Genomic DNA, 72,089 nt, shown 5'->3' on the forward strand with positions numbered 1-72,089 from the left:
GTTCAAAATAGAGCTACCATACGATCCCCCAATTGCACTATTGGGTATTTACCCCAAAGATAAAAATATAAGGATCTGAAGGGGTATGTGCACCCCGATGTTTATAGCAGCAATGTCCACAATAGCCAAACTGTGGAAAGAGCCAAGATGTCCATCGACAGATGAATGGATAAAAAAGATGTGGTATATATATATATACAATGGAATATTATGCAGCCATCAAAAGGAATGAAATCTTGCCATTTGCAAGGACGTGGATGGAACTGGAGGGTATTCTGCTGAGCGAAATAAGTCAATTAGAGAAAGACATGTATCATATGATCTCACTGATATGAGGAATTCTTAACCTCAGGAAACAACCTGAGGGTTGCTGGAGTGGTGGGGCGTGGGAGGGATGGGGTGGCTGGGTGATAGACATTGGGGAGGGTACGTGCTATGGTGAGTGCTGTGAATTGTGTAAGACTGTTGAATCAGAGACCTGTACCTCTGAAACAAATAATATGTTATACATTAAAAAAAAAAAAAAAAGAAAGAAGATAGCAGGAAGGGAAAAATGAAGCGGGGGAAATCGGAGCGGGAAACGAACCATGGGAGACTATGGACTCTGGAATACAAACTGAGGGTCCTAGAGGGGAGGGGGGTCGGGGGATGGGTTAGCCCGGTGATGGGTATTAAAGAGGGCACGTACTGCATGGAGCACTGGGTGTTACACGCAAACAATGAATCATGGAACACTACATCAAAAACTAATGATGTATGGTGATTAACATAATAAAAAAATAAAAAATAAAATGTAAAGGGCCTTCAATTACTAAAACAAGGTTCCAAAAGAAGAATAAATTTGGAAAATTTTCACTGTATGATCAAGAGTTCATGTAAGGTTATAATTGAGAAATGTGATTTTTGTGTAAGGATAGATAATAGACTCATGGAACGATATGGAGAGTACAGAAATAGGTTGTATATTTATGGTCAAAATTTTTTTTACAAAGATGTCAATGAAATTTAATAGTAAAATAATTTTCCCCAATGTAACATGCTAGATAAACTGGATACTCATATATATTTTTTACACTATACACAAAAATTAACTGTAAAAATATTACAGACCTAAGGCAGAAGCTAAAAACTAGGCCTATAAAGAAAACAGCTGGAGAGTATCTTTGTGAAGTTGGGGTAGGAAAATATTTATAAACAGAAGGCAAAAAGGGAAAAAAATTGATAAACAAAACTTACCAAAATTCAAAAGATACTGTTACAGAAATGAAAAAGTAAACCACAGCCTGGGATATAATTTCCCCAGTACATACACCTGACAAATAACTTACATAGGAGGATAGTTTTCAAAACTACAAATCAACAGTAAAAAGATAATACTCAATAAAAACGGGCAAAAGTTTTGCACAGATACTTCATAAAAGAGAATATATAAATTCCCAATAGACATATGAAAATATGGGAAATACATAAGGGAAATGCAAATTAAAACCACAGAGAGATATCATTATGCATCCATTAGGATGGCTGCAAGTAAAAATACCAAATGTCAGAAAAAATGTAGGGCAATGGAATTACTCACATTGCCGATGGGATAGCAAAATAGCACATCAGCACTGGAAAGCTGCTTGGCAATTTCTCATTAAGTTAAATATCTCCTTCACCTTTGACCCAGCAATTCCCTCCTAGGTATTAATATGCACACACCCCTCCCCTGCCAAAGAAAATGTAAGTCCCCAAGAAGCCATGTACAGGAATGTTCACTGTAACCTTATTCATTAGAGTGAAAAATTGGAATCAAGCCAATTTGTCTATTAACAGAAGCATAGATAAATTGTGGTGTATTCACACGATGGAACATTATGCAGTAAGGAAAAGGAACAGATTGCAAATACATGCAATCACATAGATCAATCTAAACAATCATAAACAACACACGGTCCAGGAATAGGCAAAACTAATCTATGGGGATAAAATCAAAACCATAGTTGTTCCTTTCACAAGAGAAATTGGGAAAAAAAGCTAAGGAAAATTTCAAAGGCAATGTTTTACATCTTTCTTGGGACATTGATAACATGAGCATATACATTTGTCAAGATTCACTCATCCGTACACTCAAAGTCTATACTTAACTACTGTATGTAATTAGACTTCAATAAAATAAAGAAAAAAGTCCCCCAACCCTCAAATCTGTATGATACATGTCATTAGGGGCATGTATGATATGACATAATCTATAGTTATGTTTGCATGTGTGCATCTGAAGAGACCAGTTCATTTGACCATGTGGCAATCTGCTCTTCTGAAGTGGATGTGAACGGATTTTTCTTAATGCCTTATAAAAGATACTATTTCGACAAGACAGAAATTAAATGCCTTATAGGCCAATGACCTCAACACATGTAGTTGGATTCCTGAGTCAAAATATAAAAGTGCCTGTGGAGGATCCAAGCCCAGAAAAGTGGTATAAAGTGCCCAAAGCCATACATTTGTGAGCCAGATGCTGTAGTCTGATAGAAAGTAGGCATGGAGGTTGTAGTTCTTCCTATCGATCTCAAACACAATCCAGGCGTGCCTGGGTGCCTCAGTCAGTTAAGCGTCTGCCTTTGGCTCAGGTCATGATTCCAGGGTCCTGGGATTGAGTCCCGCATCGGGCTCCCTGCTCGGCGGGGGTTCTGCTTCTCCCTCTGCCCCATACCCCGCTTGTGCACTCTCTCTCTCTCTCAAATAAATAAATAAAATCTTTAAATAAATAAATAAATAAATAAATAAAAATAAACAACAATCCAAGTCTTAAATCATGGCATATCAGAGTTGTACAAAATCTAACAGGTCATGTGGGTCGTAAGCCTTCTAATTTTACAGGTAGAGAACTTGACACTCAGAGATGTTAAATATTTGCTCAAAATCACACAGCTAGTTAGTGGTAATCAAAATAACCAAACTCCCAACAGTATGGGAAGCCATTATGTATGGATGCCTCTCATACATAAAATGACCCATGATTTTCAAAGTAAAAGTGAGTAGACCATCAGTGCATACACTCTTCAGTAGAAACATTGCCTTTTGAGTTTCCCACCGTCCATTTAAGTCTTTCTTTGAGAGATATTTGAACCAGATTTCGATGGGAGAGGAAAGAGTGAGTAACTAATGGTGTTTGCCTGAGCCCATAAGCCTCTAGGGCTGGCTCATGACTGAGAAAGGCTTTCATTGCAAGGACCTACATCTCAATTTCTTACTGCAGCTTTTCTGTAGACGTTTTAAGATCAGACAGGGGAGTGCAATGCATCATTGAACCGAACCTGCCTCTGTTCGGCAAGGTGAACACAACTGTTCATTTGCATTTAATTTTAAACGGTAATTTTTTGGGCTTTTTAAAATGACATAAGGATCATTTATATTTTCAAGATCTAAGCAAAGTGTTGCTCTCCAAATGGTAACTTCATTGTTTTTACTCCTGTGAGATTTTAGAAAACCTAGAGATCATGCTTGCAGCCCAGCTTTCCTTTGGAGATAGGGTTTGCAGTCTAACGTGCTGTTTATATTTTAATACAAACTGATTTTCCTCATAGTAGTGAAAGCCCTTGGGGACTTGTGTTGGGGGGACAGTGGATATCAGGGGCCTGGAATTATCCAATTTGCCCCTCCTTTGTAAAGGACTTCTGTTACACTTGCACCCCGACATTTGGGGCTTACTAGCCCCAGAAAGACACTTGCACAATTAGAATTGCTGCTCCTAGAGTCTTCTCCTCATTCACCTGAGACTGTTTAAGGGCCCTGTGGTTAAGTTCTACCAACGTCAGTCAGTTTGAGAGGCCTGCGGAAGTCTTACAGTCCTCGGAATGCCCTAGTAAGTGAGGTCCAGGGAGCTGCAGAGGCTCCTGATTCTCTTTTCTCCAACTCTTTTGACCTGACTTTCCAGCCCCTCTGACTGAGAAGCATAAGCCCGGTAGCACTCAACAAGGCTGTTTGAAAATGCAAACTGAGAACTCTGGGGAGAAATAAAACTATGAATTTATATATGTGGAAAGCACCATTTGGGGAAAACTTCTAAGATGTATTAATTGGGCAAAAGCTAGTTAGCTTTTTGGGAAAATGAATCAAAGTTGAATGACTTCCATTGTACATTATAATAAATAAGCCTCTCTTTAGCATGCTAATATTAGTCTTTCTTTCTAATTCCGGCTTTTTAATAAAAATAAACACATTCATGTTCACCTTATTTTTTTCCTTTCACACCACGCCAAGATTTCTGATGTACTATAAAATTTGGTTTCCAATGTCTGTTTTAATTGTATATGAACTGCCGTAAATGCCCTGGTGCCAACATGTTAGGAGCCTTTAGTGAGCCTGTCTAACGCGAAGCTAGACTTCTCTATGTGTACTGGATGACACGGGGGACTCCTAAAAGCAGTCACTTGACTGACCCCATAACCTTGCTGGGACAATGTGAGAGCACCAGGAGGCATTTTCTGAGGCACCGTTGAGGCTATAAGCCCAAACAATGTGTACTGGCAGAAACCCTCAGTAAATATTTATTAAGATCAATGGCTACATACAATGTGCTGATGGTAGCTTTCTGTTTGGAATTAAAATTAAGATGAATTGTATAATTGATGTATTAGGACCTCCTCTCTGCTTTTAAAGCACAAGACAGGTTTTTTTGTTTTCTTTTTTCCATGTGACTTAATACATCTTGTTAGTTACCAGACATTGCATCATAACGCTTACATATGCATTTAACTTATGGCCAGTCTGTTGTGGTTTGGTGACAGTGATATGACCTACAGAAACGTCTTGGATAAGGGCCACGATCAGATTGTGGTGAGTCATTTGACCTCTATTTAGGTGGCCTGTTTTAAGGCGCTAACAGTTAGTTCATAATCACATTCAGCAACACTCAGTAAGGGCCGGCATTAGGAAAAGCAGTGCCTTTCAGAGAGGGTTCCTTGGAGCCTGGAGTGGAGAAGGAGTGTCCAGAGGACCCACAAGACTAGAAGATGTTTATAGAAGAGAAGATTCTTGCTGGCCAGGGATAAAAGAGTAATTTTCTTTCCCACATAAATGCTTTAAAAAATCAGTGGTTGCAAGATCTTATCTGGACCTGCATTACCTTAGATATTCTTGAGTATTATTTTGAGCATTTGGGGTATATTTTCCATAATGCCCTCTTCCTTTAAACAGGTGTCCTTCAAAGGAAAGAATAAGATTTGGGGTTTTAATTTATAGCCAGATATAAAGAAAATTTAACTGGAAGTATCTTTTAGGGTAAGAACATAAACTATTTTGAATAATTCACTGAAAGCAAAGAAAATAATTTTGCTCCCATTTCTGCAGCAAAAAGGAAGAAAGAATTGATATTGTCATATATTCTATAGTCTTTAACAGGTAAGCCAAAAACTCTAAGTCCTACCCCTCCAGAAGAGAATATGATCTAAAGTACTGCATCCTCTCTGCTGCAGTCAAAATGGTAGTGTCAAAAAAGACATGTTCCCCCTCTAAAATCTGGTTTAGAGCAGCAATTCTCAAATCCTAGGTCTGGAATCACTAGTGATCCATTGTTCATGCATCATGCGCCATTCAAGTTCTAAAATAACTCATCTAAGGTACTCAACTTTTAAATAAATAGTACAGACTGACCTAGACATCTCTTTAGAGGCTTATTATCAAAATGATTGCAATTTGACCTCTAATTCTGGATGTAGCCTCCCAGAGAACATCTGTGGACTTTTTTCTTGGTTGGTGGGTTGGTTGTTTTTGTTTGTTTGTTTTTTATGAAAGTAGTAGCCCCTCTGCCCGATCATATGTCTAAAGCTACTGCTACAGAGCAATATCTGCAATTTAAGGTTAAATTTAAGCTTTGAAACCTATTGTCTTTGTCTTTGCCTAAGCTAATGAATCCTTTCAGTTCAACCTGGCCAATTATTTTGTTTCCTCATATTGAGTTCAGGAATAATAACATAGTGGTTACTGGGTGTTTTTGTTTTTAAGTTTGATCTAACAATTACTGCCTTTTCTTTAAACAAACAGCAACCTCAACTAAATTTTCACATTCCCCCCCACTTATTTTTAGCATTTCATCATAAGGGATAAGAATTTCCACAAAGGATTTTTCCAGAAACTTCACAGGACATTTCTGATTCCATCTTTTAAGTCTTGGATCAAAATATTGAATGCCACTTGACCATGCAAGAGCCATAAGTAACTTGGCTCTGTAAATAACATCAGATTAGCAATGAAGCTCTGGCAGTATCTGAAAGATGGCCTGTTCTGTGCTCAGCAATAATTGCTTTTCTTTGACTACTCCTAGAATCCTGAAAAAGGTGTATCTTTTGAATATACTATATGCTTTTCAAAGATAACAAGTTATAAAGCACTCATTTTTAAAATATTTTCTTAGGGAAGTTCCTTAAGTGTTTTTTCGTATTGCACTGACAAACTGATATAAAGTGTATATGGGTATTTGGTATATTAACTAATCAATGAGTCTTATAATCCTGTATTAATCCTTTATGTGTTTATCTTTTTGTTTCCCCTAAGAAATGCCATCAGGAGTCAAGGACACTGAAGTTTGGAAGGAACAGTTGGGAAGGGTTAAGGGTGCCCAATCATATACAGAACCAAAATTATGTGGTCCTGGTCTCTGAAGAATGCAATTTCTTTGTCAAATTTGCTATAAGCGAATAAAGTATGATCAACTGGGTAATCACTTATTATTCAGCACTCACACAGCTGTGCCATTTCCTGTTGGCTAAAGGGTGAGAGCTAAGTCTACACAGCAGCAGTAAATCACATTAGCAGTCAGCATTAATGAGCAAAAACAAGACCAAATTCTGCAACCTGAATGGAGTACCCTTACCAAACAGACTACATAGCTTACTGCAATGCCCTTGACAGGGCAATCAGCCATAATTCTAAGAGGAAATACAGATAAAGATTGCCTTCCAAGAGAACAAATTCTTCCCAGATAACAAGTTCAATCCACTGAGTTTTATGAACCTTTCCTCCCTTCCTCTGTCTCCAAAAAAAAAAAAAACCAAAAAAAAACCCCTCCCATTTTGTTGATGTTACATAAGGCCAGCTGAGGGACTCTCGAGAGAAGAGACAACTTCAGAACAGAGTACGCATCTGCCCTTATTTTCATATTGAACCTCATGTATTTGAAGCTATTGCATACCCATCATCTTAATTAAATTCTCAAAGAGAATGCCCGTGACTCAGATTCCTATTTTCTGACATGACGTCTATGAAGGCATGCTGCCCATGTTCTTGTTTCTCTGTCATCCCGCTCCGCTGTTGATGTCCGTGAGAGACCTGTGCTTTCTCTTCACGGTGCACTTGCTCCTTCAAACGCTTCTGCTGGATGGAGTCTGAAGAGAGGCAGCAACCGTGAATAAATAATTAGGAGTATGCCCTACAATATTCCCCCATGAGCCCAGAGCTCTAGAAATCCACGGAACCTGAAAGGGGGGGTGACTGTAGTGTGTTTCTAAATGTCTGAAAGTATAGGGCACGTGATTTTCTAAGTAGCCTTATTTTGCAACGTGAAGGAGGCAGATGTTATCATCCTTTTGTAAGGATGAGACTAAAGGAAATGATTCAGTCAGTGTTTGCCCAAGGTCAGACAGTGCATTAGTATAACCTGGACCAAAACCCAAATTTCCCGACTTGTAGTCCAGTGCTTACAGAAAGAACACAGAGCTGTTGTTGTGTATCCTTTGATGCTACCCTTCGATGGCTATTCTCTCTCAGCCTTCTCTCCAGGCCTGGCACCAACCCTTTTTTGTGTCAGATGAAATGTAGTTTCTGTGGGAGGGGTGGCTTCCCCCTAATAAGCAAAGGGTTAACCACAAAGGAAAGAATTCGTCAGCTCAAACCTCTTAGGGCAACTGAATGCTGAATACACATGGTTTATTAGCCCATCCATTTTGAAATGTTTGCTATTTTTTTCTCTCTCTTGAACTTAGGGGTTAAGTAGAGAAAGGATAGAGTAATAGGAAGACAAACAGGAAGAATAAGAAAAAGAAGAACATTAGGTAATGTATGCTCCCTGGATGGGGTTTCACATCTTCCAAATGAATGGTTTTCTTAAGGGAAAAACTTTCATTGCAGTCTAACAGTTTAGTCTTTTCTAGGACTTTAGATATCATTTAGATTTGAAAAATCTCATTGAAGATGAGAAGTTACATCAGAGTTTTACAGTTAGTGAAGTGACAGGTGCAGACGTAAACTTGGAACCATTCATTCATTCATTCAGTCAGTCAGTCAAGTAATCATGTTATTACCCAGCTGTAAGCCCTTCTATGTCTGACGGCATATTACCCTTGGAATAAAATCCAGGGCGCCTGGAGGCTGAGTTGGTTAAGCATACAAGTTCGGCTCAGGTCATGGTCTCGGGGTCATGAGATCGAGTCCCACAATGGGCTCTGAGCTCAGCATGGAGTCTGCTTGAGATTCTCTCCCTCCCCCTCTGCCCCTCTCTCCACTCACGCTCTCTCTCTCAAATAAGTAAATAAAATATTAAAAAAAAATCCAAATTCTATGATCACATCTCCAAGGCCCAATTATTTAGTTCCTATCTGCTCCCTTCTGCTCTGCTACCCATTTTCTCCCCCCTTTGGGGGCCCCAATCCTTCTGGCCCTCCTCCTGTTCATGATACCCACCAAACTCTTTCCCTGCATGGGACCTTTTCACTCTCCGTTCCCTTGCCTTCCAGGGGACCTTCTTATTGCCAATTTGCTCTTATTGCTCTCATTTGCTCAGCATTATAGACTCAGGCTCCTTAGAGAGGCATTGCCAGGCCACTGGGTCTAATCCAGATAAACTATAGTTTATCAAGCTATCCCATTTTTTTCTCCATAGAGCTTAGCACATTCTTTTTTTTTTTAAAGATTTTATTTATTTGAGAGAGAGAGAATGAGAGAGAGAGAAAGCACATGAGAAGGGGGGAGGGTCAGAGGGAGAAGCAGACTCCCTGCTGAGCGGGGAGCCCGATGCAGGACTCCATCCAGGGACTCCAGGATCACGACCTGAGCCGAAGGCAGTCGCTTAACCAACTGAGCCACCCAGGCGCCCAGCACATTCATTCTTATTTATGTACTTACTTCCCTATTGTCTCTCTCTGGTCTGGAATATGTACCTCTGTGAGAGCAGCAAACAGGACTGGCTTGTTTACTGTTACCTGTACAGTTCCTAGAAATGTGCCTGGCATATAGTAGGTGCTTAATAACTATCTATTGAACTAAATACTAAATGAATTTTTAAAAAATATTGAATATCTATGAGACACTGAGCACTAGCGATCCAAAGAAGAAAAGGAAAGAATTCTTGCTCTAACGAGACTCAGAGACTAGTAACTTCAGGCAGTTGGTTTTCTACTCTATTATACAGCCATTAAATTTCACTCAGCAACTGGCAGATTCCTGGAGATTCAGGTCACCTGATTTCCAAAAATAGTCATCCACTATGATTTCAGATTATTCATTGGTAAAGTAATTTTGCCTCTCATTTTGCCTGGGATAGACCCTGTTTACAACTGCTGTTCTGACATAATCATTAGTAGTACCTTTTTTTGCTCTCAAAAGTGCCCAGTTTATATGACAAATTACATACCTCTTCACTGTCAGCCAAATACTAATAATTCATAATTATTGCTAGTTAGAGTGGCTTACCCACATAGGCTATGTCAATTAAGTATTGTGGAAGGTCACATCATATCTCTAGAAAAGGGCAACTTTCTAAGTTAAAAATCGGAGGGAAAAAAAGGGTGCATCTGTTCTCCCAGTTCCAATTAGTGAGTCCACTAATTGGACCAGTATTTCCCAAGATATGTTCAATAATTCTAAGAAGTATAAATAGAAGTTACATGCAAAATATAAAATAGAGCAGAGATTCTTTATTGTGCCAGAAACTATTCTGCAAAGTTCATTTGCACTTCCTCATCATTGCTATTATGATTCCTATTTTACAGATGATGAAGTTGAGGCTCAGAGAGGTTGAAGAACTCATCCATCCAAGGTCACACAGATACACTTCTTGGTGATCTCCTGTCCCCAACCATTGTGCCCATTGCTTCTCAAATGAAAGAACAAATAATTTGATAAAAGCTTCCTGTGCTTAAGCAGGGCATGCCAGGTCAAACTATGTTAGGTAGGCTACTTTTCCTTAGAACTTTTTTGTGTCTGTAACATGTCAAAGTGCTTGGTGCATCTTCAAATGGTGATATGGGCACAGTGTCTCCATCATTCATTGGGACACAGGACACTTTTTGTGAGGAGGACAAACGTTCTCCAGAGAACACTTTGGCCAATGTTGCTTTGGGAACTTGATTAGGGCCAGCTATCCCTTTCTCTGTGGGTCAGCCTTGCATGCATGTAAACACAGACCCACACACTGGGTCTGAGGCAGGGTTTTCCTTTGGGGGCGGGGCTCCAGTTTTCTCAGCTCTGAAAGGGAGATAAGACCATCCTTGGATCCACAAGGCTTCCTTCGTGGTCTTAGCATCCAATACTTAACATCTGTGCTTTTAACCCCTTTCGGTGCCTTTTCATTCCCCATACTGAATGTTCCGGGTTTTCTTTCTTTTTTTTAAATTTTGTTTATTTGAGAGAGACAGAGAGTGAGAGAGCACAAGCGGGGGGAGGGGGAGGGGCAGCGGGAGAGGGAGAAGCAGACTCCCTACGAACAGGGAGACCAACACCAGGCTCCGTCCCAGGACCCCGGGATTATGACCTGAGCCATAGACAGACGCTTAATTGACTGAGCCACGCAGGCGCCCTGAACGTTCTGGGTTTTCACCTCACCTTCTCATTTACAAGCCTAGAAGTCACCATAAGGGTACCTATAAGATTTTTGGCCAATGTCCTTACTACATTTTAATAGTTGAAACCTTTCCATTTGAAACATAGGAGATGAAAATGGGAAAAGAAGGACTTCTGATAAGGAAAAAAGAACAAACACATGGCCATTTTGCTCCTCTTTTAGATTTTGGGGGTGGGTGGGAAGGGGGATGGGTGTAAAAATGAGGGGGAGAGGGAGCAGAGTTGTGCCTGCATTTTCCAACTAAGCATATTTGTGTTTTCTGGGTACATCTCTGATTCTTGGGAAGGGGAGGCTACAGAGAGAAGAAACCAGGGCAGGATCAAATACCCTCCTACCCATCTCATTGCAACAAGGGGGAATGGCTGCCTTGTGTGTTTGGGTTCCTAGTGCAATAGGGCTGAGTTTACAATGGGTTTTGCACTCAGTTATAAGCATCTTCTGCTTTTCTTTTTTCTCTGCTCCCACCTCCTGTACCCACTCCTCAAAACCTTTCTGCCTCCTCCTGAGTGACTGAAACTGACAGGTTTCAGAAGCCAGTGTGTTGCTGTGACCCAGACAAGCCAGATCCCGCATCTGAAATAGCCTGGCTTAGCTATTGTTCCATGGCCTATATACTTGATACAAACCGTTTCTTTCTAAAAATAAATAAATAAATAAATAAATAAAATAAATAAATACAACCACTTAACCCTTCCCAACCCAAGATTTGCTTCCTATAACACAACCACTTAACTCTACCCAATCCAAGATTTACTTCCTGTTTTTTTTTAACTATGTTTCAACTTGGGTGAGAAATGTTTTTGCTTTTACAAATGTTCATGAGGATTATGTAAATCAGCCCCTATTAAAAGGTTTTTAGAGGAATCCTAATAAAAATCAATATGCACAGACATTCCGTTTCCCACCTCCTCCTGGACTTGTACAGTCCCATCCTATCAGCAAAGCATAGTTGGGGTGTTCAAGTTGTCCCAGAGACTTAGTCTGGAAATAGATCCCACACGGTCACCCTAGAGGGCGCACTGTTTACATTTTCGGCAAGTAAGGAGACCGCGCTTGCTCCCAGGCTCCATAAAAGGGGAGGAGGCGGATCAGTTTCCTTCTCTCATTGAGAGAGAGGATTGGAAGGCCGGGCGTATAAAGCCGCGCAGAGAGCGTGGAACAAAGCAGTCGGATCGGAATTGGACTTGGGAAGCGCGGTGTGGAGTCAGGCATAAAACTTGGAGGGGAGTAACGAGCCTGGCTCCTCTAGCCCCTCGGCTGTGCTGCGCTCCAGGAGTTCCCACCCGCTTTGCGTTGTATTTTTATATCTGCTTTTTATAGAGAGAGAAATATATATTTTTTCCTCTTAAGAGAAAATTTCTGTTCCAAGAGAAAATAAGGCAAGATCAATGAAGGAGAGAAGAGCCAGCCAGAAATTATCTAGTAAATCTATCATGGATCCTAATCAGAACGTGAAATGCAAGATAGTAGTAGTGGGAGACAGTCAGTGTGGGAAAACTGCGCTGCTGCATGTCTTCGCCAAAGACTGCTTCCCCGAGGTGAGTGTGGCCGGCCGGGGCTCGGACGAGGGAGGGGGTCGGCCTGCGGGAATCCCCCCGTCTCGGGTTGGGCTTCTCCTCGCTTTCCCCCTTTACCCGATTTTCTAAGCAGTCTTTCTTACTACTTTCCCCCTGGTGAGACTGCCCGGAAAGGGAAAGTGAGCTGGAAGCGTTCAGGGGACGCGTCTGTACATTCTGCTGTTAGCCTCTTGAAACTTGTTCGGTCCTGTGTGCGGAACCCCGGGTTGGGAGGTTTGGATCCTCAGGTCTTGGAGAGCAGGGTGGTACGGGTGTTGAGTCCCGGGTTTCGGAAAGGGTCCGCGTGTCCGGTGTGTGCGTTTTTTTTTTTTTTTTTTTTTTTTTTTTTTTTTTAATTGGGGAGTGAGGAAGCGATTTTCAGAGGGTGTTGTGCGGGTGTCGTTCATTTTAGATAACCTTTTTGCCCTGTTTCCTTCCTCTGTCCATTTTGTTTGTCCAGAATTACGTCCCTACAGTGTTTGAGAATTACACAGCCAGTTTTGAAATCGACACACAAAGAATAGAGTTGAGCCTGTGGGACACTTCGGGTAAGAGAGTCGTCGGACCGCGTGGCGCTTGGGGCGGGCGGGTTTCCAGCACCACAAGGGTGCGTGGCGGGTCTCGGGACCCAGCGCGTGGCACGCTCCCAAGCACCCAACCGCGCACCACCAGCGCAGCCGGCGCCCCTGGGTTAACTTTGCCTCTTCCGAGGGATTCCCGCGGTCCCTGCTGGGTGAACATTTTGTCCCTGATGGGTGGGGGTGGGGGACGATGATGGGTAGGGGGTAATGGGAGTGGGGGGAGAAGGGCGCTGTGTGCCCGCCGGATGACCCCGCAGAGGAACCGCTTGTAGCCAGGTGGCCGGGGAGCGGCTGGCCCGGGGGGAGGGAGGGTCGTTCCCGAGTCGCCTGTGGGCGGCCCAGGCGGCCCGATGTGGAGGGGGGAATGCATGCGCCGCCTCAGAACTACCTTGCTCGCGGCGGGCGCCCCTCCAGGAGCTAACCTAATGATTGTCGGAGAGTCGGGGAGCGCAGCGGGAGTGGTGGGAGGTGGGAGAAAATCCCCGAAGCGATGCAGTTACGTGTGTATTCAGCGCTTGGGGGAGAGCAATGTGAGCGCAAGCTGCCGCGGCGCCCGTGACGCCTACAGCCAGGAATGCGCTGGTGGCGCGGGCAGCACCCGGCAGAGCGGTCGCCGGCCCTCGTCTTCTGCCGCCGGCCGCCCGCGCAGCCTCGGTGCGGATCTGCAGATGCGACACCCCTCGCCAGCCCCAAGTGATCACGCCGCAACCCCCCCCCCCCACCCGGGCCCTCGCCGTTCCCTCGCCGTTCCCTCCTGACGACCCCCCACTGCATCACCCTCCGCCAGCCTACAAGGCCGCGGGCAGCGCTCTTCGCCTTTGACCTTCCTGCCCAGTTGAATTATTGGCGTCGTGGTGAATTATTTTCCAGGGTCTGGGGTTCAAGGCCGGGTTATCGCCTTCTCTACGCCCACCCACCTACCTGGCCTGTGGTGGTAGAGGGGACCGGTACTCCGCGGGGGAGGCTCCCAGCACGCGGCTATTAGGGATCTGGGCTGGGTCAGGCGCCGTGAGGGCGGGAGGCTCCCTGGAATTTCGGGCTGGTACCCGTCCCCCACCCCCCACCCCCACACGCACACCCCCTGCGGTGCTGGGAGGGTCGGAGCGGGGACGGGAAGAATCCCGTTTCCCAGAAGGGTGTCGCCTCTGGAGGAGGAGGAGCCACCGGGAAGGCCCGGTGAAGGCCCCTGCGCTTCGGTCTGGGAGCGTAGCAGGGAGCTGGGCTGCTGCGGGTGAACCGAGCCAAATCCCGGGTGAAACTAGCAAGGAGGAGCGCGCAAGTGCCAACACGCAGGCGTTGCTGTCAGGCAGGGAGGCCCCCGCGGTGGACCTGCGCCCAGCTGGGAGTGGCCTCGTGGAGGTGCTTTTGGACTGTGCGAGCTTCCCGCAGCCCTTGGTTTTAACCTTAGGAGCCCCCGGGGGACATAGGGGATTAGAGAGCATAAGGAAGGGACCAGACTGACAGGGTCGCCAGAGGCAGTCCCTGCACAAAGGCAAACGAGAAGTCTCGCACGAGCGCCTCTCCACGGCCGGTGCCAGATGCTCATAGTGTTGCAGTGGGAGGCGCTGATTTTGTTTCCCTCTAGAGAGTCAGGCTCTTCCTCAAGCTTGACCAGGGGCAGCAGAACCAGAACCTCACGGTGTTTTGTACCGGGCTGTGCACGCACAGTCTCACGACTACAGGGAAGATGTGGATAGACAGAATGGAAGTGTTTTCTTACTTCAGTAGTTCCTGTTATCGGAATTGTTACACAGCCTAGTACTTAATGGGCCCTAATTCCCAGACACATCGTGATATTTGTTATACCTGGAGTGCAGGACAGCTGGTATGGTACCAATAATTAGCGTCAGTACTTAACCCTCCCCCAGCCTGTTTGGACCTAATGCATGATAAGAATTATGTAGGCATGGGGTCTGTAATTCTGATCCAGTGTTGATAAAAATCCGTGTTTAGATCTTAACTACTGGTTACCAGGGATTTCTGTGTGCAAATCCCTACCTCCCTGAGTCTCATTTCATCATCTGAAAAAAAGATACAGAGCTAGACAATGTGCAGGATCTCTCCCAGCTCCATGCTTCTTGGCCTTAGTACACCAGGCAGGCAAGTCCTTTTGTTTCCCAGGACCTCTGTGGGCTTCAGCTCTGAGTCCCAGTGGATCTCTCATCCCATGCTGGGGTTTTCACCACTACCCCCAAGCCAGGTTCTGAACAGTGCCACCCTTTCCTGGTGGATTTAGGAAGGAGACTCAGTTGGGTAGGGAGGGGGCATGGCTGGGCTTACAGGAATGCTGGGTTATGCCTCCCCTGTGTCCTGCTTCATGAGTCACAGGACCACCAATGGAGATTTTAGATTCAGCGACCAAAGGGCTAAATTGACTTTTTTTAGGAGAGAAGAGGCACGTTGTTTTTCCAAAGGCTAGAAAAACAAAATGTTGTCAGTTTACAGTTGGAGGCTATGCTTCACGTGTGCAGATAAAAGCACTTCAGATATTCTCAAATATTTAATCCATGCCGGAGAGTTTGTAGTCCCTGCACACGTAACATCATGCCTTGCACACAGTAGTCACCGAGTAAAATCTGTTAAATGAACAAATGAATAATCATATGCATAGTTTCCAGGGAGATAAGATTCCCTGACATTTATTACCACTGAATTACCTGTGCACAAAGAATGGCAACGTTATAAACACTGCCTTTCATCAGATTATAGATAATCACCTGAAATGAAGTCTGTAGTGAAATAATCACTGGTATTTTTATTTAATGAAACAAAACCTATTCATGTTTAACTAAAATATAAAGGTTTGAAAAAACCGTGATTAAGAAAACATCACACTGCAGAATTATCTGGTAATGAAATCTTAGTTGGAATTTAGATTTATACAAATGGGGGGAAAAAGGCATAAGGGAATTTAGAATCCTATTATGCTGTTTGTGAGGTGAAATATTAGTTAATTAAGCACGGTCACCAAGCACTTGTTAAATTCTAAGAATAGATTGTTTCCACCAAAAATGGTTTATCATCCATGAGTGAAAAACACCTAGTAAGAGCCATTGCATCAGCTCTGATGCAGATATGATAATCATATCAAGTACCGAACATTTTCCTACTTCATCTCAAGGTTTTCATAACAGATTTCTGAACAGCATTATTTTTTGACAAATATTTGACATTTTCTTTGCCCACTAAGACATTTGTTTAGTTCAGGTTGTGAAAATAATTGCATATGCCTGATGACTCTTGATACGTTTATTTTTTCCAACTGCTGTCAGTTTAACTCTGGAGAGAACATTCCAGCCAAAGTCTTTAAAGTCCTAAATGTCAGGTTTTTTCCCCCCTTTTAGAACTCTGTGAAAGTTAACGATTAATAAGAAAAATGAGGCATGCCTCACTTCCCTTAGGTAGGAAGAGAGATGGCATAAACGTTGTTCTTTGCATGGTATTCACATCCTGTCTAGCCTCCTAGCAGAGGGGCATTTAGGAGACAGAAGTAGTTGTCTTGTGTGGGTTCTGTGCTTGGACAGCTTCTCATCAGGGGTCTCCTTTTCCCTCCAGCAGTCATGCAATGATGCATAGGCAAAATTGCTCCTTTGGGTATAGGAAAGCACATCAAGTGGAATTAGGGTATGTGGGGCCTCTTTGTACCAAGAGAAGAGAATTCATTCCCCACTTTTTGAGGCACAGTACTTCACAGTTCTTTCCACTCTCTCTCTTTCTCTCTCTCCCTCCTTTCTTTTCACATCTACTATGAACAGGCCCTCTGCTAGGCCTTAGAGATGCAGTGTTAATTTATAGTCTTGTCCCTAAGAGTCATATAGCCCTGATGGGGCAGGGAGTGGGGAGAAAGAAGCTCTCCCTGCCTAGTGTAGCTGCTGTTCAACCTATGTTGAGCTCATTTTGTCCGGTTCTTTTACCTAAGGCCCTTGTTCCACCTGGTTACAGTGTATTTCCCTAGTCAGGAGTCCCTAGTGCTGATGCCTCCTTTAGATCCTCCTCAGGTAGGAAACACTTCCTCCTTCCCACCCTCAAGGCACACACCAATTAAAGCAACCACAAATGGCAATTTGCCACCTAATTTCTTATAGCTTCTTGAAGTTATTCCAGCCACCCCCCCAAAGTAAACAAAACCTTCTTTTAAATAATGCCGCAGTAAATCCTCTAAAAGCGGGGATATTTAAAGGTAGTTTCTGGATGCAGAACCATCATATTCTGGGCTTTAATGAGAAATACTGCCTTTTCATTGATAAGGTGAGCATTTTATTTCTAGTTGCAGAAATGCTCCTAATGACTTTCAGATTCACTCAGTGAGTTCCTGCAAAGCAATGGGTAATGGTTTCAACATTTTGAAGTGATAAGTGAGACCAAAGTAGTTCTAATATCTTGTGTTTCAGAATGTGCCACATTTGCCAAGCACAGAAGCAATTTATAGCATGAAGCCACATGCCTACTAATAATAGGAACTTAGTCACTTAAGGATCGCCATATCTTTTCCCAAGTGATTTGATTGCGGTGTAATTTCAGCACATGTGATTTAGGGAGTAATAATCATTCATGCCAGCTTTTAACCAGTGCAAGTTAATGCACATTTTATTTAAAGCATATTATTAGTTATAAAATACTCAATTCAGCTGCTAAAATTCCCCCACAATAACTATGCTATCGCCTCATGAACACTCTTTTGAATCTTGTCATGGTACAAGCTTTTAGTCCATGGATGCTAAAGTTAGCACTTTCTGTGTTGGTTTTTAGCATAATTAACAGAGAATGTAGTATTCTTTAAATCTTATACTTAAAGGAAAAGGGAAAAAAGAAAAATCTCAATTACCCTTGGCCCGTCTTTGAGGACAAACTCCTATACAAACAGAAGTCAATGCATATTATATTTGTACCTTATCCGTAACATTTGAAGAATGGTCTTCCTGACAAGCACTGAAGTGAAATATTTCTTAACAGGGATAGAAGTGTTTCAGCAGTGTTGGGGATTAGTGTGTAATTAATCCAGAAAAGCAGCTTCAAAAGAGTTCCCTGTCCCTTTTTTTGTAATTGAACATGTAAATTAACATATCAAGGCAAGTCCTATGGAAATGATTAGAAAGCCAGGACGTGTTTTTTAAGGTACTCTGTGTGCAGGAATTCTGCTAGGTGCTGTGGGAGCAGGGGAGGGGGGGAGGGGCAAAGCAGTTCCTGCCCTCAAGGTACTCATTGCTCCCCACCGCCGCCCCTTTGGTACCTTAGTCCTTGTTTATAGGAGGGTGAGTCCAGAGATTCTAAAGCCAGATTCACCCCACAGAAAGAAGATCCAAAGAAGAGTTGAAGGCCACAGGTCCAGCCCACCCCCTGACTGGTGACTCATTCTCAATGAAACCACAATTCCTTCCTTATCTCTTGAAGTTGACTCAGTTCTTAAGAAGTCTTTAACATCCCTCCCTCTTGAAAACATGCCTACATTTAATGGCTCTCAGTGAAAACAAGATTCTGAAAGTTGAAGAATTCTCACTTAAATTAATCTCATTTGAGAAAGGAAGAGGGCAAGGATTTACAAAGAAGCCAGAGAAGCAGGAAAACTTGTGATGTGAATATCAAGGGCAAAATTGCAGAAAACCAGTTAGATTTTAAGGTGGTAATGATCCCTAGCAGCTTAGACTTTCAAAACCAGGCTCAACTCAGTGTTCACCCTGAAACTCTGTAAGAGATGCAGATTAAGGCAAAACAGACCTCTGAATTTGCATGGTGATTTTCAATAAGCCATATATAAAACTATACTTGGAGATTTGTCCACCATGCATTAAAAAAAAAGTATAAATTCCCTTTCTAAGTCCATATCTATCTCTAGACCTTTTTAAAAATCTCATTTAGTCACGTTCCGCACCCCCCGTCTGGTTTCTTGCTAAGTTGCGCATTTCAGTGAGGTGTCCAGATTGGTTATTCAGATACCATGTGAAATAACCAGATGTTTCCTCATCGATACAGTTCCTGCACATAGATATGACACCAAGGACCAATGGTTTCTCCAAATAGCTCATGGTGCTTGGTGGGCTGTGCCAAATGAATTAGTTGTGCCTTAGCCATTTCCTGAGGCCCTTTAAACATTTCGGTTACTATATACTGGCAACTTTACTCAGAGACCCCCTTGACAAAATAGAAATTTCACTGGCATGGAATGTAAGCTGCCTTAGAAGTTTTATCAGGTGTTGTACACATTCGTTTTGAAAAATGAGCCTGATGACACAAGACAGCATGTGGCAAGGTGAATTCACTCATGGGACTCTCCTCCAAGGGATCAGATGCTTTTAGTATATAAAAGACAAAATCTTCAATCTATTACGGAATGATAATGTAATTTTGAAAATACCCGTCTGTACTTATCCCTAATGTTCTGTGACCTACCATGGTTCTACTTTAAGTAAAATATTTTGAGTCTTCTACTTTTTTAAGTATCTAAATAAAATTAGGCATTTAAATCCAAAGTTTTATTTAAAGCTCAAAAATAGCAATCATTTCTGCCTCTTTGACTTTCTCTCCAACTATGGACCTGCATTGCCCTCAGAAATTGAAAATATTGATTGTGTTTTTATAGCAACACAGCAGTGCCCTCAAATTTTCATAAAATCTGTTTATAATTCCTATTAATTTGAACTTCTGAAGAAACAAAGGAAATTGCCTCCGTGGGAATGTTTGTTGCATTTTTATGGGCATGGCGCTCATAGTGCAGACTACTTGGGAAAAATAATACAACAGAGTCTTGTACTAAGCCAGACACAAAAGTTCTGCCCAGGCTTGATTCACATTTTTGAGATCATTGCTGATTTGAAGTTTTCACTCTCAGTAGAGATGGCATGAGGAAATGGAATCTGCTAATAACTGGGCAGCGCATACAGGCTCACATGGTAGCTGCTGTTCAGTGCACATGTTCTCTTGTTGGCCACTAAAAATACCAAAGGTTAATATATTTTCTTTGCCAAAATTATACAGTAGTCCCAATTTTATTGTTCTTGGTAGGAATTTCTTATGCGGGATGGGGAAGTTTTTCAGTTTTACGTTCAAGAGAAGGAAGTTATGTTTATGAAATACTCAACTAGAAGGGTTTGCAGCTCTCAAGCTCCTGTAAAGCCTCAGTGTTTGAACTGGTTTTGCAAAAGGTTCCAGAAAGCCTCCCTTTTGGGCATGAATCTTCTTACATATACATTTAATTATGGACATATATGGTGTGTTCTATCTTTGTGGACGGATGACTGAAGCAAGCAGCTATGTGTCTGCAGAATTAGTTTCTGGGTGAGGCACTTTGTGACTATTCTTGGGCTGGAAATAATTGCTGTCACCCAGAATTAATGATCTTGAAGACAAAGATGGTTAGACCTGAAATTTCAAAAGCCTTTTAGAACTTTGCTGATGTTTGCCAAGCTTGAGAGAACTCTTGAGAACCCCAATTGCCTACTGCTTCTGGTCTACTCAGAACAAAACTTTTTGACTGAATTGGGCAGGGGATGGACACACTTTACATATGTGCTGTAGCTGTGTCTTTACAATATAGAGTTTCCGAGACTTTTCCCTTTGATGGTCTGATAGGTGAATTAGAAAGGACTTTGGAATAGTGCTGTGTGCCTAGAGTTTTGTGGGGTGGAACAGAAATGCAGCACCTGGGAATTCCCATAGGCATGGAGCCAGTCCCACATGCTGAGAAAGAGTTGTACTTGACTTGAGCAAAGCTCAGCACCTGGACTACCTAAATTAGGCCCTAGCACATTGCTGGGTGCTAGAGTACCGGCCATATGTACTTCCTTACTTACAGAATGTGGGGCGCCCTTCCTTGTGTTGGGTTCAGTCCTACACTTACCCTGGAAGCTTTTCACGTGCATCTCTTAAATCCATAGAAGTGTTTTGCTGTTTGGCTACATGGAATGTTTGCAGACTTTTCTGGAGGGATGTAGAAGTTAGAGGCAGACATTGTCTGTTTGGTCGGCTTACTTCCGGGCTCGTGTTTGGTGTCTCTTCTGGCTCCCCACATTGCTTGTCACTTCCCAGGGGCATTCCTGGAATTCCTCTTCATTTTCCCTTGGCTGGTGAGTTGTCCCAGGCATGCCAGTGATCACACCCTGCACTCTCCAGCTTTGCTTTTCTTACGTCCTCTGTGCAGTAGCACAGGCTTTATGGGAAGAATAGGGAAGAAATCAAAGTGCTTAAGCACAGAGTGGACTCTGTCAAATTACACAGGATTTTTTTTTTTTTTAACTGAAGGCCCTGCTTAGCTGATGAATTGTTACCGAGTTTTTCCTGGTAGAACAGTTCTCTATAATTCTATATTGTCTCTTTTTTCTTTACTACAAAACAATAGAGACAGATTTTTCAATCCAAAAAAAGTTTTCCTCTTAACCCTATCAAAAAATAAAATGAACAAATGGCCTTTTTATTTTTAATGACAAATTACTCTTGTAGTTGGTGGTTAGACAAATTATGCTTATAACTAATAAATGTGGAGATCAGTTTTATTACCCCGTTGGGACACTTGTTGATCTGAAAGTGCCGTTCATTAGCAAAAGTAGTAAGACAGGATCAAAGTGTCATTCCTAATTAGATCTTGTTAAAGCTCTTTAAAATTACCTCTCTACCTCACCAAGAAAGGTGGCTTCCTTCTCAGGAACCTTTACCTACAAATGTATTTTCATTCAAAATATTAAACAAAATAAAAACAAAGGCAGAAACAAACCTCCATAAGAATTTGGTTTCGGTTGCAAACTGTTTTCATTTTCAAGTCAGCCCAGTGTCTACATTTTGCAGATATATGGGTATACCTACTAAGCACAGAAGGCAGCTCATTTGTAAGTAGTAAGCTGGAGTCTTCAGCCTTGACTGAGGCCTGAAGACAAAGCCAGATCCTCTTTGTGGCCATAAACCGGGTGGGGGAAGGAAGCCCAGTCTACAAAGGGAGGGAGGGGTATTCTCTGCAGCCACGTGGTGACCTGAGTGCTGAAACCATTCCCGGATTTTACTGGTAGTCCCAGTGTTAATTATTCTATTTTAGCACCTTGGTAATTCCCCAGATGTCTTTCCTAAATTTTGTATTGAGCAAAGATGGTCTCCATTGTTATGTAGAGTGCTCTTAGATCCAAGACCAGTGGTGAGTGCTCTCATCCAGTCTTAGTCCTCCTGTCCTGAAAGCACCTGGAGTTGCCTTTTCTCCAAAGTTCAGGTCTGATAGAGGCTGGAAAGTAGCCACCGTGAGTTAGTTGTGTTTTGTAATGTGAGTGATTTCCAAGAAAGATCTCTGAGGCCTTGTTGGGCTCCTGACCACTGGAATTGTTGGAGAGCTATACTTTATGGACTTGGGGTCATGTCCTATCTTGCCAACTTGGAAGAGCAGAGGAAGTCCTCGTGCACGTGTCTGGTATTTGGACTTCCTCTCTACAATCTGGAATTTTCTGACTCTGTTTGGCAAGAGACTTTCTAAATGTTTACAGAAGAAGCTGTGTTAAAGTTAGACTTTGGACCCAGAGCGAGAGAGGTTGCAATGGAACTTCACAGAACAAATACAGAAAGAACCATAATACCCAGATATAGTGATAAGCCATCTCATTTCTGAGACCTCTCAAAAATGCTTAAATTAGTGAGCTGTTTGTGAATTATTCTCTTGACCTCAGATTTCTTCAGGTGGCTGAAAAAGCAGTCGCAACTTGTCATTTTCAGAGACAGCTTCATTCCAGTATGCCTTAATATTTAAAACGACTTGGTTTTTTTTTTTTTTAACTCTAAACCTTTAAGCTTTTGGAAAGTGTCTTTCAGTTGTCAGTCGCTGTTACACCAGAGTCCTGATTCCAGATGTGTGTAGGGAGCTACTGTAGCTCGTGAAAAATTCTGGCTTAGATTTCTTTCTGGTTCCTAGAACATTCCTGTCTTCCTTGCTTGTAGACACAGCCAGCTTGAAGTTGTCACATCCATCCTGAAAGCAGCTAGTGAAAAGGCCACCGTGTTCATGGGGTCATGTCGTGAATGCTGGGGACCGGAGATATACTGTAAATAGGGACGATGCACCCTGACTATAGTAACTTAGAGGTCTCAGAGCAGCCTCCTGAAAAATGTTGTTTTGATAGAATTGTAAGGGATTATTTTAAAAGCTTCTTCAGTCTTTCTCTCCTCCTGACTTTGACTATGGGGGTTTTGATTTCTCCGGGGACATGTCATGTTTTTCTGCTGGAAATGGAAGGTGATGTCAAAATGAAATTGGGTTTCAAAACAGTTGGTAGCTTAGATTTTCTTTCCCTCTTCTGGACTCAAATATGTATGCATGTGAAACGAGTTTCATGTGATGGCCTGTGAAACGTCAGTATATGGAATATGGAAAATGATTTTCTTAAAGAACAAATAACATTGGCAAGCTGGGTTTAATTTTATAGTCACAGCATTTTCTAACAATTGACTTCATGTAATTGCCCATCCTTTGGGATTCTTAAAGGAATAGAAGAAATTTTCTAAACGATGAGATGGTTCTGGGGTTGTATTAATTGGCTGGTAACTTGAACCTCTTGGGTACCCTGGATTTAACTCGGGCTGAGATCCTTCCCTCTCCCGAGATGGAACTGTGTAAAAAAGGGACATCATCCAATATGGCATTTATTACATTCTTTGGTTGTAACAGGAAGAGAGTCCATACAGGGTTTGGGGGTAAGTTTCAGTAAGCAAGCTCAAAGGTCAATGGCTTATCTAAACTTGTAACTTTGTGCCATAGGGTGGCTCTGTGCTTGCTGGGGTTCTCTTTGCAGAGCTGGCCCTTTCCTCCCTCGCCCACTCATCCCATCCTATTATCAGAGAGATCCGGAGTTCTGGGCTCTTTCCCAAGAAGTAGCTCCCTTTATGGTGCTTGTTACCACTCTGCTTATAATAGCAACATCACAACCATAACCAGAGTTAATAATTATCAGTCCCTTACTAAGTGCCAGTCACTGCCCGGGTTCATTTAATCCTGGGTAGTACTGTTGTCATCTTCATTTTAGAATTAAGAATCAGAGACACAGAGTCCTAAATCTACCTTGGCCCCCGACTTCAGGGGTGGAGATGGATTTGCGCCCCAAGCCACCTGACTTCTGATGCTTCCGCTCTGCCCATCACCCAGGTGCCTTTAGGGACTCTGGACTGTGCAGATTTCAACTTAAGGTCCTGGCTCCTCCCCTTGAATTTGAGACAGATACCAGTGAGTCTTCGTTGTCTTCTGGTGGAAATTGAATATATTACCACTGGGCTTTTGCTGGTTTGCATTCTTTTCTAAGAACTAGAAGAGGTGGGAATGGGGCCATGTGATATTCAAGGGATCTAATTCAGAAGGGCGGAGTTCATGTATGATGGATACATGGAATTTTTATCTGAAAATGTGTGTATCTTTGTTTCTTCTCAGGTTCTCCTTACTATGACAACGTCCGGCCCCTCTCTTACCCGGATTCAGATGCTGTGCTGATTTGCTTTGACATCAGTAGGCCAGAGACTCTGGACAGCGTCCTAAAAAAGGCAAGTGCTGGGGATGAGGGCCCAATTCAGTCCCGGCCCATGGGTAAAACAGACACGGGGGGTTGGCTGGGGAGCCCCAACACTCTACTTAATACTGTGCTATGTATTTTGTAATTAAAACATTGGAAAAAAAAAACACTCGCATACCATAACAGCATTTCCACACATACATGTCACAAGTTTTGATGATGAACCTGCTTAAGAATTTCTTTCATTTTAAAAAACAAAATACCCTCTAAAGAGCCTCTGTGTTTATCCTTTGGGCAGAAATGGTGCAGCTAAAAATAATTATATTTGATTACTCTCAAGCATGTGTTTTCTTTTTTCATCCTTCATTTCCCCTATAGTTTGTGCCTTAGTTTACAGGTTTACATTTGGCCTCAATTGAGATAGTGAGATGAATGCAGTAATTGCCATTTTAATATAGAAACTGTGCTTCGGCAGTGATGTTATTTATTAGAAATAGAACTATTACAGGAGGAGAGGAGTGAATTGTGATCAGAGAGATAGCACAGAGTAATAAAAACACTAGTTGTAAACATGAGGTAGATAACACACCTAGTTTCTGGGGGTTCATGAGGTTCAGTAGGTGGAGAAGGGCCCTGAGCAAGCTCAGGCTGGAACCAGGGGGAGGTCAGGAGGAAGGGAGCCTGTTGCAGGCTGGGTCACAGGTCCTGGGGAGGCCAGTGGGAGGGAGGAGTGTTCCTGGGCCTCTGCCAACCTAGGACTAAACCTCCTGGTAGTCACAGAAGGCATGTGTGTCCATGAATCAGCATGTATTAGCCACTAGCTGTTTTCTCAGTCCTGGCCTGAGTGCTGTGAGGTTTCAGAATCAGACCCTTCTATAGAGCACCCGCTCTTCTCCATGCACTAAGGCAGAGGATGTGGTTGAGAGCAAGGTAGTGTTTTCATTATCTTGCGTGTTTTTATTAGTTTACATTTCCCTATTATACTTGACTGCTTGTCTTAGGTGTCACTATGAAATTAGGATTTGAAGGCGATTTATTCTCCCCTCACCCCTGTCTCCTTACCAAACATGACAAACACAATTAGCTCAATGAAATATGAATTTCTTAAAAGATCAAAGACTCTTTTTAACTCCGTTCAATTTTCAGTAAGGTGTTATCTAACACAAATAATGCTAATGTTTGTCAGACTCCGGCAGGAATACAGCTTTCCTGTCTTCAAGGCTTGTGAGCAATTGCTAGACATGCAGAGGAGGCCAGAGTCATTACACAGCTGAAGAACAACATAACAACATGTCTACTGCTTGTCTGTAGATAAAAGAGATTGCTTATGTACTGGTTTTCACTGGATGTGTAGTATCAGGTTATGCATAATTTATGATGAAAAGCCTTGCTCTTGTTTTATTTTGCTTTTGTCTTCTGAGACCTAATGAATAGTGACTTTGGCCTTAGAGATATTAATGAATGTGTTTTACATCTGTGCGAAGTTTAAGGCTCATGATAACCTGTGCTATGGTTTGTCTTGATTAATTGACTCTTTAAGTCCTTGAATATCAAAGAGTTTAGAGTGACATAAAGCAGGATAGATCTTTTTCTTTTTTTTTTCTGGTTCATCTTCCAGTTGCTACTCCAGTGCCATCTAGCAAATGGGAGATGCTTCTAAATAACTCTGGAGGAAAGGAAGGAAGGGAGGTAGTTGGATAAATTAGGCTCTCGTGGAAAGTGTGTTACTTCCTTCAGTCTGCCCAAAGTACACCTCTAGATCTGGAGATGTCCCTTCTAGTGGTCTTTTAAATGACTCCTGCGGGATGTCCCTCTTATTAGTATTATATTCATGGCTTCATCACCCTCGCTCCTCTGTGAATTCCACAGCTGTGTCTTAATCATCTTTGTAATGACCACAGTACCTAGTAGAGCACTTACTGCATATTTGTGCGTGTGGGCTGCAAGAGCCAGCCTGGGTCCTGACCTTGGCCCTCCAATCCTCCCTCCCCAGGAGCCAGACTCTCCTGGGAATACTACGAACTCCTGACTCCCATCCTGATGGTCATTTCAAGCTTGAGGAAATGAAACCACGAAAAGTCAGCCTTTTGCTCTTTAAGAGGACAGTTGGAATTCCCTGCTAGGCATTTCTGGAGGTTCTAATAGTTCTCGTTAGGTCACGTGATAGCTAGCCAAGTTGGACTAAATTGAAACATTGAACAACTTCTGTAATTTAAAACTAACTTAAGGGCGTATGAGCTATAGGACCAGATGCCTTCCCGAGAGCCCAAAAGATGGGCCTTTGTAAATGTCAGGGTCTGTGTTGATTCAGTCACTTGAGTAGAGGTTCCTTAAGGGCAGGGCATTCTGTTTATTAACATTGTCTCCCGTCCCTGAAATCTCATTAGAAATTTCAGCCCGTGGTGGCAGTTCAGTCTTTCTTTATTTGTTTTTATTATTATGTTATGTTACTCACCATACATTACATCATTAGTTTTTGATGTAGTGATCAGTCTTTCTTGATGGGATTCGTGGGTGCATACCTGTGCTTGTGTTGGCTCTGCCTTATTCCCAGCCTTCCATGCTGGGAAGTTCTAGCTCAACATATCTGAGGAGATAGTCAGTTGTTAGAATATATAATTATTCCTAAAGCACTTTTATCTTTCAGAGATACCCCAATAATTAAGAAATTATTGAAGCTACCTTCTGACAACACCCAACAAGTCTCTTGCAGTAGGGACGGATAATGAGTCACAGAGAAGGAGAATAGATAATAAAATATAGAAGTGTTCCCCAATGGGTCCGCTTTAAAAAGTGGTAAAACTTTGGGGCGCCTGGGTGGCTCATTCGGTTAAGCATCTGCCTTCAGCTCAGGTCACGATCCCAGGGTCCTGGGATCGAGCCCCATGTCAGGTTCCCTGCTCTGTGGGGAGTCTGCTTCTCCTTCTCCCTCTCCCTCTACCTCTCACCCCACTCTGCCCCTCACCTCCCCACTCGTACACATGCGTTCACTATCTCTCTCTCAAATAAATAAGTAAATTTTTTAAAAAAAAGTAGTAAAACTTGGGATGCCTGGGTGGCTCAGTCAGTTAAGCATCTGCCTTCGGCTCGGGTCATAATCTCAGGGTCCTGGGATCGAGCCCTGTGTCGGGCTCCCTGCTCAGCAGGGAGTCTCCTTCTCCCTCTGCCTGTCATTTCCCTTGCTTGTGTGCTCAAGCGCGTGCGCGCTCTCTCTCTCTGATAAATAAATAAATAAATAAATAAATAAATAAATAAATAAAATCTTTTTTTTAAAAAGATTTTATTTATTTATTTGACAGAGAGAGACACAGTGAGAGAGGGAACACAAGCAGAGGCCAAGGGAGAGGGAGAAGCAGGCTTCCCGTTGAGCAGGGAGCCCGGTGCGGGGCTCGATCCCAGGACACTGGGATCATGACCTGAGCCGAAGGCAGACGCTTAACGACTGAGCCACCCAGGCGCCCCAATAAATAAATCTTTTTAAAAAAAGTGGTGAAACTTAGTATCTGAAAGATACTGAAAGATAAATGCAAATTTGCTTCTTCATCTGAAGTGACACTTTCTTCTAAATGTTCTTTTTGAGTCCCATTCCCAGTGTCTGCCAGTGGAGGAATTGTTTACCAATATATAGATGCCTGCACTTTGTTAATTTTTCATCTTTCTTCTCTTTCTCCGCCCCCACAGTGGAAAGGTGAAATCCAGGAGTTTTGCCCCAACACCAAAATGCTCTTGGTTGGCTGCAAATCTGACCTTCGGACAGATGTTAGTACATTAGTAGAGCTCTCAAATCACAGACAGACACCAGTGTCCTATGATCAGGTATGTATTGTCAGGGTGCAAATGTGGTTTTCAGAAAGAGTGACAGAGGTAGAATATCACTCATAATAAAATAAAAGTAGCCGCTTTTCTAAAGGCTCAACCAATGGTCAGCTCCAGGTTGAAGACTCTTGAGTACGATGCAGAATGAGCACCACGTGTTGAGATGGTGACATCTGGAGGAAGGGACTGGCAATTTTGTGCCCGTGCCTTTACACTGAGCATCTAAGCCCTTCGTGACAGCCCATAGCTCATATGGTGAAGACTGCAAAGCGATCTGGGGCAGGTAGGGGTTTGGCTGAGATTTTGATGGTGCTTTGATGCCTGACTCTTTCAAAAAGCTTTCCAATATTTTTTTAGCAGTTTACTTCATAAGGGTTATATAAGGATATATATGTATGCATAAATTAAGACAAGTTTGGGAAACATCTTTTAAAATGTGAAATGCTCTGTCATTCAGTAGGGTAATCACATGATATTTGATTACTGAGTATATAAACAGTGGATCATATTCTACACTTTGCATATCTCTGCAGCTCTCACTGGGTTTAAAGTTAAATAGATCTAAGAGAGAATGTGGTCAAATTGGTAATACTCTTTGAGAGAGTTAATCTTATTTTACACTCAGCAGTACAATAAAATACTTAAGAAGAACACTGCCAGTAAAGTAGAACACTCCATACAACCGTCTTTTAGAGAGTCATCATTTCTGTAGGGTTTTCCCCCAACTAGAAACGAGGGGGATCGGTTTCAGATGTTCCTGCTCCTAAAACTTAACACCAGATTCTAAAGCGTTCAAGTTGAGTTAGCTAGAATTTTCCTTTGTATTCATCATTTTAAATACTGCAGTCATCTTTGTCTTACATGTCTAACTAATAAAAACCTAGTTACTGGAATAAGCCATTTTGATGCACATGTGCTTATTCCTGTCTACACTGGTTTAGAAAGTCCGTATTTTGTGTTTCCCAAAGTTATAGATGCCACAACAGTGTTATTCCTTTCCTCATTTTATTTTGGCCATACATTTCAAAATTGATTCTAAATCCCATCCCATACCCCTGTTTTTTATACAGTCTATTGACTGGTCTTGAGCACCTTTTACACTCAAGAAAAATCAGACTTTCGCACCTCTGGAAAGTCAAGCACTATCTATTGAGTGATGATAATCGAACATCTTAGGACTGAGTCTTGACTGCAGATATTTATGGAATAATTTATTATTAAAATGTATTATGAAATAATTAAATTTTCAAAACCGGGCAGTTTTTTTTTTTTTTTTTTGCAGCAACCCTTGGAAAATACAGTTCACATATTAGAAACGCTTTGCGCCGCATTATTATTTTGTGGTATTGGGAAGACACTTTTATCACTTTCCCCCAAACCTTATTGCTGATTACGATGCATTCTTTTGCTTCTCAGGGGGCAAACATGGCCAAACAGATTGGGGCAGCCACTTACATCGAATGCTCAGCTTTACAGTCAGAAAACAGCGTCAGAGACATTTTTCACGTTGCCACTTTGGCGTGTGTAAACAAGACAAATAAAAACGTTAAGCGTAACAAATCACAGAGGGCCACAAAGCGGATCTCACACATGCCCAGCAGACCGGAACTCTCTGCGGTTGCTACGGACTTACGAAAGGACAAAGCAAAGAGTTGCACTGTGATGTGAACCCTCCGTTCTCTTTAAGGAGGACAAGGAAGTCTCCTGTAAAGAACACGGACCACAAAACAAAAAGGTGAAATCTGAATGAAGTGCACAGCCGAAGTCACGTATTTTGGAGGCTTAGGAGGTGTTTGAAAAGATGCTCATCTTTTTGGAATCCTGTCCTTAGGTTTGGCATGTAGAACAGGTGGTGACGTGAACACATTGAAGCGTTTGGAAGTGTGACTTGAAAAATATGCCAAAAAAAGAGAGATTCACATGGGCTAGATAAGGAGGAATACGACGACCTCCCCGAAAAAGAATCACGCTCTGAATGGTGCTTGCGTTTTTGTTTTCTTTTTTACAATCTATTCATGGATCTCTACTTTGATTTGATTTTTAAATGTTTTAGTCTCCTTTGCAAAAAAAGTATATATTAATATACCGTCCTCACTGGGGAACTGGCACTGTGACCTTAGCGTTTAGTTTTCTAGAGGATGTGATCTAATTTCCTCCTAGCTCATCATTAAAATGGAAATTGTATCAGGACCCATGGGATATCGGGAGGAAAAGTTGGTGAGGCTTTTCGAAATCTTGCCTTCCTGAAGATAACCGAGCAAGATGGTTCTGGAGAAAAGCTTTTGGGGTCTTGCAAGATATGCAGACCAGCACTACAAAGATCAAATAGATCAACTAGAAAAAAGATGTCCGTTTTTATTCAGTCTGATGGTTCTGTTCATCATTGTGATTGTCATGAAAAAGTGGTAAATTGCTCAATGTAATATTTTTGTGCGCTGTTTAGAAAAGAGGGTGTGTGATTTCTTTTGCCATCATTGATGAAAATGCAAAGTCATATAAGAGGTGTCTTGGTTTGACGTCCTAAAGTGATCCAAGGGGGGAAAATAATGTAGGTACTATTTTCGCCTGAAGAGATAATGAAGGAATAGTAGCAGAAAGCACAGTTTGTGAGTAAAGCTGTCTGGAATTCAGTTACCAAAACTACAAAGCAAAAGGCCTATTATTTTGGGATGAAGCTCCGGAAGTTGACAGCATCTGATGATCTCTTGGTTTATTTCACTTTCTTTAAAAGAACAGCTATAAGAGAAGGACCCTCTTACCTAAGCTTTAGAGAATCCTTAGAGGAAAAGTCTGTGATGTCAGTCCCGATGCTATACTAGGGCATTTCCAGAGAGTGATTGCTAAACCTCACTTACCCAGATTCAGCCAAGGCCCGTGTTCAATACTTGATTGCTGTTGTTACATAAAATAATCAGCATTTAAAATAGTTTACAGATATTTTTTGACCAGTTCCTTTTAGAGCTTCTTTCAGAGAAGAAACCAGATCTGACCTGTTTATTGTTGGCGCTTGTTGAAAACGAGCTTTCTTTCCAATGATAAAAGCTTCATTTTTGAAGTGTTGAAGCTGTGCTCCCATTAAATTGTGGCAGGAGAGGAGATTAAGGTAATTACAACACTCAGTTCTTTGTCTTACAAGCACTTTTGTTTTGTCTCTGCAAGAAAATACCATTCCAGTCATTTCCCACGAAATACAGACGTTTTACCAACATAATATGCTTTGATTGATGCAGCATTATGCTTTGGGCAGTGTTACAAAATAGCTGGCAAGTGCTTTCTGTATTTAAATATTGTAAAGAGAAAATAAGTTATAACTGTTATAAAGCAGAACTTTCGTTGCATTTTTTTTAAATGTTGAAGTCACTTTGTATGTTTGTTTGGTCAATGTTTCCGCAGTATTTATTAAAACATACTTTTTTTTTCCTTCAAATAAAAAAGTAACCATGTCTTTGTCTAAATGTGATTTGTCCTTTATTATCTACTTCCTGATTTAGCTGTTTGGTTTTGTTTAATAGAGATGATGAAAGCATCCGGCCTCACGTTTTCTTGAAGTAGTTGGCTTTGAAATTTTTTGACTCTTGCCAGTAGTGAAAGTTTCTTGGGAAATGATAAATCTGCATAGATAAGAGGTTTTCATGTTGATTTCAGATCACAAGAAGAAAATGGAGTATTATCAGACTAAGTGATTTGATCACAGACAAAAAGAGCTAGGATACTGCATAAGATTAAAAAATAAGGAAAGAATTTTAAAATTGTAAAAAATAAGGAAATTCCTTGAACTCTTTGGTCGTGAGATGGTTTGATACAGTCTCAGGCCTGGTTTGCTTTCCTGCCCTTGGTCCCCCTCCCCCTCCCACCCCCAGCCTCCCAGCCATCCACCTTGGATTGCATGTTCTTGTTCACAGAGGCCAACTGTGTAGCTGACCCAGGACCTACAATTATAGGGAAGGAAAAAAAAGGCACAAGAAAAAATGGCCTTGTTTATGATAGCAGCATCTCTAAACACAGGAAGACAATATAAGCTTCTCCAGTGACCTGAAAGATAAAAGCATGGAATAACTTAGAACCCAGACTGGCCTTGGTCCCCATAAACCCAGTTGGTTCACGGTCTTTAGCTAAAACTCTTACACATAAGTTCCACATAAATGTCCAAAGATACTCCAAGTAGGACTTCAAATCTCAGCTATTCTTTCTATATAGCTAAGTCATTTCCTACAAAAACTGCATCCTTGTGGCTTTTTAAAAAAATGCCTTTAGCAATCTTTGAGGTATTGTTACTTGCTTGGAAATAATTCTCAGAAGCACAAACCAAGGGGAAAACCAGAAGAGCTGGCATGAGTGAACACATCAAAGAGCACAGACATAATAGGATCGCCTTCATAAAAAAATCTAGAAAGCACGAAGAATTACCAAAAATGTAGCTCATTCTTGTCAGGAAGCAGTAAAGGAAATAAAAGTACTTTCCTAATCCTTGGTGTTGAGTAACTTCTGGGCTTAATATCTAAATCAGGCTTGCAAGAAACTCGTTTCTCAACAGTGCCAGGCACAGAAACATACACACACACACACACACACACACACACACACACTCAGAGCTGAGGTTCTGCTGACCTTGGCAGTATTTTATAGATTGTACAGTAATGTTTCCCTCTAGTGAATTGTTCTTTTCCAGTGGCTTTAATTTGTTAAACCAAAAAGAAAAAAGTTTGTCTTCAGCCCTGGGCATGTATGCCTTCCTTTTCTCCTGACTTTTTGCTTCTGCAAACATTTATTTTAAGCATTCTGTGAACATTCCTTTCTATTGATTAATGATCATGATTAATGCCTCTTTAAATACTAAAAGGTGATTTTCAAACTTTGAGTAAGACTTTAATTGTGGCTCTCTCACTTCTGTTAATCTTTTCCAGGAATAGCTGCTTGGAAGATTCTGGGCTCTTAGAAAATGTGCCTTAAGTGCAAATTTAGAATAACCCAGGGAATTATTTTTTATTAAAAGGAATAAAAAAAGCCACCTCATTCCCTTAAGACTCCTGAAACTCTGAAAGCTTCATATCCTCTTTTTGATGGATTATTTTGACATTAGCATTCTCTTTTAAATTGCCCCAATTTTTATTTATGTCATTCTTTCATTGACCACATATTTTTGAGTACTTACTATGTGCCTAGCATTTTTTAGGCTTGGAACATAATCACAACTAAAAAAAATCTTTGTCCCGAGAGTTTACAATCTAGTAGAGGGAGACAGGATGCACAATGTCTGGGTGTGATTTCCATCAATATTAACTGAGCCGGAAGTGCTGGGTTGGTGGTAAACATTCCGACACATAGCCAGGTACACCAGCGCAAGAGCCACCGATATTCCACAGCATTTCTATGTATAATAACGATGGTGCAAAAGGAATTTGCAAGTGATCCTAACAGCTGGAGTCCATTTATGGCGATCCAGGAAGAGCAATGTGAATGATGGTTGCCAGTCATCATTTTAGTTTTTGTATAATGACTTAGATTTCTGTGGATGGTTAGAAGGCCAGGAGGGGAAAATATCCTTCCCATCTGAACCTGAATGGCCCCCAATCTGTTTGTTATAAAATGTGCTGGCATTGTTAGAGATTTGTACTTTCTTTCTGTGAAGTCTTCATTTGTTGAACATACTGGAAAAGTGAAAGTGAAATGAAATAAATGAAAAAAAATTACGAAATGAAACGAACTCTTGGGAGATTACAAAATTAGGAGGTATTTATGATAGTACTTTGAGTGAAGATGTAGAACCCATTATTTATCTAATGTTGAAAATAGGTATTTATTTGGGGTCTAAAAAATCTTTTTGAAAGTATTTGCTAACAGTGAATTCTAAAACTCTTTGTCTCTGACCCCCTTGGGAACACAGGAAACGAACTCTAATGAACCCTAAACCAAAAAAATTCAGGATTGGCAAAACCAATCCACTCTTTGGGATTGTTTGTTTTCTGTTCAGATTTTGTTTCCTCTCTTTTGAGGGGAATCATTAGTGCCTTTCTTCATGAACACTGAAATAAAATTTTTCAAAGGCATTCCACAGTGGAAATGAAAACCAGATCAGTATATGGTCAACCCTACCAGCAAAGTCATAGTTACCACTGAAATTGCACACATTATGTGCCATGGTTCTAAGTGGTTTATATAATAACTCATTCCCCATCACACGTATATTCAGTAGGTTAAGTCCCATCAAGTTCCCTTTTTTCAGCTCAGGAACCAGGTATTTTCTTTAGGATCACATGGAAGACGCAAGATTAGAACTCAGGCAGGGCAGTCTGGCTCTGCAATCCCAGGCTCTTTACCATGACACTATCTCGCCATAACAAAAACTTCATGTGGATGGTGTGTGTTTCCCAGGTGCATGAAAGCTGAACGTCATGGCCATGCATCTGCTTGCTGAGCCAGAGTGGTAACTACATCCACCCCGATCTCCCCAGGTCTGCACCCTTACTAGTCCTTCCCATGATCCCAGCTACCTCCTGACTCTCCTCACACTCGTATTCCCTCTTTCACCTCTGCCTTTACTTCTATGCATGTTTGCCCTGCTTCTTGGGTGGTGAGAGCATTGTTGAGAGACAACGAAAGGACCTGTCTTAGTCTGCCGAAAGGACCTGTCTTAGTCTGCCGTAACAAAATACCACAGACTGGGTGGCCTACATAACAGACATTTGTTTGTTACAGTTCTGGAGAAAGGAAGTAGAAGATCAAGGTGCCACCCCATTGTGTTCCCGGTGAGACCTGTCTTAGATTATAAATGGCCACCTGCTCGCTGTGTGCTCACATGGCCTTTCTTCAGAGTGGGTGGGAGGGGGGAGATATCTTCCTCTTCTTAAAAAGCCACCAATCCTACTGCATTAGGACCCCAACATTTATGATCTCCTTTAACTTTAATTACCTCCTAAAAGCCTTACCTCCAGATATAGTCACTTCGGGAATTAGGGCTTCAACATATGAATTTGGGGGGACACAATTCAGTCCACAGCAGGACCCACGGATAGTTGATACATAAGGCGTTTCAAAATCCAAGAAAGCCAATTAGAGGGGAAGCTACTCTTATCCACTTTCGGTTTCCCAAGGGTGCACCCCCAGTAAATTGCTGTGTAAGGATATTGAAGGATAGCTAAAACTTACTTTCCTTCACAGGGAGCTGACATAGTTCTAGAGAACAGAGATGGACAGAGAAAACTTGACTCAATTCAAACAAGGCAGTGATTTCCATTTGACCGATCATCACCAGGGGGAATTAACTAACCATAACAGAGCTGAGAGAAATGCTGCATGCACCTGTCATCAGGATCGTGTGGTAAGGTTTCCTCTTTTTTAAGTGCCATTATACACTTCTGGAAAAGAGGTTTGTCATTCTCTTCTTGTTTATCTAGTTCCCAACCTTCTCAGGCCTTGCCTTTCATCCACTCATTGTCCAACTGGGCCAAGTGGTCATTTCTAATCATTTGTTCATCTTTCTCCAAACATATCCTGTGGAAGGAAGGCCAAAGGCAATCAGCCAATATGACCTTTATGATCTTTTTTAACATCATCAGACAGTCTGAAAAGATCTGGACTTTCTTGGTCACTTTGTGCCCAGATTTTCCCCAGTCTGTGAGTGTGGACCTCTAGGTCTTCTCCTTCTGAGATAGCAGAACCTCCAGGGTGTCTTGAAATGCATTTGACTTTTAGCTCTGCAAGGAAGGGACTGTGTTTTATGTACCAATGTATACTCATCATTTGCAACAGTAGGTAGCAGGTTAACTAATTAATTCACAACTTGAACTACCAAATGAAAGGGTGCTCTTTGGGTTGCTAAGGCCTGATTTGAATCATGTCTAACAATCTGGGTTAAGCAGAGTTCTCAGGATTGTCTCAGCCCCTAAGAAGCTTGCTGGGTCTGGAATTACAGGGGGAGGACAAGACTATGCAGGAAATCTTTGTGTACCGGTGGCCATCTGGAATGTTCTCACCCCAGTATTACCCCAACCCCACATTTGCCCCCTTCTCCACTGCAACACATCTCTACTGCCAGGAAAATATCAACCTATGAGAATGTCACAGAACATTATCAATTCACTTAGTTGTAACACACAGCTAATGTATTATAATAATTTGCAATATATAATATTATATTATTACTTGAAAATCCTCCAACATAAATAGTCTAGAAGTGGGGTATGTGATAAATTGCTGGGGAGGGGGGACTCCTTCATCCTTTATGTTCCCCAGAGGCAACTGACCACTTGTTAAAAACTTTGGGTTTCCTTCTGCTCCAAACACATAGTTCTTTCCCTCTTTTCTTACCACTTGTTCATGCTTAGCTGTAAGAATTCCTTTTCTGCTTTTTCCTTCTACTATCTCCCGAGCTCTTTTTGGGTCAATAATATTTATAGCCCTGATCCTGGAAGACAGAGTTTTGCAGGAAAATAGTCAGTGTTCTGGGATAAAACATCTACAAAAATTTGTGTGGGCCTTTGGAGAAGTGAAAGGCTTAGTTCCACACTTAATAATGTAGATGGAGTTTAAGCAGGACATATATGTAGTTAAAGTATCATGAGGCAGTGAAAGATCAGGGGCAGAAAGGACAATCAGAGGAAAAAAAGTATTGTGGCTGAGGAAGTTTTAGATGTTTTCTTAGAAGTGTAGACATTTTATAGGAGAAAGGGACATCAGAGGTTATCTATTCAGGATTTTCTTCACCTTTATTTTTTAAGTTACTTTTCTTAAAAAAAAAAAACTTGATGAAAAGTATAAACACCCCTTTTCTCCTCCCAGAAAATACATATATGCATTTATCCATGTAACCATAACATTTTACACACAATTTCAGGAAGTTCCCAGGATTGCTTTGATATTCACCCATAAATCTAAGCTCTCCAAGCTTAGAAATTCCTCTGTACAACTTCTCTATTATGCAAACAGGAGAATGGAGGCCCAGTCACATTTGGGGACTTGCTGGAGGTCGCTAGAAGTAAGGTACTGGCAGAGACAAAACCTAGGCTTTGTAATTCCTGAGTCACTGTTTTCCCAGACCTTGACCGATGAGCAGCCTACTACATGAGGAGGCCTAGTCACTGTGCATTTGCCTTTTAATGGTGAAGGAATACGTGGTTTCTTCTAAATCCAGATGTGGCACCGCAGGCAAATGCAACAGAACTTTCCTGAGAGTGAAAAATAATATAATAGAAATCATTGTTTGGGTGATGTCTTATGCTTTGGGGGACCTAGTCATTTCCATAGCCAACAAATGCTTTTTGAGTACTTTCTTTGTGTCAGACACTGTGTTCTGTGCTGGGCATAGAGAGAGATAAATCTGACCCTGCCCTTGTCCTTATGGATGCCAGTCTAATGCTGAGAAAGACAAATAAAAATAAAACCAGAATTCAGAGCGATAAGTAACATTGGGAAAGTATAAACAGTTCTCTCCTGTCTCTGTTACTATTACTGTTGGTGATGTATTCTGCTCCTGTCCTATATTCCAAAGACAGATTCTTAGAAGAATTAGAAGACCAAAAAAATAAAATAAAATCAGATTACAATTGCCGGTACTCCCCCCCACCCCCCTTTGTAACTATGTTGAGAACTAGGACTAGTCCAATTCTGTCAATGAAAAAAAAAAGTGATCATTTGTCTTCCAAATGCAAGCTCATACTTTTCCTGGGATTAAAAGAGAGAAGGCACAGGTGTTCTCCTGATCCCATGTACAGGAGCAGGAGGGTATTACTTTTCATAATCAATAATAAAAGGAGTGACATGATGTCTTCAATAAAGACATAAGCACCATAGCGTGAGTGCGTGTTGCTGGAGAAAAGAGGACACTGATCTATACGGTAAGACCAATTACCTTCCAGAGCAAAGCATCAGTCACAGCTGAGCTGTCCTAAAGAACAGAATTCAGCAGTTCAAATCCCAAACCTTAACGAGGGACAGTGTGAGTGGCGTCTTTTCTTCTCATACTAAGCCATTTTTTAATTTGTGAGACTTTCATACTGCTTACCCAGGATCTGTTAAACCCACCTTAGGCAGGAATGAGTCATCCTCTCTGCAGCTTTAGATAAAAGACGGTGGGAAATCCCCTTAATACTGACTTAATTATAAAGAAATGGGTGTCTGGAGAAAAAGGAACAGATTGCTTCTATTTTTAAAGAGTCATCTAGATTTATGGAAATAAACCTTCCAGCTGCATAAGTCTGGGTGTGTTGGTAAAGCGTGGTCCTGAAATGAAGTTGTCAGCCAAGAGAAACCAAACCTCGTTGGGTTTCGTATCATGGCTACTTTTGTCACTCTCTGATGTCCTGCTGGGGTGGGAAGAAAATATCTTTCTAGATAGAATGCTGCCAAATTCCTTGGCATCTCTTGGTATCACTCAAGAGAAAGATTGGGTTGGATGTACTGTTCGCTAATGACACAAAAAAGGTTGAGGAGTGATGGAGGAACGGTGAGAGTTCGCGGGAGAACCCAAGCAGAATGGTGAACGAGAAGCTTTTAGACAGCAGACCCCAGATCTCTACATTTTTTTCACATTGTTACTCCTTTAAGTGCTGTCCACGATGAGATGGTAAGAAAGTGTTTTTGGTGATAATTTGAATCTGGGTTTATTCTAATCAAACCACCCTAGAATGATCAATGGGGTTATTTCTCATAAAACTGGGATAGGAGGGGCGCCTGGGTGGCTCAGTCGGTTAAGCGGCTGCCTTCGTCTCAGGTCATGATCCCAGGGTCCTGGGATCGAGCCCCGCATCGGGCCCCCTGCTCAGCGGGAAGCCTGCTTCTCCCTCTCCCAGTCTCCCTGCTGTGTTCTTGCTCTCGCTATCTCTCTCTCTGTCAAATAAATAAATAAAATCTTAAAAAAAAAAACCGGGATAGAAGACAGTATCATTTCAATTCATCTTTATTGCTGTTATTTGTAGCTTGATGGAGAGCAAAGGAAGTCAGTCATAAGGAGGAAAGGGGATGGATAAAATACAATGCCTGCTACCTTTCCTTGTGAAACAACAGAAATTGGCTTAAAACTGGCTTCCCATTACTTTTATGGTCATGTTCTATCTTTGCATGGATTCTGAGGTACAGCCCCCTCTGTTCCTTGTTCGCCAGTTGAGACTCATCTCTTACCACATTTTCCCTCTTCCCAGACACTGGTTTTCTCCCCTCCTGTGGTCTGCTCCAGCCTTGAGGAGCTTCTTTAAGTTCTTTTAAATCTATAACTCTTACAGTCCATGGACCACTAGTCCCCCCACATAGGTAATAATCTGATCCCAAAGTGTAGAGGCAATTGCTTATAAGGGAATTATTTATATAATACTAAATATAGGATGTAAGCTTTTACCCCGGTCCCAACTAAAAGAATAAAATATTAATATATGTTCTTCTGCATTCCTTAGTCTGCATGAAAACTAGGAAAATGACTACTGTCATTATATTTTCTGTCACATATGCTATAGCTTCTGCCAGAAATACTCTTCTCTCTTCCCATGGTTGACCTTGGTTATCTGGCAAACTTGCTCTGGTCCTTTAAATCTCAACTCAGGTAACATTGATCTAGGTATATTCCCACGGACCTTACAAGTTGGGTTAGATGTTCCTGTTTTCTGGATCTAAGGGACTTCCCATATCGCAGGATGTGTCACAGTATGAGGAGACATATCTGCCTTTTGCATCATTACAACCAAACATCTGATCTGGTTTCTGGCACACACACTAGGCTCTCAATAAATATGTGTTTATTGAAGGAACAGCAAAGTTAATATTCTTCTTTCATTTTCCCTGCCAATACTAGCCCACTCCCGCAGAAAGGAAGAAAGCAAACCAGGGCTACGCTCATCTGAAGCCAGGAGACTGAAACTCATGTGCCAAGAACATGTGCCGAGTGGAGATGGGGAAGGAGGATGGAAAAACCATAAGAATGGAAGATGAGACATAATGAACAACATTTGAGGAAATAGGAAAAGGGTCTAGGACATTTTTACTATGAGTCCAAGTGAATACATGAGAAAAAGTAAGCAATTATGTTTAAGAAAATAGAATCAGTCTTGGAGTGAGGGGTAACAATACAGACGAAAGTCTTCAGGAAACCTGGGCCTAACCTTCCACTGAATTTTCGGAGGGACTTAGTCAATGCGAATTGTGACACTAGAGTCAGGCCTCCAAAACAAAAGAGGGATTGGGAGGGTACAGAGTAGACCTCATTATAAAACAAACTTCAAAAAACAGACTTTTCTAAATATGAAAAGCAACGTCGTTATTTCTTTCAAGCAATCCATGTTATTTCAAGATAAGAAAATGAAGTAACAAGACTTGCTTTTCAAAGGTGGCTCATGGAATTTGGCTTTATGGCTCTGTTGTCATCATTCAACTATGAGAGAGTATGGTCAACATTTTTCATTTTTGCTTAGGAAATAAGAAATAGAAGCTCACAGAAAATGCAATCAGAATACAATTTGCTCTAAGGAAGAACTTACCACTGAGAAGCTCTAAGTGTCAGAAAGGATACTGAAGCAAGCACTGAAGTCTTAGAACACACCTCCACCTGTCTGGAGGTGAGGTTGATGATGCTTTCCCAAAGCATGGCCCCTTCTGGCCCTAGCATCATGATTAATGGCGTCATGAGCTCATGATGTGCACCGTACCTCAGTGTGATAGATAAGCATGGAGGCACAGGTTCAGATCCTGGCTCTTCCACTTCTCCATTGCTAGATATAACTGAGACTTCCTGCTTTCTTCTAAGAGATGGAAGGATAATAAGGATAATAATACCTAAACATAGGTTTGCTATGAACATTTTATTTTTCCTTCCTCCCTCCCTCCCTTCCTTATCTCCCTTCTTTCCTTTTTTCCTTCCTTCCTCTCTTATTTTATTGTGGAAAGAACACTTAACATCAGATCTACGTCCTTAACTAATTTTTAAGTGCAGTATATCACATTTTGACTATAGTTGTTACAATGTTGTACAGTAGCTCTCTAAAGCTCATTCCTCTTCTTCTTTTAGATCTTGGCGTGATCCCAGGAAGGCTCTTCTTACCCCCCATCTAATGGTGTCACTTTCCTCATCAGACAGTCTTATTGCACTGTGTACCCCTCCTTTTTGGCACTATCACAGCTGGAATCTGATACTTATGTGAGTCTTTGATTACTGTGTGTCCCTGGTTCCTAGTCTAGCATTTGGAACCTAGTAGGTGCTCAATAAATTTAGATTGATGAACGGATCATTTAAAAAATGAAGATATACCTGAATAAAGATTAGGATTAATAAAAAGATGAAGAGACATAAAATGGCACATCCTTAGCTCAGTGCCTTGCCTCTTAGATGCTGCCATACCCTTCGCTAGCAAAATTTCCCTTGTTCTCATGGGAAAATGTCATCAGGACTTTTTCAGTTAATTTCTTTGCTTGCTTGCTTCTTCAGAAACACATGTAATTTCTATAGCTACCAACAAGCTAATCCAGGAGATATTTGGGAATGTTCAGAAGCTGGAAGACTTCATAGTGCAGTTCCTTCCGTGTTTGTTCCCCAACAAGATTTATCTTTGTTTGTCCTCCGATCCCTGCCTATAACCCCGCCAACCCTGCAGACAAACATGCCTCGAACAAGTCTATCCGAAACCACAGGGACCACATCCTTAAGTAACAGATAATTACACAGTAGTAGACTTTTTTTCTGGCTCGCTTCTCTATAATTTTTCATCCTCCCTGCTTTTTTCTCACTGTCTCATGGTTCTTGTTCTTTTAACCCATTAGAACCGCTTGTGTTACTGTGTGTCACCCACCATAGTTTTACTTCTCCTGATAATATTCCCAGAGCACCTTAGTGTGCTGCTGAGGCCAAATAAAGATCATGGATTCCTTCCGACAAAGTTAAAGAATATTTATTTATTTATTTATTTATTTATTTATTTATTTAAGATTTTATTTATTCATTTGACAGAGAGAGACACAGCAAGAGAGGGAACACAAGCAGGGGGAGTGGGAGAGGGAGAAGCAGGCTTCCCGCCGAGCAGGGAGCCCGATGCGGGGCTCGATCCCAGGACCCTGGGATCATGACCTGAGACGAAGGCAGCCGCTTAACCGACTGAGCCACCCAGGTGCCCCTAAAAATTTTTAAAGAAAAATGGAAGCAGATTCTTGAGAAAGTAGTTTTTTAAATCTTTGTCCTGTGTATTACTGTCATAAAGATCACTACATTGTGAGATCCGTGAGTCTAGGAATTCTATCCCAGCTTCTAACACATTATCTAGTGTATGATTATATAATAAGGGTTTGTTAAATAAACAATAAAAATTTATTATACACTGAAAACATGAGCCTTCTTTATACAAGGTATATGATTGCAATGAAATACACTTGGATAGAATTAAAAATGGACTTACTTATGCCCTGTATGAAGTAGAATCATCAAATTATATTGTAGTATAGTGTAGTATAATATTTTAAAGATGGAAGGGAATTCTGAATCTCCTCATGTCGATCAAAGTAGAGTGGCGCAGAAAGGCAAAAAAAAAAAAATACACTTCTCTCAAGAATAGAAGCAATGTATATAGCAACTTGCAGGTTTTAAATTATTATTAAAATTGTTAAAGCCATTACAAAAATTAAAGTCTAGAGAGAGTACTGATTGAAATCTCTTGATGAGTAAGGACTGAGTCATATTCTTTTTATTCCTCCTTGGCATCTTTCATACATGTTCACTAACTATTGGTGTCCTGGTTGCTCGAACAAATAATGTACAAGAGTTTCCCTGAATTAATTTACCCACTGTTTTCTGTTCTACCTTCTTGATCCTTCCACTTTTATGAGCAGCATGATTTGGTGAAAACCATTAGCTGACATTTCCCCTTTAAGGGAATGGTTCCATATGGGCTTGTTAGAGTTCCATATGGTTTTGTTATAGCCAAATCTTCCATAGTGTTGGTGTTTGCGCACACGTTAACATAAAATACTACTGGAAAAAGTCCTTTTTCTTCTTTTCAGGGGTCCAGAGCTCTGTATAAAACTAGACAGTGAAATTAGCTCAGACGTCATAATTTCCCAAAACTTGGGTTCTTTTCTCTGTATCAAACTGGTACAACTCTCACGTTTTTGGTGATTCTGAAAATTCCTTTGTGTTAACAACAAATCGTCTATTTAAGTCTTCCCTTTACAGAAGAGTTTGACCAAAATAGCATCTGCTTTAAAAACTAACCTTAGATTAGGTTTTTTACTAAGTGTCCTTCAGTTTTAGAAGACCTAGTTATTTATCTGTATAAGAGACTTCAGGTTAACACAGTTTTGAAACTTAATGATAATCAGTTTAAGATTGAAAGGACCTAAGGACTTTGGAAAAAATAAGTTTTGGGCTCTCCCTAGATTGCTGCTTATGTAGTGATTGTGATATAGGTGAACTTTTAAAATGTGGAAATCCCAGGCACAGAGCTTGCTCTGTAGGCAGCTGCTCTCGAAATAAATTAATTACATATGTAATCCATGAATGTATTCTTGTTTTAGGAAAATAAGACAAAGAAAACAAAATCCTCTATAACACCAGCTCCATAAAACACCCATCCTTTCTTCCACTCAACCTCACCCTAGCTTTGCTTTTTTCCCCGTTTTACTTTGCTCATTCACTGGTCTTAATATCCGTATCCTTCACTTTTTATTACTTTTATTTACCCACTAAATTTTGGCACTTGGCAGTGAATCAGAAACAGATGACAGAACCATTTACTGTTAGTACAAAGGTCCTGTGGAAAATATCCGCACAATTATCCCCTATGCCTCCTTCATCACCGTCACCACAACCATCATCATCATCAAGATACAATGACTTAACTGCTTCTATAACTTCATCTTCACCCATCCCCTTTAGGTCCCTTTTCTGTTTTCTTTGCACTTGAAGAGCTTTTCTTAATTTTCCCCTGATACAGAGATTAAACTAAAAAAAAAAAAAAACAAACCAGGAGAAGAATAATGGAACTAGATTTAATGGAAGTTCATTCTCTAAATCTTAAATTCTTTTGTGAAGCCTTTTAAAATAATATTTGTTTATTCATTTATATCTTGCCATATTCCAAGAAGGATTAGAGGTGACTTGTAAAACATATACAGAACAAGATAATAAAATAAATACACAAAAAATTGAGGAAAGAAAAATAATTTGAATCAAGACCTATATTACATAAATATGCAATTGCTTTAAAATGAACCACGGTTTGGCTTTGATTTTTGTAGGAAATCAAAGAGGGAAGCCTTCGAACAGTGATAGACCACAAAGGCCATTTAAAAAAAGTGTAGTTCTAAGTTGAGTCCTACTTTCAGTAGAAAGATTTTGGACAAACACCTCTGTAATTGAGAGAAAAGAAAGAAACAGCAACAATTGAAACTTCCAGAGACATTTTTTTTAAGATACATAAATTCTCCAAACTCCCTTCTCCCTAAAAACGATCTCTAAAATGAACAAAATTGCATTGAATATATTGATTATTTATCATCTAGTCAACCTTCAGAGAGTGACACTATGTATCTGGAACTGTGTGTCAGTTAAGCTACAGTTTCTGTCCTCTAGAATATCTCTGTTTAATTGGGAAGACAGGTGTGTTCACATAATTCCAGCAGCAATGTCCTAAGAGGTGGATGTGCAGAGTCACTCAGTGTGGTGGATACATGTTGGATTGTAAAAATTGTAGACAGGGGTTCAAATCTTGGCTCACCCACTTTTCCATTGCTAGATATATCTGAGACTCTATTCTGTCTTCTAAGATGTAGTTATGATAATACATATGACAACTTTGCTGTGGACATCTTCATTTCTTCTAAATCTTAGCATAATTAACACCATCCCAGGAAAGATCCTCCCGATCCATCCAATAGTGTCACTTTGCTTTCCGCATCAGATGCTCTCAGAGCACCATGTGTCCCTCCTCCTTAGCATTTATCACAGCTGTAACCTTATATATATGTCTGTGATTTTCTGATTAATGTGTGTCCCCAGGACCTAGACCAGTATTAGAACCTATTGGAACCTATTGATACTCAACAAATTTAGGTTGATAAATGAATAATTGAAGGAATGAATATAGGCACGAATAAAGGTTAAGAGATATAACATGATACATACTTAGCTCAATGCGTGGCCTCTGGAGTGATGTCATATCCTTGGCCAAGAAACTTCTCCCATTGTTACCGTGGGAAAACATCGTTATCAATAGCTCATCTATGTATCTAGAAATTCACTCACTAAAAACTTTGCAAAGTGTTAAGGCTGTAATTTAAGCTACTCTTTATCCCCCTCCATATCTTATAATACTAAAATCATTAAGAGATTCATCTTGCTTCCCATTGGTAAGGAAAGGAACTTAAACTCTTGGTACCTAGGGTTAGATAATCAAATCAGAAAAGCCTTTGGGGCGTGTGGGTGGCTCAGTTGGTTGGGCCACTGACTCTTGCTTTTGGTTCAGGTCATGATCTCAGGGTCCTGGGATCGAGCCTTGTGGGGAGCCCCGTGTCAGGCTCTGTGCTCAACAGGGAGTCTGCTTGAGGATTTCTCTCCCTCTCCCTCTGTCGCCTCTCCCTGCTCATGTGCGTGCTCTCTCTCTCTCAAATAAATAAATAAATTTTTAGGAAAAAAAAGAAAAACTTTTAAAAAATTATACCTTGGATCATAGTTAATATTTACTATTTATTCCAAAATCTCAGTTATGGTAGCAAGGAGAGCCTTTTTCTTGTAGATCCTTTAACACAGTAGTGTATAAATTGATCATTTATTCCCCATGTGTTGAATAAATGGCACAACATAGGAATACCTATCTGATTAGAGCCGTTTTAATTTTGTGATGAAAGAGGAAATATCCAAGTGAATAAGACAAATATCTCTTCATTCTTTGCACTTGTAGATAATTCTTTTCTTTTTTTTTAAAAAAAAGATTTTATTTATTTATTTGAGAGAGAGAATGAGAGACAGAGAGCACGAGGGGGAAGAGGGTTAGAGGGAGAAGCAGACCCCCCACTGAGCAGGAAGCCCGATGTGGGACTCAATCCTGCGACTCCGGGATCATGACCTGAGCCGAAGGCAGTCGCTCAACCAACTAACTGAGCCACCCAGGTGCCATAGATAATTATTTTCTAATATCTGGCCTGACCTGTAAGCTTAATGAGTACAGGAACTTTGGGGTTTTGTTTGTTTGTTTGTTTTTGTTTTTATTCCTTGATCCTACCACAGTGCCTTGATCAAGTAAATAAACTCAGTAAATATTTGTTTACTGAAACAATGTAAAGGAAGGATTGAGTAAATGAAAATGGATGTAAGAACTTAAGCGATATTCTCTTACATCTTGGAGAGAGAGCTTATCTGACCAATAGAATCTCAGCATTGCCCATTTATTTTTTGAAAATCAGCACTTCTGTCACTAGTTTGAATTTTGGAAGCTATACTTTGGTTGTTTACCTGGCTTCAATGTCATCCACACAAAAGACCACCAAGAACACACCTATAAGCAAATAAAATTGGATTGGATTTATTTCTCATTGCAATGAGAGAATCATAGAGAAAGAGTTAGGAATGACTTCTTATAGGATCTGATCTTGTCTTAGGTGATTTGGGGAAGGATTCAAGGAGGAGAAAATTCACAGTGGATTGAGTGCTGTCAGCAAATGGGGTTAATTCTATAGTTGAGTAGCTTAATGAATTTTAAGTAGAGAAAACGAAAGAATAGAGGGTCACTAAAGCTGTCATTGGTAAATATGAAACAGTGATTCATATTATCTGGACAGAGGGGTCTTTGGTATGTTGTGACAGGGACAATGTTCATGTTTTGTTATTTTCAGACCTTATTCCAGAGTAGTCTTGTTTTTGCCGTGATCCGTCATGATCCCAGAGTTACCCTCATCTCGTGTTGATGTTCTGTGAGATTGTTGTGTTTAACAGGAGAACACCAAGACCTAGCTGTGATTGCCAGCCAGCAATCACAGAGACTGGTTGTCAGGGACTGCTTTTCTCTTTCTCGCTGGGAAAGTGACATAAAAACAAAAAACCAAAACACAACAAAACCCTGTTACCACCCATTTGATTTAGGTTGAATAATTTTCTTAGTTTTCTAGCAAAGCCTACTAAGTAAGAAATTAGTCCAAGATGGTTGTTTTCACAGGGAAAGAAGGGGGATACATTCTGAAAAAGAAAGGCAGAAAGGAATATCTCATTAGAGCAAAGTCAGGAAGTTGTGGTGTTTAAAGACCCATGAAACGTGAGGGGAAGGAAAATTGATCATAAATTTTACTCACTTTGTGTTTTCAATTGTTGAGACTTAGTTTTAGAAATAAGATTTTGTAAAATAATGACAAAGAGAATGTCAGAACTTCTGTTTTTTCTAAATTTACAAAGAAGATTTTTATAAAATTATGGCACATAGAAAGTTAGAATTTCTGTTTTTACGAAAGTCATGCAACACCATTGCTAAAATATATGTATGAAAGTAGTGTAAATGACAACATGGGACTCCATTTTCTACACAAAATGCTCCAATCAATTTGAGATCCATACCTAGAATTTGTCACTTTTATTTAAAAATAACACTTTAGGGGCACCTGGGTACCTCAGCTCCTTAAGTGTCTGCCTTGAGCTCAGGTCATGATCCCAAAGTCCTGAGATCGAGCCCCACATGGGGATCTCTGCTCAGCGGGGAGCCTGCTTCTCCCTCTGCCCCTCACCCCCACTCATGCTCACTCTCTCTCTCAAATAAAACAAATAAAATCTTTGAAAAAAAGTAACACTTTAAATATAATTACATTTTTGAGTGGTTCATATTGTTCTTTTATTAGGTAAAATCAGAGAATAGGAAAATAGCACTGAAAACAGAACTTTATTCTTAGATTAAAATACTTAAGTTTTTATATATTTAAGTATATATCAAATCTTTCTTTATGAAAGATCAATCAAGTAACCCAGAGATTATATCTCTATTCCTCACATATTTTTTTAAATCATCCATTATATCCTGTCAGTGATATTAGCCGTTGTTGGCTAGTTCCCAGGACCTTTTACAGGCTTTCATCTTCAGAAACTCAATTGCTTCCTGTATGGGTAAACTCTAGAACATAAAACCTGCCCCTCCACTGATTCGGAAGCAAAACTTGCAGCATAGCTTCTGCATGCCTTTTGGCTGAAGACATGATTATCCTGCAGCTTCTCACACATGAAGGTTCCTGACTCCCCCAACATCCTCACCAAAGCACATATTGCCAGAAAGAGCTCTAAGTCCGCAATTAGTTTTATTTTAGTCTCTGAAGTTTCTTTCATTCACATGTGTGGTCCTCTCTTTTCCACAGTTTAATATAGTATTTATATTTTTCACTTGAGGAAAAATGCACACATGTATAACCCACATTCTGTGTACGTTACTGAGACTGATTCTTTGCAAAGACTCAAGAAGCATGCCATTAAAAACGAAACACCGCTCAGAGAGGTCCCTGAGCTTTCATCTACACAGCCATAATCAAGCAGAGATTTGTTAATTTTCTGGTTAATTAAAACTTCTCATTTTGGGGGCTCCTGGGTGGCTCAGTTGGTTAAGCGACTGCCTTCGGCTCAGGTCATGATCCTGGAGTCCCTGGATGGAGTCCCGCATTGGACTCCTTGCTCAGCGGGGAGTTTGCTTCTCCCTCTGATACTTCTCCCTTTCGTGTGCTCTCTCTCTCTCTCAAATAAAAAAAAAAAAATCTTCAAAAATAAATAAATAAATCTTAAAAAAATAAAAAAAACTTCTTATTTTGTTTCTCCATATTAGATTACACAAGTAGACAATGGGCAAATCTTTACTTCACTATGTGTTAGGTAGGTCTATCAGGTTTAGCACGTACACACTATGGCGTCCTAAATTTCTATCATTGATTTGTTTTGGTAGAATACTCAGCATGCCTGGTTTAGAGTGGAGATAATTATCACATAACTTAAATAAAATGCTACTGTAGAAACAATTTATTTCCCTGTTGTATTTTGGACCTATATAATTCATATTCAATCAATTCTCTGGCTCATTTACATTGTTGACCCTATTTAAAATACAACCATACTGATAGTATAAGATATTAGTTTGGTAAAGACTAATTGAAGAGTTCAATAGTTGCTTTGATAGTAATTTTTAGTAGTTCCAGGTAATTTAAATCATAAGTCACCTTACAAATCTGTACCTATAGAAAGGGCACGAAATTTAAAAGTTGGGCTCAAAAAGTCAAAGGCAGCAAACATGGATTTGGATACCTTAGCAGACAAATTATTATTTATTGAGCTGCTTCAGATTTTAATATTGTTCCCAATTGCTTCCCATTTTTTATTATGTAATTAATGTCTTTTTGTGGGAACTTCAAATGAGCCAAAACATGTTAGAAACTCCACAATAAAAACATGGATAAAAAACATGGATAATATTAATAGTTGAAGTTCGAGGCCATTTTTCAACTGTTTTCCTTTTCTTTCAATCATTCTGCATAAGCCTGTGCAAACTGAGGGAGATAGAGGGGGGAAGGAATTCTTACTTGTTCAAGCATTTCCAAAGCAAATATAATCTTTGCCTTTACAATTTCCGCTGGGAAGTGTGGGGCTCATTGGAGCAGTTTTAAACAGAGGGAAGCAGCCAGGTAGGGCTTGAAGCTTGGCTTCAGACTGTCTAGAGATGTGTTCTACTGAAGCACATCTTAGTAGTGTCTCTTTCTCTGATAATGCAGTATATATTTCCTACCAGATATTTCTTCTTTTTTCCTCAGGATAAAACATCTCCCAAATTCTAAATTGCAATGTTGACTTATATAAATTAGGCTTTTCAGCCTCAATCTAAAAAGGCTAGCAAATTACTCCCAAACTCATTTTAATGAAAGCAATTTTGCAGTGTCCAGAAAGGATGGCTCAGAATCGCAGCTTACTGGTGGTCCAGTGTATTCCAAAGAGGTCTAAAAGTCATCCCTGAACTTCTCACTGCCTTTTTCATAAAGTACATGGGAAAACAGAGAAGAAACAAAAAACTTGCAACATCAGAAACTGTAACTGACAACTGACTCACAACTGAGATCTTGGATAATTGACACTAATTATAAAGGAGTCAGATTAAGGGAAAACCTCTGCAGGCTGCAACTCACAGCAATAATGGCAAACAGTTATGTGATACATAACTGGCATATTTACTATATGACTGGCATTGTTCTAAGACTTTACTTGTTCTCATCATCATGTCCTCTTCACAATAATCCTATGAGTTCAGTTACTATTATTTTTTCTATTTTTCATCTGAGGAAAACAGAAGCACAGAGAAGTGAAGGGACTCACATAAAGCTAGTAAATGATGATGTTGACAGTGAAGCCTAGAACATTCTTACTCATTATAACACACTGTTTCTTGGTATATCATAGTTTTGTCTCATGAAAAAAGGAGTCACCTGAAAAAAGTAGGCAAACCCTTTACAACTGTCCTAATATATCTTCATTACTTTAACATGAGACCTGTAAGAGTGAAGAGCGGGGCAACCATCACGCTCCATCCCCAGGTACTTTTCCAGGGTGCATCATCCCCACTGTCCAGTATCTTTTTGCATGTATGTAAATAACATACAACCCAGGAGATACTTGGAAGAAAGAGGGGAAAGAGCTCATCTGGGTCAAGTATGACTGTAAAGCTTTCACCTCAGTCCAGGATACTTACAGAAAAAACAAAACAAAAAACTGGATCCTGCAGCAAGACGGGGAAAGCTACTCTAAAAAGAAGAGAATGGTAACAAGAAGATCCAGAAGATTTTGTCCTTGAAAATGGTCTATAGCCTTAAGGAAAAATTTCAGTAAACATTTGGCAACCTAGCAAAATAGCAAGGAAAAACATATCTCCTACAAAGCAAGAACTGACAATTATTAAAAGAAAAAAGATTGAGATAAAAAGTATCTAAATGAAGTGAAAAGAAACTGGGTAAGTAAGTAAATCAAGTGTACTATCTATATCTAGGTATCTATATATAGTATATCTATACACGCATAGAGTAGAATTAATACCTCAACTGAAGACATTAAAGAGCCATTATCACAGGCAAACTAAGAAACTTTCACAGAACAAAGAAAAGGACAAAAATATGAGGAAAATTAGAGAAAAAAAGTTATATTAATAAACAAGAAAACATTCTTGCAGGAAATAAATAGATAATTGAGTAGAATACTTGAGGGTGAATGAAAGAACTATGCAATGGTATGGGTAGGGCTAAGGGAAACCAATAAAGATTGATGAAGCATCTAGAACTAGCAATAATGTAGACCAGTTACCTCCCCCCCGGGGTCAGAAGGGCTGAGCCAGCAGCAAGTAATGGAACCTAGAGAAGGCAGTGGAAGTTCTGCTGACACTGTGGCTGATGCACAGCCTAGCCTTGACCCAGCAAGTTTGGAGCTGAGGGAAAAGGATGCAAATTTCTTGCCCTCCTGTATTCTGGAAACATCTCTCATTGGCCAGAGACAACCGGAAGGCAGAAGGCCAGGAAAACCAGTTATACGGTCACAGAGGTCAAACTCCCAGAGCATAGAACGTGGTGGGGAAGGATGGAGAATAGATCTGTGGGGCAAATGGAGACTATCCAACTAGTGAATTACACACGAGGAGAAGGGCAGAAAACTAGCTTATGTGTAACTGTGTGGCAAAGACAAAAACAAGAACCAGAAAAACCCACAAATGGAATAGGAAAGCAATGAAAAATATCCTAGAAGAAAATTTTCCTTAGGAGAAGAAAATTTCTCCTTCCATTGAAGGAGATCAACATGCTGTAGGCAATACTAATGAAAAAGGCTTACGCCTAAATGCATCCTGGCAAAGTATAAAGCAAAACCAAACAGGGTTCAGGGAAGACAGTTTACTTACAAATAAAACAAAAAGTGGTCTTGACACGCATAATAGAATGCCAAAGCAATAACAACAACACTAATAGAAATAGAGTTAAATCCACAAGACTTTGAAAGGAAATAATTTTAAGAATTCCATACTTAGTCAACTTGTTTTTTTATGTGTAACAAAATCAGAAATGCATACTCAAATATGAGTAGGCACAGAACATGTAACACCTATATATCTTGGAAAACATTTCTTAAATATATACATTGAGAAAGAAAATAAAATGAGCGGCTGAGAGATTATGGTATGAAGTAGTGCTGGTTGTCAACACTGAAGCATTCTAAACACACATAGCTGTAGGTTTAGCTACAAAACGAATTGCAAATGTCAAAATATTTTCAAAGTATGTGAACGAATTGTAAGATGAAGATTAAAACCATAATAACACTAATATAGATTGCAAATCTATTAACACTATTATAGATTCTAAATCTAGGCTTCTATACATAAAGAGGAAAAGAAGATAGGAACAATGTGCTCAAGTTCTTATCTCCTATATGGAAATATATTCTTTACTTTGACATCAAGAAGTAATTAGTAGTAGTAATATCATCACCCTTTATTAAATACTTACTACATGCCAGGAACTGCTCTGAATAATTTACATGAATTTATTCACTTCAAACTTAAAATAACTTCATTACATTGATTCCATTATTATATTCATTTTACAGATGAGATCACTGAAGTTAGATAACTTGTCCAAAGTGAACCAGCTAGTTTTTGAGTTGGTCTTTGTAATCACTGTTTTATACTTACCGCATACATTCAACAATGGGAAATTGATTAAATAAATCATGAAATATCTAAAAATAGAGTACTCCCCCCCCAAATGTTATAAAAGCACATTTGTTGATACGTAACGATATCTATTTTAATCACACATGAACATATGTACCTGTATTACATAGTGGACATCTGTTTTTGCCTTCACAGTACACAAGCATACCTTGGAGATATTGTGGGTTCAGTTCCAGACCACTGCAATAAACTCAAGTGAATTTTTTGTTTTACCAGTGCATATGAAAGTTATGTTTACACTAGACCATAGTCTATAAGTGTACAATAGTATGATGTCTAAAAATATATATACATACCTTAGTTTAAAAATACTTTATTGTTAGGACGCCTGGGTGGCTCAGTTGGTTAAGCAACTGCCTTCGGCTCAGGTCATGATCCTGGAGTCCCGGGATCGAGTCCTGCATCGGGCTCCCTGCTCAGCAGGGAGTCTGCATCTCCCTCTGACCCTTACCCCTCTCATGTGCTCTCTCTCTCTCAAAAAAAAAAAAAAATCTTAAAAAAAATACTTTATTGTTAAAAAATACTAACCACCGTCTGAGTTTTTAGAGAGTCATAATCCTTTTTGCTGGTGGAAGGTCTTGGCCTCGATGATGACAGCTTCTGACTGATCAGGGTGGTGGTTGCAGAAGGCTGAGGTGGTTGGGGCAATTTCTTAAAATAAGAAAATGAAGTTTGCTTCATTCATTGATTCTTCCTTTCACAAATGATTTCTCTGTAGCATGTGACTGTTTGATAGCCGTTTACCTATAGCAGAACTTCTTTCAAAATTGGAGTCAGTCCTCTCAAATCCTGCCACTACTTTATCAACCAAGTGGATGTAATATTCTAAAGCTTTTGTTGTCATTTTTAACAGTCTTCACAATATTTTCACTAGGAGTAGATTCCATCTCAGAAACAACAAAACAAAAATAAAAACAAAAACAAACCCTTTCTTTGTGTATCCATAAGAGGCAACTTCTCATTTTGTCAAGTTTTTATCATGAGATCACAGCCATTCAGTCATATCTTCAGGCTCCACTTCTATTTCTGGTTCTCTTGCTATTTCCAACCCATCTGCAGTTACTTCCTTCACCAAGGTCTCAAACCCCTCAACGTCATCCATGAGGGCTGGAATCCACTTCTTCCAAACTTCTATTCATGTTGATATTTTGACCTCTTCCCATGAATCACAAATGTTCTCAACGGCTTCTAGAATGGTGAATTCTTTCCAGAAGGTTTTCAATTTACTTTGCCCAGTTCCACCAGACGAATCACTATCTATGGCAGCTATAGCCTTACCAAATATATTTCGTGAATAATGAGACTTGAAAGTAGAAATTACCCCTTGATCCATGTGCTGCAGAATGTAAGTCATGTTAGCAGTCATGAAAACAACATTAATCTTGTTGTACATCTCCATTAGCACTCGTGGGTGACCATCGTCAATAAGCAGTAATATTTTGAGAGGAATCTTTTTTTTCTGAGCAGTTGATCTCAACAATGGGCTTAAAGTATTCAGTAAACCATATTATAAACAGATGTGTTGTCATCCTGGCTTTATTCGTGCAATTTTAGAGCATAGGCAAGAGTTAGCATAAGTCATAGGGGCCCTAGATTTTCAGAATGGTCAGTGAGCACTGGATTCAACTTAAAGTCACTAGCGGCCTTAGCCCCGAACAAGAGTCGGCCTGTCCTTTGAAGCCAGGCACTGACTTCTCCTCTCTAGGTATGAAAGTCCTAGATGGCATCTTTTCCCAATATAAGGCTATTTCATCTACAGTGAAAACCTGTTGTTTATTGTAGCCACGTTCATGGATTATTTTAGCTAGAACTTCTGGAGAACTTGAGGCAGCTTTGATATCAACACTTGCTGCTTCACCTTTTACTTTCATGTTATGGAGGCGCTGCTTTCCTTAAACCTCATGAACCAAACTCCGCTAGCTTCAAAATTTCTTCTGCAGCTTCTTCACCTTTATCAGCCTTCATAGAACTGAAGAAAGGTGCTCTGGATTAGGCTTCAGCTTAAGGGAATGTAGTCGCTGGTTTGATGTAGCTAGACCACTAAAACTTTCTTCATATCAGCAATGAGGCTATTTCCCTTTCTTATTATTAGTGTGTTCACCGGAGTAACACTTTTAATTTCCTCCAAGAACTTTTCCTTCTCAGTCACAACTTGGCTAACTGACATAAAAGGCCTAGCTTTCAGCCTGTCTTGGCTTTCAACATGCCTTCTTCACTAAGCTTCATCATCTTTCGCTTTTAACTTAGTGTGAAAGATACACAACTCTTCCTTTCACTTGAACAGTGAAAGGGCCTATTGTGGGGTTATTAATTGGTCTAATTTCAATACTATTGTGTCTCAGGGAATAGGGAGACCCAAGGAGAGGGAGAGAGATGAGGGAATGGCCAGTCAGTGGAGCACTCAGAATACACACATTTATCAATTAAGTTCACTGTCTTATATGGGCATGGCTCAGGGGGGCCCCAAACAATTATGATAGTACATCAAAGGTCATTTATCAAAGATCACCATAACAAATAAATAATGAAAAAAATTGAAATATTGTGAGAATTACCAAAATGTGACACAAAGACATAAAGTTAGCAAATGCTGTTGGAAAAATGACACTGACATTCTTGCTTGATGGAGGGTCGCCACAATCTGTAAAAAACATAGTATCTGCGAAGTGGAATAAAGGAAAGCTCACCAAAACAAGGTATGCCGATATACCTCACAGAGATGTCTAAAGTGTCAAATGATTACAGTAGATTAAGCCATGTCTCAATCTATCAACCTTTTAGTATAAAAGCCAATAACTTTCCTCTTTTAAGTCAGATGGCATTAAGTATCCTGTCATTTGTGACTGAAGGAGTCTTAATGATTTATATTTCTTAAGGAAAATGAGTTTCCAAACTATATGATATCATTTAAGAAACCAATACAGGTATACATATTATACATAGTGACTAAAGTCAATGGTTGCTATTAATCCTTAATAGTAGTTAAATTTGGACAGTAGGATGAATGACCTTAAAATTTTGCTATTTCTAATGTGCCCTTCAACAAATATGTTTTATTGTGCAATGAAGGAAAAATAAATACAAATTCTTGAAACAACAGTAAGATAATTACCCTTAGATACCACTTCTCTCAAGTTTTTTTATGTTACTTGTATTTCAGGAAATTTGAGGATCTTTTCTCTCATGAAAGTACAAAGATTTACTGAATGAATGCATACAAGCATTTATGGATCAAGGAATGAGAATCTGAAGGTATCTGGATGGATGATGACCTATCTCCTTATAGAGATGGGTAGAAAAAACCTATAGTTTAGACTAGACTTTTTCTGAAGATGCAGGTCTTACCAGTTTTAGCACATGAATGAAGGGTAATTTCTTCAAATTCTATAACATAGAGTCACAGATTATTTTATTAGAAAGAATTATGTAAACCAGTCATTACCAATCAACCACAAATGCCTTAGGAAAAAATGTGCTAATGCTTTCATTTAATGTCTAGATTAACCAACCAATGGTCATCTGGCCAACTCCATTCATAAGAAAATGAAAGGGATTTTTATTTTTTTGTTGTTAGAAAATATTTATTGTTTCTATCTTTCATGGTACTTTAAAAAACAAACATGCTAAAAATAACCATCATTGTATGTATGTGCCAAATGCTTTATATACATTATTTCAACCCTTTAAATTAGATTCCAAAGGGGAAGCTCAAAGAAGAAAAGACTGATGGGGAGGCTCAAAGAAGAGAAATACCTTGTACAAAGTTTTTCAGCTAATGTGTTGTGAACTTGGTATTTGAACTGAACCTGCTCGATTGCCAAGCAGTTTCAAGACCGCACTATCCTGCCTCCTCTCAGGCCATGTGAGCTTATGCTCTGCACTTTAACAAAAAAATGATAGAATGCAGTTGTGAGGGAATGATAAATGAATGGGAATTATTTGACTGATTTTTGCAATTACTTCCCCTAAGCCAGGTAGAGCTCAAAGTCCCTTGCCATCAGCAGCGATCACAGGCAGAGAACTGCAGCTCAAGGATTCTCAGCTTTGGTGAGGCAGGTGTCTGTGGTTCTGGGACTGAGACCAGGCCGATTTCCTGAGTTTCACTTTGTCCTCTACAAGTGACTGCAAAAAATCAGAGAAACCATAGGAGATGTTGGCATAGAACCATACTGAAGTAGCATGAATAGTCATAATTTTTGTTCTATAAATAGTAAAATGAGGGAATGCTGATTTGTAATTAGATCTTATATTTCCTATTATATGCTAGAAAATGAGAAAACAGGGTATTTCCTCTCTCATGTCAAGGTAATCTTATTTCCTCTCATCTTAAATTATGTTTAAATACTACAAGGGTATAGTTAAACTTACTCTAAGTTAATTTTCTGTAATTGTAGTTTGCTTCTAGCATATACAAAATAAATACTAAAATCTATAGGTGAATCAATAAATGTCATATTCACACTATACTCTAAATTGGGGCAAAGTAGTTATTTTTAGAATGATGAGAAAGGCATGGTCACAGACATTTTTTATTTACAGAAGGAAGACCAAGAAGAGATGGATCAGAGCACCATTCTCAACTATGTGATTTTAGAACAGTGCCATAATTAAAGTTAGAAAGGAGAGCATGGGATCTAAAGTAATTGTCTATATTTAACAAACAGACAAACAGACAAACACACAAACCCCAAATAGTAAGACTATACCAGAGGCTAAAGGGTTAGATGATATTATTTTCTTGTTTTTGTTTTTTTTTTTTAGAAAAAGGTTTTCCTTTCCCTGTAAAGGGATTATTTCGTTTGGATCCTGGGCTGAGGATTTTTCCTTTCTGAAGAGTCAAATTTCTCTTTCCAGATGGTTTCTCCTCCCTTAACTTAAAACCAAAACAAAACAAAAAATTGCCTTTATGGCTATTGATTTTGATGAATGGATACTGTCATGGGAAACCATTTTCTTTTTCTTGAGAACACAGACCCCTGTGATAGGGTAGAAGTTTAGCTTTAAAACCTTCATCTATCATTAACCAATCAGATTGAAAAGGGCCATGCCTAGGCGTTCTTTCCACGGTTTGAGAAGATTGAGCCTCCATGGTAAAATCTTAATTTTAAAAATCTTGTGATTTCTTTTCCATTCTGTGGCTAGAATACAACGGCTGGTGAAGAGAAAGCTTATGACTCAAGGCCTAATTTCGATTCAGGAATATAATTAATGTTCCCAGGGTCAGGCTCTTGCCTGGTGGATGCCCCATGGGCTTCCAGTGGCTGAGCAGAGGGAACGATGCAGGGGGAAATCATCTCTGCAAGCCAGCTGGGCTTCCCCTCTTACCCCTCTCCGGCTTGGCTAACCCTGCTGCATCCCCGACCCTGCTGGTATCTGCTATCAAGCAGAGCCAGAGGAAATTAATGGAGACAGTGCCAATATCAGTACCCCCTAGGGTTTCCCCTTTGCCAACATTAGCTATAAAGAAGCTGGTCTCATTCACTGTTAAAGCTATTGATTTTTTCCCTCCCTCAGGCCAGCCCTGCATTATGCTCCTTCCAGGTTCTGAAGGGCTGTGTCTTTCACCAGTATGTTTCTTTTAGAACATTCATTTATGGAATCAAAGAAGATCTCCTCTGGGTATTCTGTTATCTTGCCAGTCCTGACCTGAAATACAGCTGGAAAATGAAGGCAGCTTTGTAAATAACAAATCTGACCTTCATCATTTAGCACTTCTTGGCATGCTTCTTGTTCAAAAAGACTCTAAGAAAATCAGGAGATTGTGTTTATTCATTGACTGCTTCTTCTCTGGGTACGTGTGTTTAAATCCCCTTCTGGTTGTGTGAAAATGATATTAATGGCTTCTATTTTCTCCTTGGTGGATCTACTTTGTAATTCATGGTATCTGTCTTGAATAGTCTGTTCATTCGTTCATGTAATTCATATTTGCTTATTCAGGCAATTCACTCATTCTTGCAATTCATTCATTCATGCATTCAATATTTAACTTATTATCTAGTTACCAACTTCATGCCAGGCGTTGTGCTAGATGATGAAGTTTTTGTATGGAACAAAACAGACCTGGCCCCTGTCCTCATGATGCTAACAGAGTAGTGAAGCAGATAGTAAATGAAGTGTGCTATGTGATACTAGAGAAACCACAGAGTGTTTTAAAACATGACAGCAATTTAGATAGGGGAATCGGCAGAAGTGACATCGAAGGTGACCCAGCGTGGGGTTGGAGTGCTTGATCTCCACGTGTCTTCTCTGTGAGGACTGATTGGAGGGAGTAATGGGCACTGCACTGCAGGAGGAGACGGATTAGTAGGTTATTGCTCAAAGGCAGGGCAGAAATGATTGTTCACCTAACGACACAGGAGGGACTTTTGGAAGAAATTGATGACGTTATCCTTGTCTCATTTCATCAGCATAAAACTATCAAATATCATATTTTTTATTTGAAGGGGTAAAGATTGAAGTTTCAGCGTAATCTTTAAAAACAAAATAATACAAAATAGGCAGTAGAGGAAAATATAAATGAAAAAGAGATAATTTCCCATTCACCCACAAACTCTTTCCTCACCAGTCTCGTGTTAGCAGTGATGGTTAGTTATCCTTCCTCACCTATTTCTGTGTGTGTGTGTGTGTGTGTGTGCATGAATGTGTGTGTGTGTATGTGTTGATATATTCACACATACATTACATAAACGGAATTAATACTTGTTTATATTATCAGAAAATTATTTTTAATTAATATAGATGTCTTTCCATATTAGCACACATAGATAAACCTTATTTTTCATGCTTGAATAATAGTGTATAAAATGTAAATGAAAGTACAATCATATTTTAATAATTCTGCATTATTTCTATTGCTTTTTTATAGTTTTGGTGTTTTACACTTAGTTTTTTTTAATTCATCCAAAAATTATCTTTGTATATTATTTGAAGTGAGATTTTTTTACTTATTTACAATTTATTCTCCCTCCAAAGCATTCTGTTCTCCCAACCTTATTTATTGAATACTTCATTTTTTCCTTTCCATCATTATACACAAATTTGCTCAGAGACATTAATGTCCTTTTGGAATCTACTTTCTAGTCCACTGATGTATTTGTCTCTTAATATGGCTGCCCACACTGTCTTATTAAAGTTGTATCGTGCTTTGACATTTTTTTATAAGCCAGAGAACCCACAAGAGTGGTGGTTAAGACTAATCACTGGAGCCAGGCCAAATATGGCTCCAAATTCTGGAGCATAGTAATGTATTAACTCTCAATGCTCTTCCTGATCAGGGCATTCTTACACCAGTATGGTACAATCATCAGTATACTGTAGTTCAGATAATGCTAAAAAATCGATTTGGTGTTACTCTCAGTGATAGATGCGTAGCAAATTATTTTTAAGAAAACAATATTGGAGTTCTTTAAAGTGCCATTCTTTAAAAAATTGTCCACTTTCTTACAAATAATTGATTTGGACACAATGGTGACTTTAATAAAGTCGTGAATAAGGATGTCTTAGAGAACTTGGTGACTGTCCATGTTCGCTGTGGAAGAGCCCTACTGCTCAAGTCTTTGGGTATAAAATGCAAATATCTTGAGTCGTGTTTTATAGTTAGCAGCACAGACTGTTGGCAGATCTTGAAAATAGGGAGGAGGAGCAGGAACAAAGCATAATTTTTTACTCCTATAAGAATAATAATACCCACTATAGCCCAAAGTTGCTGGACAGAGGATGGAGTAGAGAAAGTAGGGTACATCTACAAAAATTAGAGCTAGCCCTGGGGATACTTGGAATCAGTCAGCTGGAAAAACACCATGAACAAAACCTCTTGAATAAACTGAAAGAAAACATTCCCAAATATTAATATTGTGTTGCTAGAAATAGGTTAGAAGGCAAAATATGGCAAAACCTGAGGCATTGATTCTGATTCTGCAAGGAAGTCTGATCAAGGGGCTGTCTCTGTGGGACGGGAGGTGGTGGGGTGGGGAGGATATCTGGAGGTGTAATTTGAACTGGTAAGAGAGGATTGTTGACACCAAAGAACCAAAGAGCCAAATCTAGTGAAAGTTTTGGGGCAACTTGAACTGAGAAGCCCAAGTCAAGGATTTTTAAGAGTAAAGCACTGAAATCAGGAAATGGTCCTGGGGCTCCTGGGTGGCTTAGTCAGTTGAGTGTCTGACTTCGGCTCGGGTCGTGATCTCAGGGTTCTGCGATTGGGCCCCACATTGGGTTACCTGCTTAGCGGGGAGCCTGCTTCTCCCTCTCCCTCTGCTCCTCTCCCCTGCTCATGCTTTCTCTCTCAAATAAATAAATAAAATCTTAAAAAAAAAGGGAATGGTCCTAGTAGTTCAGCAATATACTACTTAACAAGCAAATTCTCCATTTATATGAAAAATAGTAGGCACCCATCAACATAACACTACACAATTTATTGGACACTGGACCTCTTTAAATAGTTCCTACAGCCAAGTTAATTTATACAGCTGGATATAAAAGAAAGTTTTATAGGCACATCCACAGACATCTATTCCCCACCTCTCTCTCTGTCTCCCCCTCCTCTCTCCCCTCTTTCCTACACACACACACATACACACACACACACACACACACACACACACACACCATTGAGAGATTTCTATCAATTGTGACAGGCATGGACCTGGTTACTCTCCCTTTCTCCTTTGCTTCAGTCACATAGCCAATCTTATTAAAATCTTAATTGTCAAGTTTTCCCCAGCTGTTTTCCCCCCATTGCTTCTGTCACCATCTTTGTTGCTTTGATGATGGCAATAGTGGACTAATTACTTTCTATCAGCCTTTCTTCTTCCAATCCGTCAGCTTCTCCATGAACACATTTATCTTCCTACATTGCACTCATCATCCTGTCTTCAAAACCTTTAATAGTTTCTCATTTTCTATAGAACAAAGCCCAAATTCTTTATCTTGGCGTTCCACAACTGGTTTCCAAACCACCACTCCAAGCCAATATCACTGATTACTATTCTACCAAACCACCTAGTGAAGCAAGCTGCCCTACTCACTGTTCCCTACCCGCTCCTTGTCCACTCTTGCCTTTATGTTTGCATGTATGTGATTCCACAAAACTCCCCCCCCACCCTTTTAAAAGTTTAACTCCTTTCCTCAAGGTCCAATTCATATTACATCTTTCCTGCTGCCTTCCATAACTTCCCCAATGTCAACGACTACTCCTTCTTCTGAACTGTTTTAATAACCATTAGTCAAGTTGCTGGATTATACTAATTCTTGAGAATTTTTTTTAATGTTGAGAGGTGGAAAGGGGCAGTGAATATGGCCTTTCAAATTGCAAGCAGTTTTCTGTCTTTATAGGTAAAGACTCCAAATCATTTTGTGTGGAAGATAGTTTTTAAATGTGGCAATCATTAGTTTTAGTCAAATATTTCCAGATCTGCCTTCTTGGCATATGGTGGGACTGCACATCTTTCCTTCCTTGAAGTTAGGTGTGGGCACGTGCTTTACTTTGGCCAATGAATTGTGAATTTAAGTGACATGTGACACTTGCCTTTAAACATTTAATCAATGTATGATTTTCCAAATTCTTTCTCTCTACGTTAGCAACCAGCACTAGCCTCGATAGTGGTTGCAACTTCAATCTGATTCTAGAGGATGATATAGAGAAGAGCCCCTCAAATCACCAAATTACCTCTCCTTGGTGAACCAGAGCCCATTAACTCTATAAGCCCATTAATATAAAGTTAACTCATGATTAAAAGATAGCATGAGCACAAAATTAATCTTTGATTTTTAAGCTACTAAGATTTAGAGATTGTTTGTTGGTCCTGCATAACCACTACCCTATCCTGAGTGATACACTTTGTTTAAGAAAATCTTCAAAATGCACCTTTAATTCTATAAAGTGGTCGCCCACCCATTATTTGGGGGATACTATGAAAGCATTAATTACTTAAATGCAGGTATTAAGTTACTGATAGTTGAGCTGAACAGTTTCACTGAGAGTTTATATCAGAAGATCAAGAGTGGAGAATCTGAGTGTCAACTTTCTTTTTTTTTTTTAAGATTTTATTTATTTATTTGACAGAGAGAGACACAGCAAGAGAGGGAACACAGCAAGGGGAGCAGGAGAGGGAGAAGCAGGGAGAAGCAGGCTTCCTGCCGAGCAGGGAGCCTGATGTGGGGCTTGATCCCAGGACCCTGGGATCATGACCTGAGCTGAAGGCAGACACTTAACGACTGAGCCACCCAGGCGCCCCCTGAGTGTCAACTTTCAAGAGGCATTTCAGGACTCTGGAATTGTACATGATGCTCTGAAGATCAGCTAAACAGATGTGGCATGTTCTTCAAAAGGAGAGGCATCTTTCCTCATTTCCATAGCAATTAAAACTGCTGTGGCTCCTGAAGGAGGGACTTCTAGAGCATCGATAAAACTGGCCATCTCCTGAAGAGAATCAGCACTAGGCTAATAAAGAGGCTCTCCTGCACACTTTGGAGAACAATGACATTAGCAGAGGGAACTGTGACCACAGAAGAAAATCATAGCAGTTAGTTGTTGGCTGAAGGTAAAGACTAATTCTAGCAGACAAACTCTTTTGTGAGCAAAGAGAAGTAATCCTTGGGGAGTCCCAGAAATAATTGGAGGATATTATGGAATTAGGAGTTTGAGTCAATGTCATTTGGACCATACAATGAAGTTGACCTCATTTATTAACAGATGAACCATGTAAGTTATGTAACGTGATTATTATTTGTGAAGTTTATTTATCATTTTTATTAGTTGGTTTATATTTATAGTTTTTCACTCAAGAAAAAAATCTCATCTTCACAAATGTATTGCTAGCTCCTTGAAAGCAAGGACAACGTTCAGCATTCAATGGGCACTTAATAGGTGATTATTAACATTGATGATGAAGTTGTGGAAGAAGTTTATTTTGAGGAAAAATATTATCTTATTGTCATTTTGGGTAGAATTTAATGTATCTCTAGGAAATCAAGAATCTGAATCTCTCAATAACAGGAAAAAACTCAGAGATAATTTTGTCCATTGGCTTCAAAATGTGCTTGGAAAGCCCCTGCTGTAATTGCGACAAGATGTTAGGTGCTTTTTATATTTCCATGCAAGCAATCCCACTTTTGTCTGTGGTTAGCGGGTTCTACATTTGAGTTTATTTGAAGAATGAGCCTGCTGGCTAATGTAAGATGGACATACACCTGTGACTAGATTTATATAGCTTACTCCTTCATTTTATACAAGCTGAAATAGGTCAAGAGATGTTAAATGGGTTACCCAAGGACACATAACTGGTGAGTACAAAAGCTAAGGAATCAGGTCTCCTGCTACCACAGTTACCTCTCACAGTTGTTCTTGCTGATTTTTAGTCTTTATTTTTTAATATGCATTACTTATTTACTTTGTAGGTCCATTTTACATACTTCTGCTTTAACCAGACACTTTTTAAAAAAGTCTTTCAGAGATGGATGAAGTACAGGACCGAGGAAGAAAGGAACCTGGTGTGGTTGGAAAAATCCCCAGTCTTGGAATCTACCTTCGATTTGGAAGTTGCTTGATTTGTCCTTCATACAACGTGCCAGTTCCTTTCACAGGACCTCTACCAAGGGAAAATCTTGCCTGTGATGGATGACTGGGAAAACCAACATTCCATCCTGAACAAGTGAGACTGTTCTCTGTTTTGGTCCTTCACTGAGCTTAATTTAATATCGGTATCACATTCTAACCATTTTCCTGAGAATAGAAATACATATGCCAGTGGCCATACTTATGTTTAGCTTGACCTTGATGGAGTTTAAATGTTTTTTAAAGTAGTTACTATCATTCACAAATCAAATGTGGTGCTGAATAGAAGCTGCCCTCTTTCTACAGGAAATGAGCTCTTCAGTTTTCCACAGTCCTATCCCTCCCTGCCCAAACATATTGCCTTACATCTCATATAATGATAACCTTCCTGAACACAAGGCCTTGAAGATGGGCTACACCATAAACATAGCGTGTTGTTGCATTTGCCTTTGAAACTCCATGGATTTAAGCACATGTTGACGTTTTTAAGGTCTTAAATGAGTATATGAAGTACCTGAAGAATGGCACCTGCCACATTCAAATACCAGTTTTGTGGTTTATTAGGAAGGAAAGGGAGAAAAATGGGTCTAGTGAAATATAAAAAGAGGAAGAAGTGTGTGAATAATGAGGCTCGGGAGCAGTATGACTAAAAGAGCTCCAGAGAAGTGTATGTGGAGAGGAAGCAACCCAACATGGGAATCATTTTTGTCATGGGGAGGCAGTTATTTACATTATCCAAGAGGTGGAGGCAGATGCAGTCATCTCCATCGGAAAGTGAAGGACAGTCGCTGTGTGGGCTGGAAGAAGAAGGTCCACCTCTTGAGCCGTGTCCAGATACGGAGCTCTGCTCTGTGGGTGGCGGCAGCGTCTCCAAGTGCAGATGGACGCGGCCTCTGTCAAGCCAGCTCTCTCACCTTATGGCAGCTCTCTGGGATGCAGTCTGGAAACACCATATGGGATATAGCCTTTCCCACATAATCCCATGAAAACTGTTTTACAGTAACACATTATGAATATTTCATTTTTCTTCACAGATCCACTTCCAAGGTGTGGAATGTTCCTTTTCTTTTTATTCTTTCCTCTGCTTTCCTGGACCTTGGTTTAAATGGTTTTCACTTAGCTAAGTGACTGCTTCCTTATCAAATTTAAGTTGTTTGTAGAGGGCTTAAAATGATTTACCATCGTGGTAATAAGAGGCTGACCTTTCTTATTATGCATCTACACTAGCAAAACAACTAAGTAGACACTTATACACAAAACAATGGCTTTGATATACTTTTCTTCCTTCTTTTTTTTTTTTTTTTGCCAGAATTGGTATATTTTTAAAAGTAATGTTGGTTAAATTAATTTGGTGTTCTGGTTTCCTGGAAATATGGTCTCTCTCTGACCCAGCTTAAAGGGATAATCTTCAAAGCTTCTTTCCCATTCTCTGACTTCATTTGTAAAATATTAAGCATCAGTCATTTAAGTTTATATATTGTTTTAAAATCCAGCTTTGTGGCTATTGCTTTGTCCCTCACTATTACAGGAATCATTCTATCCTCCTCGAGTGAGTGATAGCAGCTGGTTGACAGGAGAGGGCTTGCTGCAGACTGTGCCCTAAAAGGGAGGGGAAACACCATATCTAATTAAAGCAGCAGGGAACGTTTTTAGCAAGGCAAATTGTAATCCTTTATTTGGAAACTGGCCAGGGCATTAGGGTTAACAACCCGGTTTGTGAAAAATAATAGTAAAAAATATATACCTACCATGGTTTTATGGATCAGTGTCTGGGATATCCAGGTTTACATGTCATTGAAAAAGCTTTCTTACATTCAACATCCCAAACACCTGCTGAACAACATGGCAACGGTTTGGCAGCTATGGAAAGATAGTGTTTGTTTCAAAACTAGTCGTGTATCTTATTTGTCCTAGATTTTTTAACAAGAATTCTAACTATAATCTCAGGGGGGAAAAATCAATTGCACTTTTAAAGTAACATGGCATAAAGCAATTAAAAACAAGTTTCTTTTAAATGAACCTTTTCTTACTGGGTCAGAAGTCACAGGAATCAGTTCCAGCTTCACCACTTTTAGCAGTTTGACAGCCCGCAAGCCACTTGGCCCATCTCAGGCTCCTTTTCTCTGTAAAATGAGGGTAGTAATATTCATCTACTACCTTCTTGGAATAATAGTGGGGATCAGATCCAGTGCCATCAAACTTGTGAACGCATATGACAAACTGAAAGCAACTTACCAATGCAAACCGTTGTTGTTATTAGGTTATTAGTTTACGCAGTTGCCATTTGTATGGTAACGTTGGCAAGCATTGGTTGGAAGGGCTTTACCCATGAATGGGCAGGAAAATTTCTCAAGAATGGGTTTAATCAATGAACCCAAACCTTCAATTTCATTCAGTCCATCTGAAAATACTCTGGACGTAGCCAGAGTATTAGTTACATATTGAATTGAATCTGTTTCCAAAGGGGGAGTCATTTGGGACAGTTGGAAACTCAACAGGTTGGAGCAACTGTTTATGGGACAGAGCACAAAGAATCATAGCTGAAAATTTGGGGAGAGGAAGTCAAATGTCATATACTTAAGAAGAGTGGTTTGAGCTTCAACCCAGGGCTGAGTAAGCGAGTTCAAATTGGAGCCTCTAAAATTCAGGCAAAATTACAAAAATGAAATGTAGACTATTATTTCTGTGTTTAAAAATACCTAATCCCAATATGCTGTCATTTCAAGCTGTGTCATAGTTGGCATAAGCTTCACCTCAGAATTACTGCCTTATTTCTAGGGAGGTAAGTGCTAGCTATAGGACACTTCTCAAAATAAGAAAGATTCTGAGGTTTGTGGTAAAAACACTGTTTATATCTATACTTACACTATTTCTGACTATATTAAAACAATAAATAAAAATACCTACCAAATGTAAAAAATACTTACTTGCTGTTCTAAGTCTTTATATTTTAGAATTCTTTATATATTGAGTTTTAGACAAAGAATTTATTTATTTTAATTCAAATTTTACTTATAACTGCAAAGATTTTGATCCAAAGACCTATTTGTTATTTAGAAACATCCATCTACACAGTAGTTAGGATAGAAAGAATGCTGGATCCATTCTGGTGGTATTGTTGTTGTTGTTGTTAAATTAATGTATTGTGTTTGGAGAGAAATAAAAAAAAAAAAAAACCCAGAAACTCAGGAGTAACATGTTGGCCAGTTGAATCTAGGTGGTTTCTCAAGAGGAGGTGCTTTTCTTTAGCGATTAGGTGGTGACCTGTGGCCCCAGGAATCCTTTCATTCAACCAAAGTCACAGTCCAGATGTGGGAGCATGAGAAGGACATGGGCCAAGGGGACCTGCCAAATACAGTACAGAGTCTGCATGTCTTTCCCTTCACTCCCATTCCCCGCTCTCCAGCTAAAGTCTACAACATTGCTTTTTTGATTCTGAGTTATCTTTCACAAGTACACCTGAAAAGCTCTGATCTTTAGGGTCAGTGTCATTGTTTGACTGTTTCCAGCAAACTCTAGGGCTGAAGACTCATCTGGTATCAGTGTCATTCATGTGCAAAGTAGAAACTGAACTGAACACATTATCTTTGAGCTGAAATTGGTCTCTCCAACAGTACCAGCCTCTTTACGGGGTGGCGTGCACTTGAAGGTTGGTTATTAGTTCCAAATGCTGCAGAAGCATCTGCTCTCGACTAGCTAGAAATCATGTTTAATAACAAGAAAATCTACTCCAGCCAAATCCCTGTTGGGAGGGCTTTCGCATGAACAAAAGGCCCCCACTTCCCCTGATTTCCATAACAGATGTAGTATCTGATGCATGACAGCTCAGCGCAGCCCCGCGCCATTATTCTCCTACATATCCATCTGCAAGAAACTGTGCTTTCATTTTATTAATTGCTCTGGTGGGCTACACGTTATTTTTTGTTGCCCGGAGAGTATTCTGTTTGTGCTTCATGCTACACTGGTCACAATAATAGTTATTTTTCTTAATGTTAAAGGTTATTAGCTTTCTTCCTTTACTTTGCTATGCATCTTCCATACCCAATAAACTATTAATGCCTCCCTGGGGGGTTGACAGTTTCACTTAAGTTGGTGTGGTCTGGTCCTCCCATCCATGGTGCTGCTTCTTTGTCTTCTTATTGAACATTCTTGGGACAAGCCAGTTATGGGGGAAAGTCATTAGCAGGATCCTAAAGGCAGAATGCAGTTCCTAATGACTTTAAAAAAACCAGAGCCTTAATTTTGACTGTTGGAAATCAGTAGCCACTTTAAAAATCACCTTCACACACACACACACACACACACACACACACACACACACACACACACACACAAAATCGCAGATAAAAGTATTTGCTACTTTGGAAAGACAAATGCTCTTAATTTATCATGAGTCCTGAGTCAATTTTCTTCTTCTGATATAGCTTTAGGTAGATAGGTCTGCTGCCTGATGCCACCAGCCGGCCGGCTATACCCCAGGCTGGTCATCATCCCACGTCACTTGGTCGCAGACTTCTTTGGAGAAGCTGCTGCGCGGCTGGAGCGCAGGGAGGGAGGGGGCGAATGGTCAAGTGCTTAGAGATGAAAAGAATAAAGAAAAGATAGAAGAAGAAGAAGAGAAGTCATAAGCATAAAATTGTAAAATAATATATAATCTCCACATTTTCCTTTTTGGTAGAAAGTTGGTTGATTTATTTTTTTTAAATAAAGTTTTAATTTTTTTTAAATGAAACTTAGGATTTAAAACATCATAACTTGGAAGAAATATTGAATCTGGTACTGAGTCCAAAATAGCACAAGTGCAGCTTCTGCTCACAAGGTTAAAAAAGGCGTAGGTACAACTACGGCTGACCAAGGACAAAGCCACCCCAGCAAGTATATATGAAATTGCCAAGGTCAAGCACATTGTACATATAATTTGCATGTTTGTGTTAGCTGGTCCTATAGAACTTAGACGAGGACGAGCAGGGTAAATCAACTGTGTCTATTACCAGAATCCCCTGTATGGACTATCAAAAAATCAGAACAAGACTGAAATATCCAAAATGATATTTTATAGCTTAAGTGAAAGACATATAGAGAAAAAAATGTATGTTTATATTAATCAATTTCTTTTATGGTGCTAAAGGTTCTTGCCCACTGACTCTAAAAAATAAAAAGGAAAAAAATCAATCAAAACAAAGATAGCAACAAAAGCCATAACATATTTACTTACAAGTACCATATCACTGAAAAATTTTCAAGATCTTTCTTTCTGGACCTGGTACATGCTATAAACCCACCGATGAATCTTTTTAAAAAATTTAATAATAATAATAGTAATCCTTCTATCTCCCATGTTACAGGCGAATGCTTTTATATTAGACATTTATGCATAGGGTTATGTTTTGAAGAACCTGGCTTGAAACAAATCTGCCCAACTGAAATCAGTAGAATGTGGAAGTATGTTATAAACCACATATACTACACTTCACTTCTTGTTGGGGATCTTTCAGAGGGTGCCCCCCCAAACACTAATACCAAGAGAGAACATATTTATTCTATTTTGCCAAATAGTATTTCATAAAAACAAACACAATATATTCATTTTTTACAATAGGCTTTCTTATGTATTGCACTGGACGACCTCAAGAGGAGGAAAGAAATGATTTATAGCTGGTAAGGAGAAGATTGTCAGTGCTCCGCATTCTGTCCCTGACTTCACCCCAGCACATTTCTCAACTCAGCTTCTTAATGAGGAGGGCAATTTATCCCTCAGCCCCAGTCCCTATAGCTGGAGAGGTGGCTGGCAACCTCGAGGATTAATCAAAATAGCCCTTTGTGGGATTTTGCATCTCCAAGTCTATGATGGTTGCATGGGCCTCTATTACTTTCCTTCTGCTTCCCAGTCCAACTTTACCTGCCCCCCACACAATACGGCTAATCCTCGGTGAGCATTCTAGTCCAGAAAGAGACGTTAGAGAGACTCTCACTCATTCCCTATATTTCACAGATAAGGAAAACGAGTGTCAGAGCATTCATTACGTAAATTGCGTAAGGACAATATGAGTCTAGATACTGTGTCTGGTTAGAAAAAAAAAAGCTTATGATAATCTAATTGGCAGGATAGTAAATATGCTACCATATATGTGTAAACTTTTTTAAAAGCATTCAAACACACTCACATGTAGTCTGTTTAATATTCTTATCACTGCAGACTCTCAAAGAGGCTTGGTAGGCATCATTATCTCAATTGGTCACAATAAAGATAGAGGAAATGTTCTGGGACAATTAGCAGAAATTCAGGCAAAATGGAAGGATGAGAAAGAAGTGGAGAGGAGTCTATTTCAACTTACTCTGGAAAGCACTTACTTGCTCCTCCCTACGTGCTGGACTCCAGGGCTCTAAAGATGAAAGGCATAGCTCACATTCTTCGGGAGCTGGTGGTCTAACTGGGCAGTGGGGTGTGAAAGGCAATACTCACAGCAGAGTTATATAGGCTGCTTTGGGAGCAGAGGACATGGAAATATGTGCCTGCCAAAAACATAGCAAGTCGGTGAGAGTAGGATGATTTCTTGCTGGGCCCTGAAGGGTGAGTTGGAGTTTGGGCTTACCAGCTAGACAGGGATAAGTGCATTCATCGTTGGGGGCATCACATACAGAAGTACACGTTGGGGCTCAGGAGGTGATCTCATGAAGGGTTTCGTAGGGGTGTTTCTGACAATGCCTTTGACTGCTCTCTGCTCTGCTCTTTAGGGTTATTTTTCATCCTAAACAGTGGCTAGTTACTAAGAAATGTTTGGTAACATGTACGTTAGAGGGAGTGTGGTGAGAGCACAACAGTAAATAGAGTCAGTAAGTTAGAGGAAATAGAGGAGTGGAAACAGTGCAATAATCTAAAGAATGGGGTCATTGGTACCAAGCCCTTGCTAGCAGCAATGGTGCAGGCGTACCCAACGAGGAAGGGTGACCCAGAGTACCGAAAACATTTCCTTAAGCTTGGTTTAGTTTATGCCACACTCCCAGATTTATCTTTTTTTTTTTTTTCCCCTTCCCTTCTCCTCTAACACAAGGAGTGTCTAAACCTTGTCGCTAATGATGATCTGTCTTGTTCCTAAAAGACTTGAATAACAAGTAGCTAGCTTTGGGGCCAATAGCAGTGTCTTGCTCCAGGAGGGAGAAGAGGTGGATAAAGAGCGAATCGGCAGCCTGCTGAAAAGGCTGAAGAAAGAGAATGAGTTTGCAACATTCAGATGCACAGGGAAAACGTTTTCCCCTTACTTTCCAAAGGAACACGAGCTCCTACTGACCCACACGCGCTTTACCCTCACCACTGGAAAAGGCTGGCTTGGTAATGCTCTGTCACCTTTCAAAGGCAGCATAAGACTGGTTCCCTTCTGTCAGGTTCCCTCAGACTCACAAAGATCTTTGGGATGAAAATGAAAAGTGCATCTCATTAAGTGTGTACACGGCAATTCACACAGAGTCAGAGGAAGGAAACTGGGACAGGCACCCCATAAATGAATATTATGAAAGGAGGAAATTTCCCTGTTCCGCTGTTAAACAGCATTCTGGATTTGCATAGAAAATCCAGTGTTGAGGCCTTTTAAGTTTTAGCAGCACTGTTTCTTCTCCATACCATTGT

General features: G+C 40.1%; 1 protein-coding gene across 1 annotated transcript; it reads left to right on the plus strand.

Moving 5' to 3' along the window:
* Positions 1-11,944: 11,944 nt before the first annotated feature.
* On the plus strand, positions 11,945-31,621 carry RND3 (Rho family GTPase 3). Its single transcript, XM_028113149.2, has 5 exons — positions 11,945-12,357; positions 12,836-12,923; positions 24,340-24,449; positions 28,100-28,234; positions 29,651-31,621. The coding sequence occupies exons 1-5, from the start codon at positions 12,208-12,210 to the stop codon at positions 29,900-29,902; spliced, it is 735 nt and encodes a 244-aa protein (XP_027968950.1). The 5' UTR covers positions 11,945-12,207; the 3' UTR covers positions 29,903-31,621.
* Positions 31,622-72,089: the final 40,468 nt, after the last annotated feature.

This window comes from Eumetopias jubatus, unplaced genomic scaffold, assembly GCF_037043125.1.
Source record: "Eumetopias jubatus isolate StellerSeaLion01/CBP00866 unplaced genomic scaffold, mEumJub1_p1.0 scaffold_3, whole genome shotgun sequence".
Classification (NCBI taxonomy): Eukaryota; Metazoa; Chordata; class Mammalia; order Carnivora; family Otariidae; genus Eumetopias; species Eumetopias jubatus.

What these genes read in the sequence shown, in the direction of transcription:
- RND3 (XM_028113149.2), top strand. Translation starts at nt 12,208, where the DNA reads ATGAAGGAGAGAAGAGCCAGCCAGAAATTATCTAGTAAATCTATCATG. An exon ending in CCAAAGACTGCTTCCCCGAG is followed by an intron (nt 12,358 to 12,835) that starts GTGAGTGTGGCC and finishes TTGTTTGTCCAG; the next exon opens with AATTACGTCCCTACAGTGTT. An exon ending in TGGACAGCGTCCTAAAAAAG is followed by an intron (nt 24,450 to 28,099) that starts GCAAGTGCTGGG and finishes CCGCCCCCACAG; the next exon opens with TGGAAAGGTGAAATCCAGGA.